Here is a 60,948-nt window from a genome sequence, read left to right on the forward strand (position 1 = left end):
CACTAGAATCATCATCCTCCGATGAGCCATCACTATCCCAAGTGACCACATAGCCTCCAACCTTCTTCTTCTTGAATATCATCTTCTTCTCTTTCTTTTTCTTCTTCTCCTTCTTTTCTTTCTTGTTCTCATCCACATCATTGTCACAATTATAGGGATAATCTGTTATAATGTGATCCTTGCTCTTGCACTTATAGCATCTTCTCACATAGTCCTTGTTCTTGAAGTTGTCTCTCCTCTTTCTTGCACCATAGCCCTTATTCTTCACGAATTTGCCAAACTTGTGCACAAAGAGAGTCATGTCCTCATCATCAATGTCACTAGCATCTTCATCATCACTTGATTCTTAGTTTCTTGGACTTGCCCTTGTTCTTGGATGATGAGCTAGCCTTGAATGCTACACTCTTCTTCTTCTTGTCTTCATCCTCCTTCTCATCTTTATCAACTCCCTCCCTTTCCACACGATATGTCTCTTGTGTCATGACATCACCTAGTACTTGGTTAGGGGTTAGTTGCTTCAATCCTCCTCTTATGATGGGCATTCTCAACATTTCAAATCTTGGAGGTAAGCACATCAAGAACCGATGAGAGATATCATCATCATTGATCTTCTCACCCAAAGCCTTCAAGTCATTGACAATCACTTGCAATCTATGGAACATCTCTAGAATGCTCTCATCATCCTTCATCTTGAAGCTTGCTAACTTGTCCTTGAGAATGTATAGCTTGGCACTCTTCACCGTTGGTGTGCCCTCATATGTTTCCTCCAATCTCTTTCATACTTCACTAGCTCTATCACAATCCTTAATTTGCTCAAACACCTTGGAATCAATGGCATTGTAGATGGTGTTGAGAGCCATTATATTGCATTGCTTGTTTGCTTTGTCATTGTTGGTGAGATTGGTGGGATTAATAATCATAAAGTCATTCTCGGTCACATCCCACACTTGATCATTGATGAACCAAGATATATCTTCATCTTTCTCTTCCAATAATCATAGCATGTGCCATCAAAGAACAGTAGTTTGCCCCCCACATGGTTGAACATAACTTGAGCCATCTTTTGACACTTAGGTTGTTAAGCCTTCAATCAAACGATGACCACAGATCTGATACCACTTGAAAGGTCCTAATATGGCTAGAGGGGTGGTGAATACACTACTAGAAATATCCATTTCTATGATGAAAATCTTAATGATGATTCTATAACTGTCATAGAATATCGCTTTTTATGATGATTTTTTTGTTTTGTCATAGATCAGTGGTGACGATCCTTTAACCCTCCCTATCTATGATGAAATTAGGCATCATCATAAAAAAACATCATAGAAGAGCATAGGGTTCCATCATAGATCACTCACGTGACTCATCTGTGACTGATCTCCTTTAATACTGTGACGAACAAGGCTTCGTTGTTGAACTAATTACACATCTATGATGAACAATATTCGATCTGTAGCGAACAATGCTTCATCAAAGATCTCCACATGGTACTTTCCCCATCTAATGTGTACCTATGGGACCTACAGTTACTCATCTATAATGGTTGCAATTCATCATAAAAGACTCCACTCGATCCTTTCTCCATGCAACGTGTACCTATGGGACCCTTCTCCATTCGACCTGTGGGATCCGACAGCTTACGTGTCACGTGTACCTATGGGGCCTTTCTCCATCTCCATCCAACTTATGGGACCCGACGGCTTGCAGTGTCACTTGTGCTTGTGGACCCTTCTCTATCTAACTTGTGGGACCCGACAGCACCTTTCTCCATCTCCATCCGACCTATGGGACCCAATGGCCCCCTTCTCCATCTCCATCTGACTTGTGGGACCCGATGCTTTATGTGTCACGTGTACCTATGGGACCATCCAACCTTTGGGACTTGATGGCTTATGTGTCACGTGTACCTATGGGACCTTTCTCCATCTCCATCTGACCTGTGGGATCTAATGGCTTGTGTCAGGGACCTAATACTAGGATACCCCAGAAGGTAGAACCAATAACCACCAAACGTTAAAAACTTCTGGACGCATAAGAGCATCATTTCATCCCTTGTTCGGATGACAGGAATTTGGTTCCTGCCTTGCCCGATGCCTTTTTGAGATAACTCTGCCTCGCCCGAGGGCTTAGGGTTAATCTCTGTCTCGCCCGACTGCCTTTGGGACGGGCTTGGTCCCACCTGAGGGCCGAGGGATAGACTCCGACTCGCCCGATGCCTTTGAGGTGGCTCTACCTCGCCTGAGGGCTAAGGGCTAGTCTCCTGTCTCGCTCGACGCCTTTAGGGTAGGCTCGGTCTCGCCCGAGGGCTAAGGGATAGATTCCTGCCTCGCCCGACCCCTGAGGAGCAGGGTCGATCTCGCCAAAGAGATAGGGATTGGTCGCTGTTTTGCCCGACAGTAGGGAACGAGTCTCACCCTGCTCCATATCTGAAGACTAGATCCATCTTACTTGACAACTTCTCCCTATTCCCTCAAGATGATAGGGATAGGACAAGACAAGACATTCAGGGTCAACCATGGCTCCAAGAACCATACCCTACTGCCCTGGCAGGAAAAGTACTATTAGGGGATGACGGGACGGGTGCTTTAGACCCTTCCGGGCGCCGCAGGGCCCAAAAGGTTGTATAGGTGTGTGCTCCTCGCCCTGTAGAGTTGTAGGCGCCTGCCTTCAGCTCTAGGACTATGGAACCCGACGAAGATATACGACAACCGCTATGCTCCTAGAAAAGGATTTGCTATCTCCACGAACGATGGGTATTCCATCACCACGCTATGGACCTGAGGGAGCGGCGCCCACTTCCCGACCCCTCAGGTCCTACCAAGTCAGAAGGCCTTGACCACGGCGTTACTCCAGGACCTCGACCCCTCGTCCCTTCGACAAAGACTCATAGGAACCAGAAGGCGTGCAGAGCAAGGCTAGGAATGGCTAATAAGTCAAAACCACTGTACTACAGCCCATACCCTGCGTAGGACAGCATTCTATAATCAACCTGACATTCTACAAAAACATCGACAGTATTGTAGGCACTTATCTTCCTTTCGCACTCATCAGAATGAAGGACCAGGCTAGGTAGATGTGAGCCCCAATATTAGGTAAAGCCCTCATCTTTGTAAAGCCACCCCATTCATCTATAAAAGGGGATGCTCTTCTCCCATCAAAGGGACAGACTTTTGGAACCGAACAAGAAGACACATACACACAGTCAAGCAGCTACGAAGCTCTTAACCTCCTTTCAACCCTTCCATCAGAGACTTGGGACCAGTCCCTCTCTTGATCATTTGTACCCCTTACTATAGATCATTCACGGTGCTAATAACACGAGTAGCAACAAACTGGACGTAGGGACATTCAGCCCAAACCAGTATAAATCTTGTGTCTTTAGCGCACCATCCGAGCCTAATGCGCATTACTATAAATTTACTTGCCGGTGCTCGTACAAAACACCAACAGTTGGTGCGCCAGGTAGGGGAGCTTGCACGTTCCAAATCAGGCCTCGGATGGCCACCCACGCAATCACCTGGGCCCTAGGCGCACACTTGCGTTTCAGCGACCTAGATTTCATCATCACACTAGGAGGAGAGCTAGCACTGACTCACTCAGCCGCCCCATCTCTCCCTTCCATCAACCTCAGCTGTCTTAGGCTTGAGGGCCTGCCAAGCAACTCCTTGGGAGTCCAGTCATCAAGGGAGGCCTCTCACAACGCCACCCTGTGTCCGGAAGGGTCCGTACGGAGCGCCCCTGATGGCGTTTTCCGTTCGGTCTCTGCAACGCTGTAGCGACCACTGGCCGCCTTCAGGCGCTACGTATGGTTCAGTCACCCATGGACATCGAGTTCGTGGGGGCAATTGAGCATGATACGAAGACCCTCTACGGGCTCCTCAATGAGGAGCCTGGATCATTCTCTAGCTCGGATTCCAGTAGGGGGAGCCACCACCCTTCCCAGGAATGCTTCATGACGCAGACCCCGAGGGTCACATCGAAAGTGTCTCTAGGGAAGAGGTCACCCCTATGAACAACCCTGACGGTAGATCCGGGGAAGAGACGACAGCCCCATCTTGCCTAAGGATGAAGCAGCTGAGGGCCCGTCAGCAAGAGATCGATGAGGCCAGGCAAGGGCTCGTCCGGGAGTATGCGGACACCAATCGTGAGATTGAACGTCGCAAAGACGGGGGGCGCGTGCGCGCCACGGCCCGCACCGTACACCAAAGGATCCTCATCGATGATGGGACCCTTCCTCACTTTGCCCGAGCCAGCCAGAACATCGCCGCGGCAACTGCCTTGCTGCATGGCCTTCCGAAGGCCACGACAGCCGAAGATCACTAGGCCCACAGGGAGATTTGCACATTGCTTGAGCATGCGGCGGCGCAGCAGGCAGAAAGTTCGTTGTCTCAATGACGTGAACCCGATACCAGCCAGCGCTCACCCTCAGTACATCCCACCAGGGACATGTCCATTCACCAAACATCGCCAGCCGGTAGGCAGTCCTCCGCCATCCCAGTACATCAACGCCTTGGCCATGGCCACGACATATGCAACATCATCGATGCTCGGAAATGCGCCCATGGCGACGACGGAGAAGCAGCATGCCACGGCTACCATCCCCGATGTGGCGAATGCTACAACAGCAACGAAGACCGAAAGCCCAAGCCCTAGCTTGCCAGGTCCTCAGGCCTTCGGTCAGGCACATCCTCAACACCGTGTTCCCCCTAAGGTATCGACCTACCTACCAACATCCCTAAATATTCTGGCGAAACAAATCCCAGGCTTTGGCTCAAAGACTATCAGGCTTGCATGTCAGGCCAGTGGGGCGAGTGATGACAATTTCATTATTCGCAATCTCCCGTTGTGCTTGGCCGATTCAGCGCGAGCATGGCTGGAGCACCTACCGTCCAATACTATTCAGAGTTGGGCGGATCTGACGGAGATCTTCGTGGGCAACTTTCAGGGCATGTACAAATGCCCTGGAAACACATGGGACCTCAAGAACTACCGCCAGAAGGCCGATGAAACCCTTTGCGGGTACATTTGGCGCTTCTCTCGACAGTGCAACAAGCTCCCTAACGTCGCCAATGCCGACTGTGATAGGAGCCTTTCTGTCCGGAACAACCTGCAAATCCCTAGTCCACAAGCTAGGACATAGGGGCCCGCAGACTACTAAGGAACTCCTAGACATCGCCACCAGTCACGCCTCTAGAGAGGAGGCAGTCAGAGCCATCTTTGATCGCTCCGACGGAAAGATTGAGGCAGGACGAGGATGCCAGCGAAGGCGCCTCCAACTGTCCCGCCAAAAAGAAAAATAAGAAGCAACAGGCGCAACAACTCGCTTGGGGCCGCTACCGACCGCAAAGGTGGCCAGAAGCCCACTGGAGGGCACTCTGAACCACTTCGAGAAAATGCTCGAGGGGCCATGCCCGAACCACACCTTCCCGGCCAAGCATCTATACAAGGAGTGCGGCCTCATGCGCAAATACTTGGCCGGGGGCCTTAACAAAGGGGAGCAAGGGAAGGAACATGTTCCTGCCACAGACGACGTAGAGGAGAAGGACGACGCCTTCCCAATGCCGACCGGCGCCCTCATGATCTTTGGAGGATCAACAGCCTACGACTCTAGGCGCTGCCAGAAGGTCACGCGTCGCGAGGTCTATACCACCGGACCGACCATGCCAGCCTTCCTCCGGTGGTCAGAATCCGCCATCACCATCGACCAGACTGACCATTCAGATGTTGTCCCACACCCAGGAAGGTACCCGCTTGTTGTCAATCTGATCGTCGGTCCAAAGCGGCTTACCAAAGTACTGATGGATGGAGGCAGCGGCCTCAACATCAGGTACGCCAAGACACTCGATGAGATGGGCGTCGACCGAACGAACCTCCGTCCCATCCGAGCACCCTTCCATGGCATCATGCCTGGTAGGCAAGCCATGCCACTGGGGCAGATCGACCTGCCCATCACTTTTGGGGATCGGTCCAATTACCGGACTGAGACCCTCACCTTTGACGTAGTGGGGTTCCCAGGGACTTTCCACGCTATTCTGGGACGACCATGCTATTCGAAGTTCATGGCCATACCCAATTATACGTACCTTAAGCTAAAGATGCCGGGCCCCGTGGGGTCATCACCATAGGCACCTCTTTCCAGCGTGCTTATGAGTGCGAGGTCGAATGCTGTGGACACGCATTCGCAGTCATCGCCTCCGAAGAACTCACCACCCTTAGGGAAGAGGTCGTTGAAGAGGCACCCGATGCAAAGAAATCAACCGGGTCGTTCGAATCGATAGAAGGCTCCAGGGAGGTCCTTTTGGACCCCAGCAGCTCTGAGGGTAAAAAAGTCTGTATCGGGACTACGCTCTCCTCCGAATAGGAAAGCGTGCTCGTCGACTTCCTCCACGACAACAAAGACATCTTTGCATGGAAACCCTTGGATATGCCGGGCATCCCGAGGGAGGTCGCCAAGCATACTCTCCAGATCCTCCCAGGCTCCAAGCTAGTAAAGCAACGCATACGCCGCTTCGACGAAGAGAAATGCAGGGCCATCGGCGAGGAGATAGCCAAACTGCTGGCCGCAGGATTCATTAAGGAAGTATACCACCCAGAGTGGTTAGCAAATCCTGTTCTTGTGCGAAAAAAGAGCGGGAAATGGAGAATGTGTGTCGATTATACCGGCCTCAACAAAGCATGTCCAAAGGATCTGTTTCCTTTGCCACGAATAGACCAAATAGTCGATTCCACCTCAAGGTGCGAAACCCTCTGCTTCCTTGACGCGTACTCCGGTTACCACCAAATCACTGATGAAAGAGTCTGACCAGCTCGCAACATCTTTTATCACCCCTTCAGATCATTTTGCTACATTTCGATGCCTTTCGATCTGAAGAATGCTAGGGCAATGTACCAGCATTGTATGCTTAGTGGCTTCGAAGACCTCATCGGGCGAACTGTTGAGGCCTATGTCGACGACATCGTAGTCAAATCCAAACAAGCTGACCACCTTATCGCTGACCTTGAGCACACCTTTGCGAAACTCCGGGCAAACGGCATCAAACTCAATCTCGAAAAATGTGTTTTCGGGGTCCCGAGGGGCATGCTGCTCGGCTTTATCATCTCTGAGCATGGCATCAAGGCCAACCCGGAGAAAATATCAGCCATCACAAGGATGGGCCCTGATTCAAAACATAAAGGGGGTTCAGCGGATCACAAGGGTGCCTTGCTACTCTCAGCCGATTCATTTCACGCCTCGGCGAATGAGGACTCCCCCTTTATCGACTCCTAAAGGAATCTGACCACTTCGAGTGGATAGCCGAGGCTCAGGAAGTGCTTGACATGGTTAAACGATTTTTAACTAAACCTCCGATCCTAGTTCCTCCATGCAACGGAGAATCCCTCCTACTATATATATCGGCCACCACCCAAGTGGTTAGCTCTGCCTTAGTGGTAGAACGAGAGGAGGAGGGGCACGCCTTCAAGGTCCCGCACCCTATATATTTCATCAGCGAGGTGTTATCCGACTCCAAAGCTCGCTACTCCCAAATCCAGAAACTCCTCTACACCAGTCCTCATCACCAAAAGGAAGCTACACCACTACTTTCGAGTCACACCCCAGTGACAGTAGTGACATCGTTCCCCCTCGGCGAGGTCAGTCCGTAGCCATGACGCTATGGGAAGAACCACAAAGTGGGCACTCAAGTTGATGGATCAGGGCATTTCTTATGCCCCCCGAACAGCGATCAAATCTCAGATACTAGCTGACTTCATCGCGGAGTGGACCGAGGTCTAGATGCCACCAGCGGTCGTCGATCAAGAGTACTGGACAATGTACTTTGATGGATCACTAATGAAGAAGGGTGCTAGAGTAGGACTAGTTTTTGTATCTCCCCTCAGGGTCCACATGAGGTACATGGTTCAGCTCCATTTCCCCTCATCAAACAATACTACAGAATACGAAGCGCTCGTCAATGGCCTACGAATCGCCATTGAGCTGGGCATCCGATGCCTCGAATGTCAGGGGCGATTCTTAGCTGGTCATCAACTAGGTCATGAAAGAGTCATGCTGCCACGACGCCAAGATGGAGGCATACTGTCAAGAAGTCCAACGACTGGAGGACAAATTCGACGGCCTCAAACTCAATCACATCCCAAGGCGCCTCAACGAAGCAGCCGACACACTCATAAAAGCAGCATCTAGCTGAGAGCCAGTCCCAACAGGCGTCTTTTCCTAGTGACCAACACAAACCCTTGGTACGCTACATAGGGTCGGAACAAGCCAACGATGGCCCATCTAGTCCGACCCCAGTAGCCGATCCTCCAACTGCTCTGCCTGACCCCGAGGTCATGGAGCTTGAAGAGGACCCAGTAGTGGAGTCCGACCCTCCTGATGACTGGAGAACGCTTTACCTCGACTACCTCCTCCATGACATACTACTGGCAGACAAGACGGAAGCCTGATGGCTCGCACGACGCGCCAAGTCCTTCGTTCTTGTAGAGGGCAAACTTTACAAATGGAGTCACATCAGGATTCTGCAACTCTGTATCCCTGGCGAACAGAGAAAACTCCTGCTAGGCGAACATCCACAGTGGAGTCTACGGTCATCATGCCGCACCAAGCACTTTGGTTGGGAATGCATTCCGACAAGGTTTTTACTGGCCCACCGCGGTAGCCGATGCCGAGCAAATTGTACGCACCTACTGAAGGGTGCCTAGTACTACGCTTGGCAAACACACCTCTTGGCCTAGGCTCTCCAGATAATCCCCATCACATGGTCCCTTCGCGGTCTAGGGGCTTCGACCTGGTTGGGCCACTCAAAAAGGCACCTGGGGGCTTCACCCACCAGCTTGTCACCATAGATAAGTTTACAAAATGGATTGAAGCTCGACCAATATCCATGATCAAATCCGAGCAAGCGGTGCTGTTCTTCCTCGACATCACCCATCGCTTTGGAGTACCGAACTCCATCATCACAGACAACAGCACGCATTTCACTAGGTAGGAAATTCGTTCGATTCTATGATGAACAACACATCCGAATCGATTGGGCAGCCATCGCACACCCCCGGACGAATGGGTAGGTCGAGCGCGATAAACGGCATGCTCCTTCAAGGCCTCAAACCCAGAATTTTCAACTGGTTGAACAAGTTTGGCACGCGCTGGCTCGCTGAGCTCCCGGCCGTGCTCTGGAGCCTAAGGACAACTCCTAACCAGGGCCACCGGCTACACACCCTTCTTCATGGTCTATGGTTCTGAGGCCGTTCTTCCAACGGATCTTGACTATGGAGCGCTAAGAATTAGAGCATACGACTGAACAGGGAGCCGAGGCATCCCACCAAGACTGCCATGGACTAGCTAGAAGAAGCCCTGCGACATCGCCCTCCTCCATTCGGCTAAGTACCAGCAGGCAGTTGCGACGGTACCACAGCCGACAGGGTGCGGGGTCGAGCCTTCAACATCAGAGACCTCGTCCTCCAGTCTCGTGCAGAGCAACAAGGACTGCCACAAACTCTCCCCGCCCTGGGAAGGGCCCTACATCATCACGGAAGTACTTCACCTAGGCGCCTACCGATTGAAAACCATCAACGGCGAGGTCTTCACCAACGCCTAGGAACATTGAGCAGCTACATCGTTTCTATCCTTAAAATAAGCTTACACTCTTCCTTATCAGATTTTGTCATAACAAAACCCCTGATCCTTAGTGACTTCTGACCCCTGCAAGCCGCGAGGGGTCAGACCTCACTCGAGGGCTGGCATGTGATCATAACATGTGACATATGTAAATACAAGTATTGCGCTTGCAAAAACCTCCTGTGTTATATTTATAAACATTCTCTAAGTTTTCCATTCCTCTCATAAACGAGTCCTAAGGACTAAGATTTTGGGAACCAATTCTGAATACGACTAGGTAGGACTGCGGGACACCCACGCCCCAGCGGCTACAACCTCTTTGCTCACCAGTTCAATCAGAATTAGTTCGCCCATGTTCCTAGTTTATTATGACTTAGACCGTGAGAAGGGTCGGAAAGCACTAAAATCTTTTCTACAAAAGGAGAAAGATAAAAAATTGCTTGCCATAAGCAAAAGATGTAAATTTGTTCATTTTTTGCACAAATTCGTCACTTACAAAGCGATTTCATTACAAAAAGGAACAATATACTTGTAAATTCAGAGGACTGTTTACTCGGGGGCTTCCCCACAACATTATTCAATTACAGTCTCTGCTTAACTCTACTACAAATACTACTACGGTCGCCGCGCCATGCTCTCCATCGGTGACGCCTGGGGCATGTACATGGGCCAGCTCGTCTACTGCGGTCGCCGCGCCACGCTCTCCATCGGTGACGCTCGGGGCATGTACATGGGCCAGCTCGTTTACTACGGTCGCCACGCCACGCTCTCCATCAGTGACATCCCTATATCCTGCCGCTTCGTAGGATCCTCGAAGGCGCCACCATCTGCAACGCCTCCACCGAGGCATCCGAGGACTACGCCATCGTCGTCTGCCGCAACCCCGACAGCGATGCCTCCACCAGGGCGTCTGAGGACTACACCATCGTCGTCAGCCGCAACCCCGACAGCGACGCCTCCACCAGGGCATCTGGGGACTACACCATCATCACCAACCACAACCTTGACAATGGCATAAGGGTAGGAAACACCTCCCGCCAAAGGAGGAGCATAGCGAACGACGACGCAGTCGACGACGTACGACGCCCACCGGCGCCTCTTCTCCTTCGGTAGCAGTGACTCCTCAGCAAGGGCGGCATGCACCATCTCATCTACGTTGGATAACCTCTGGCTCGACATCACGCTCCAGATTCACGAGCGAATCCATAAGTTTTCTCTCTCTTTGGCATTACTCTTCCTCGCTCAGAATCGCCGCGACGCACGGACGCATTTAGTGGAAAGGAAGGAGAAGGAGAAGGAGAAATAGCGGCTCAGAGGTAGAAGAGGAGGTGGGATGAGAACTCCCCTCTCCCTCCCTATTTAAAGAGGAGGCGTTGTAGCTAAGGAAAGGCGAAAGGTTGGATGAAAATCCCTCTCCCTTCCCCTCTTTAAATATGGAATCAATGCTGATTGATACCTGAGGGGATGCGCCAAAACTGACGGGACGCGCCCTGGTCGACTGAGGCGTCCCACCTTGGTCAAACTGAACACTGCCTGGGTATGGCCCGCCACTGACCCACTCCGGACGTGGCAATTAAGGCACCCACATAGGCAGACAACCCTTCGCCTCCCCATGCAGGACCACGGGACTGATTCCGAAGATAGGACCTTCTAGGATCTCCTGGGCCAGGCCATTCGGCCTAGAAGAGACGGCGAATGAACGTCCAAAGAAAGATAAGCATCTCAGCCTTCTTACTTTACACGTTAAAATTCATTCTCGAGCTTCTGACCCCATCAAACTGGCAGGAACACGAGCATCACTCGAGGGCTGCCGAGGATGTCCACCAATCTAGACATCCTCCTCACCCGACCCCCTCCGTACTGCTTGAAACTAAGGACACGAAATACGGGCATAAAACTTTGAGTAAAACTGGACAAACTAGCAGACCCTATGCCTCGGTAGCTACGGTGTATCTGTTCACCAGAAAAATCATGCTCAACGCCCCTCGTGTCTCCAGCTTCGACATCTGCCTTCTCAAGAAGGGTTCAGAGGGGTCCACCTATAGAATCTCCCCCAAAGGAGAAGCTGTCAGGTTGCCCAAGTTAATTAAACTGGCTCGGACTGCCACCGAGATACGAAAAACAAAGAATAGTGATTCTTATGCAGGTTACTCCAACCTCGTCGCAAACATCAGGGCCCGAACCCCACACGGACACATCTGGTAGGAGCTTTTCGTTGTGATAGAACCGCCCAATTTATACAAGATCAAGTACGGCTGTCCCCGCTTAACACATTGACACACGCATACTCTCACTTATATAAACCCGGTAGTCTGCCGAGTGTCACGCAGGACCTCGGTAAATCAACATCACAACCAAGATCACGTGATTAAGCAAATATACATCACATACCCAGAGTTGCAGCAGAAATAATATTACAAATAGTTTCATAAATAATAGTACAAGTTTGAATTTCAAAACCGATTAGTGAAAACAACATAACTTTCAAATGATTACATTAATATAAGTTCCAAATACGTTGCTAGCATAAGTGACATCCTCAGATAAAAGCATATAGATGAGAATAAATATAAAGTCACCGAGCCCATCGGCGGTTAGCCACCATCTTCAGCAGGCCGAAACCTCACCTACAACATGGTGGGATAAACCCTGAGTACCCAAATGTACTCAGCTAGACTTACCCGTCATGAACCAGAAATAAAATAACTCCAAGGATTATGCAAGGCTGTATAAGTGGACTGTAACTTGACAACATTTTGCGTAAAAGGCAATTGACTCATTGTACAGTTACAATTTCTTTATCAAGTTAATTATAACTATCCATTTCTAGATTAGCAACTATCCTGTGCCAAGCATGTGGTATAACATTTAGAAGCATACAATAGTAACCATAGCAGGTGTTGAAATTCCATATTCATCTGCACCATCATTTTTCATAACACAGTTACTACGATGTTGGAGCTAGTCAAGTTTCTCACTATCCGGGAGAGACGGCGATTCGAATCGATTTCAACCAGCTGGGAATTATTCCTAACACAAACCTAGGTCTACCAGCCACGATAGCCTTAGGTCACCTTTGGTATAACTCAGGTACACATTTTGCGGGTCCGTACCATGCCGCACAATCTGGAACACCAGATGCCAGGATGTTCAGGCCCAGCCTGCCCTTGGGCTCAGTCTGATCATTCCCCGGAAGGAGCGCACAACAGAACGGGTCCCGGCCTGAGTTGAATTACTTGGCTTCGCGGTCGGAACGAGTTATCCGGCCAGCTAAGTGAGAGGCATGCGTTCAATCTTGTCAGAAGTTCCAATAATGGTACGGTCCTTAACCGACACAGATGGGGATAGATCCACACCCAAGACCTCCATGCCTTATTGCTTCTCTATCGATCTCCCGCCCGGTCTCGATTTACTTTTACCCCATGGTTCTGTTCCACGATAGCAGATATAGCCAACCGTGCTCCGGTATCCACCTATATCTCGCAGGTGACAGGACATCACCCGACTTCTACCGGTCTAAGCATGGCTAAGCATATATTCGATCCTAGACCTATACCGGTTAAAGGTGTAATATCTGGACAAGGAATTTACATGCATCAAGTGGTTCCATTCAACTCTTATAACCTAATGCATCAATCATAAGTACTTAAGTAAACAGTTGTAAATTACTGGGAGACTTAGAATGCTCTGGGGCTTGCCTAGGATCCGACACAAGTTAGTTCAGTTAGCTTGCGCCGACTTGGTGATATCTCCGGTCCTAGCACTTGCTTAGTCCTTCCATCTTCGGGATAGATCCACCAAACACCATCTTCGGGTTTGACTCCACATCACATCCTTCACGTAGTTCATCTAGTGTATCTAAATGAGATGCAAGATGTATGTGTATGAATACATGGAAGTGCAATAGACAATGCATCGCATGCAGTAAGTAAGACAAGCACAAGGTTACGTTAACATGCACAAGCACTTCGCATTGCTTACTTTAAATATCACACAATTTATCATGCCACGATAGCAAAGAAGACGACAACACCAAGCATAACACAAGTTTCCCAAGATTTCAGGTACTCTAACTCAACCATCATCAAAGGTATGAGCCACACTTAGCAATATACAAGCAAACAACTATAATTGGAATCTGTCAACTTCTAGACATGCAAACAAGCAGCTACAAGATTTAGCTATAACTAGAGTTACACAAATCCAAATGACTTGCAAGAAGATATTTTGGAAAGCTTATGAAATTATCTACATTTCATCTATAACCATCACAGCATGATTCCCAAGTTAAGTAGGTCAAAATTATACCTTTACAGAAACTGGTTCATACAAAACAGAGAGCAACAATTCCTGTATTCTAACTTTAAACAGTTGTAACTCAAACACTACTCGGCCAAATGATACCAAATTTTAATAGCAGCTAGATACATAAATTATCTACAACTTTTGTATAAACAAGTTTCACAACAAAGCACATTATCATGAAGAACTTTGCTAAGTTCCCAGGATCTATCCATAAAACACATCGGCAAGAAAATAAATATTAACTTATGTTGCAAACACATAATTAGGCAAAACCAACTTTACCAACATGTCACACATGACTAAAGAACACCAGAAAACCTAGTGTCCATGACCAAATAAAGTATTTTAATGCATTTCTTAATTTATTTTAGATAACAAGGTGACTTAATGTACATATACCAAAAGTATACAATAAATCCTACAAAAATTACAGTGGCTCACATATCCTCTCAATAGTCAACTATACAAATTTCACTCCATTTGAATATGTATAGCAACCTCTATGAAAAAGACAAGTTGCTAAAGCAAGAAATCATGTGAGAGCAAGATAAACCAATAACTCACCCATACTTCATCCAATACTTCTGAAATTTTTACAACACATCAACTATCACATGATTAGCATGCCACAAAAATTTCACTTCATTTGGAGCCCTAGATCTACAGTTATGAAAAATAACAAATTCAACTAGCATTACAACCTTACTGCACAAATCTATTTTTACTGCAAAATGTTTAAACTAAAACATGCCATATTATAGATCCACTGCATAGACAATTTCACAAGGATTCCAAAAAGTCCTCATTTACTATTTTACGAATTTTCTATGATTTACTATGAATTTCCAAGGTTCCTGCAAAATAATTACAAACCAGTCCTTACGGCACTATACATATGAGTCAGTGGTTATGCACTTAGGCCCTTGACCTTCGTCAAATTGTCGTGTGAGGTCCTCGACGTAGATTTGCACAGGGAGGTCGCCGGGGTCTCGCTGCTCCGGCCGGAGAAGGCCATGCCATCGGCGGCTGAGGGGCGGGGGAGCACCAGGGGGCCCTTGCGCACCCGCAGGGCTGCTCGGCTTAGCCCAAGGTGGCCCACGGTGGCTTGGCCACGTGCGGGCAGCCGGCTGCGGCGGCAGCGGCCGGAGCTTCCATGGCTAGGGTGGTGGGTTGCGACGGCGAGCATGAGCTCGGCGTGAAGGAGATGGCGGCGAAGCTGAGGGTGGTGCTCAGTGGGGAGTGAGAAAGCTGGGAGCGGCGAGAACGGCTGCGGTGGCGAGCTCTGCTCGGCCATCAATGGCGGACGCGAGCGAGGGCGAGGAGAGAGGCAAGGAGAGCGAAGTAGTGGGGGGGCGCGGAGCGTCTGGGAGCGGCTCAGCAGTCCACAAAACGTGAGGAGGAGGCAAGGCACGCGGCAGGAGGTGGGGGCGCTCGGCTCGCATGGCTGCCACGCCCTGGCCACGCGTCGGCATTTTGACGAGCAGGTGGCGAGCGCGATCCAACGCGTCTTGGAAGCCATTTTTGGGCTGGTTCGGTTGGGAATTTGATGGTGGGCCTTTAACGAAGTTTGATCTCCATCCGATGCTCTACAAATTTCATTAAAGGTTCATAGCCATTAGAGCAAAGGATTAAGAGATAATTAGGCCCTAATTTGACACTGTCAATGAATTAATGTCGATCAAAGTAAAGCTCGGTTTTTGTTCATTTTGGGAAGTCAAACTTGGTCCAATTGATCCCATCTTTGGGTATCCTCTTCTCCAAATAATTATCTCCATATTTTATTTTGTAACCCAAACATGTTTCTTACAAAATTTTGGAGAACGCGGAATGTCATCGTCGATGCCCAAGATTTTAGACTTAGGTCTACAAACAGCAGCAGTTTTGATCTTGTAACCTCTGTTTGCATCATCTACAAACTGAACTAGGGCATACTCCAAAAACAAACTATGTTGTACTCAAAACAAAGAACAACTTTTATTAAAGGATCAAGGTCTGGATCAGCTTGGTTTGCAAGATATAAAGCTCCAAAATAGGGTACCCGCAGTTCAACCTCAGTTAGGACTAGCCAAATTCCTGGGCTCCAAAACAACACTGTATTGAATCTTGTGAGTTCCATTTGACTAGGTTAGAGGCCAAACTAACTCTTGACCATTAAACAAAGTTTGTTCTACACAAGATGAACTACAACTTTTGTTAAAGGTCAAACCTCATAACTGGTACATAAGTCAAACTTTCACTTTATAAAACAATTCAAGCAAGGACATAACTTGTCATTTCATGTGACTTCTTGATTCCAAACTTCACAAAACTTTTCCATGGATCAATATAGATGGATATTGATGTGAGACACATGAAACAAGTACATCCAGCATTTCCCAAGCATACTCTTTAGAAAGGGCAGCATGTAAGCAATGGTGCATGGTCCAAGTTTAGATGGTGACTCATTTTCATATGTTTAACCTAACATCTACATCACTACTTAACATGCCATGGTTGAGCTTAAACCCATTGCTTAACTGGTGACAAACACCTGGGGTGTTACATTTGTCACTCATACCACCATGGTAATGTTACCGACCCTGCCTTCATTTCAATTATATTATACATATGCAAAACATCCCAACGCTTCGTGTTGCATCACGAAACGACCATCGCCTCATTCGATATAGGCGACCACAGGCCAAGGTTCGAAGGTCAGCCCACGAAGGGCTCGAGGCCGCCTCATGCCGAATAGAGCTAGGGAGAAATAATCGAGACAAGCCCCAGTGGCCTTGCCCGACCCCGCTTAGAAGCGGATAGGGATGTCTCGACCTTTTCTCGTTCGATTCTAACCCCGAGCCAAACCCATAGAATCTCCATCGAGGAGAGGCCATCGGGCCACCTGAGCCTATTGAACGGCTCGGGCATCTGCCGAGAGGTGGGTTAAGAGGTTGTGGAGTGCCACCAGAGGGCTCTGCCGACCTCATCAGCAAATGATGGACCCAGATTCCACACGAATGTACCCGTTAATGAGCTCGTTGAGCGCGATACTCGAGCCATCGAGGCAAGTGTCGTTTACTTAGCCCCTCCGATTGCGAAAATCGAGGACGGGGTAATGCGCAAATTACGGCCGACCCCTACCAGACCCTGACAAGGCCCAGGGGCTCGAGCCAATCAATACAGGGACAAGGCCTAGGGCCCCCTGCCTTGCTAAGCCCATAGAATCCCCTAGTTGGGGATTTCTAGTTGGAAGACAGGGCGGGGAATATTGCAATGTCATCCAAGGACTTCGTCGACCCTATCACCAAAACCACAGTTCTGATCTCCAGTAACCCCCGACCCCAGCAAATGCAGGGGGATCAGGACCTTACTCGGGGGCTGGTTAAGGTATGGCTACCTTCCTTTCTTTCTTTCAAAACAATCTCCTCGCATCAAGACCAGCGGCATGATTCGTGGGAACAGATTGGTAAGATCGCAAAAATTCAAACAAAACAAAATTACGACGCAAAATCATGAAACCGTGTCTAGACTCAAAAAATACCGACACTTGTCCACATATTACATATAAGTTGTTCTCAAAATTGTTTGACTAACTACTCCTGCGAATGGAGAACCATCTCTTTCAGATTATCCGCTAGGTTTTTCGCAAGGGGAGCAACCATCTTCTCCATTTCCTCCAGCTCATCATCCTCATAAGTGGATGGGAAGCCTTCGCTCATCACCTTCAGGTTGATTTCCTTCTCGTAATGAGCATGGGCGACGGTGAAGGCCTGGGTGATCCCGGCGTGAAAGGCACTCTCCTCAAGCTGGCCCACCCGAGCCGTGATACCTGTGGCATGAGCCGCAAGTGGGCTGGTCTCCACTGGCTCTGTCACCTTCAGGGCATTGAGGACCACCCCGACCACAGCTTGCAGAAGATCGTGCTCATCGCTCTCAACCTGAAGGGCCCTTCGTGCAAAGGCAGCCTCTTTTTCTAGCTTGACGGAGACGTTTTCGGCGCTCAACCTTCGGCTCACCGTGTCACTGAGCTCTGCCCAGAGAGAGCGGACCACCTTGATGTCCTCGTCCACCTTCTGCTGAAGGGCCGTGGCCCTACTCTTGGCCTTCCACCGGAGGTCCCGCTCCATCTCCAGCTCCTTCAGGACTTCACTGGCCTTCTCATTAGCCGCAGCATTCCTCTGCAGCAGCTCATCTCGCTCCTTTTAGAGCCTGGCGATCTCCTCCCCATCTAGCTTGGACCTCGCCAACAAATCCTCAAACATCCCATGGCCTCCTCCACGTCTTGACGCGCCTGGGCCTCCCACTCCTGGGCAGTAGCAAGCTGTGCGGCCATGTCTACTCGCAGCCGGGCCTCCTTGGAGAGGTGATCCCACCCCACCTTCTACTCGTGGAGGAATCAGGATTTATTCTGGCTACGAGCAACAAGAACCTGAAGAGGAAGAAGACTAGAATCAAAAATGCGAAAACACAAAAACATGCGGAGAAAGAAGAAAATCAAGCGAATACCTGGGTAGTAGGAATGACAATTTCACACAGGGCTCCTCTGGCCTGGTCCAGGGCCTCCAGCATGGTTGAAATTCTGATGTCAAGACCCTCCCGCTCCATGCTCTCAGAATGATCATCGAGCGAGAATAGAGCTGACATCGGGTCCTAGGCGGCCATCCACTGAAGTGGCGGCTCCCCCCACGTGGGGGAGTGGCTTCCTCTCGACAAAGGGGCCAGGGGCAGCTCCCTCCTAACCCTGTGTGGCACCACCGCTGCACTCGAGGACCCTCCGGCTAGACCCTCCTCCGTCTGGGCCGCTTTGAGTGCCACGAGCGGATCCACCTGGGCCCCTGGTGGCGCGGATTGCACTATGCCCTCGAGCACCACCACGACCGCGCCCAGCTGATCCTGGCTTGGCACAGTCACGACCACCTCCACCGGTGGTATGCGGCCCTCGACCGGCTATTCCACATCCGCCATGGAGGAGGCCGCCAGCTCAGTAACCTCCACGGGCGCAGGAGCCACCACGGACGCCGTCGGGTTGGCCAACGCAGCCCCGATGTCGGCACCACTCCTGCCCGAAATGGGGGTGACTCCAGGCGACACCATCTGTCCCGCTTGAATGGCGAGGCTCTTCTTGGGCGCCAGCCCCAGGGGATGACCCGTCCGCAAGAACCTGCACAAAGGTATTAATCATTAGATCAAAATAGAAATGGAAAAAGGATGAAAATAGGGGAATCAGCAGCTCACGTTGACGTCCTCGACCGGCGGAAGCGTTTTGGGGATGGATCCCCAGATCCCTGCCCCGACTCATCTGGGTAGGACCGTTTTGAGCCTCCCCTCTATCGTCTCATGGGGCGCGGCACCAGATCCGCTCCCCTCCATCGTCTCATGGGGCATAGCACCAGAGCCACTCCCCTCCCCTGTCGCTTTAGGGTCGGCAGCAATAGGCCCGCTTTCCTCCACCCACCGGTCCTCGACCGTCACGTCGTGCAAAGCGGCAGACTTGTTGGCCTCCACTGACCTCATCGATTCGCTTCCCTCTGCGTGAAAAGGGAAGGGTCCCTGCACGGATGGGTGGCCACTTGAAGGGTCCCTGCACGGATGGGTGGCCACTTGTCAGCGTGTCCTCATCCTCCAGGATGTCCCAATCCATGCCGATGGCTACCTCATCATCGTCATCATCGTCGTCGTCTTCATCCTCACTACTCACATCCTCTCCCCTGATCCCGTGCCTCCTGCTTCAGTCGCTTTGCCTTCTTCATCTGCTCTCTTGCTTTCTTGTCCTGCTCGGCCGCGAGTCGATTCGCCGCCACCACGGCCTTGTCCTTGGGCAGTGGAACTGGACTATCCTTGAAGACTAGCCCCCTCGGCTGGTTCCAATGCCACGAAGGCGAGTATCAAAAAATAGAGATTCAGAAAAAAGAAAAGAGCACGAGAGAAGAAGGCTTATGAATTCAAAGAACCCAGGCTCTAGCCGCATTGGGGGATGTCCGGGCACCGGATACATGATGTCGAGGACCTTGCCGGTGGAATCCTTCATCGGCTCCGTCGGCTCCTTAATGCGCTGCGCCACTTCCAAGTAAGGGAGCGCCTCGTCAACGAGCACCGTCCCTTCGAACGACATCCCGGGCATCATCCGATGCAGGGGAAGCACGCGCGCCATCAGTGGTGCCACCCTCCTCGCATGATAGGCGCCAATAATCCCTGTCCCCTTTACACCCTGATCCTTCAGGGCTTGGAGGGCGGAGAGAAGGTTAGAGAGGTGTTTCTTGTCTTTGGACTGGACGCCCCAGCTCCACGACTCCGGAGCATCTACAATAAGGCGTCCAGTGTACCTCAGAAGGGTGGCACTCACATCATCCCTAACATAAAACCACTGCGAGTGCCATCCCTTGTTGGATGTCGCCAGATGCATGTATGGGTAACCCCTCGACCGGGTATGGCACAGATGAATGCTGGCACATCCCATTTGCGCGTTCACATATTTCCCCCCAATCTTCCTCTTCGACAAACTAATGTTAAAGAAATATCGCCACAGATCAAAATGGGGATCGATCCCTAGGAAACCCTTGCACAGAGCAACAAACGCTGCCATGTGTTGAATCCCATTGGGAGTTAGATGTTGTAGCTCCACCTCGTAATAATCCAGCAGCCCCTGAAGGAATCTATGTGTGGGTACCGTGAATCCCTGCTCATGAAAGGTGGCAAAAGAGACAACATACCCTTCGGGCGGCACCGGCTCACCCTCGTTGCTAAGTAGCAGCCACTCCTAGACGGCGGACAGTGGGCGGAGAAGGCCACGGCGGACAAGGCCCTCCAAACGCCATGAGGTGATGCTAGATCCACCCCACAACTCCATTAAAGCAATGAGGGAGGAGGGCAGGCGCGAGCTTGATGGCGGCTGCAACACGAGCGCAAGCTAGTCAATGGTGACGATATGGGCGTAGGAGGCTGGGGCGATTAGTGGCGGATGTTTTAGAACGCAAAGGCAGAGGACCAAAATACGGAACCTTGGGGGCGAACCCTGTTGTTTTATAGGGGGCGACGGACGTGAGAAGGGCAACCGTCCACCTCGATCTCCGGGCCTACCACGCGCACCACCGCGTCACGTCATGGGACATGCGCCCGCGGTCCCTATCCTCTCACCCCAAAAATCACGGTGGACGGTTCACCTTCCCTAGGTGAATCCAAACTCTCTACCCACCTAGGAAACGCAAGCCACGAAGGCCTTTTTCCCTTTGGCCCACCTAGGGCCCAGAAGCTCGGCGGCTGGCCCAACTGAGGAAGGGTCCGCGAATGATCTGAAATCAAGGGCACAAGCACCAGTTAGGTCAGCCCTAAATAAAGTTCCCCATGAACGGGATGCCACGACCCTCTTGGAAAAACATCCAGTTGATGAAAAACTAAGTCCTTCACCCTTACCCGCGAAGGGACCGATACAACCCCTCAGACGACTCTACTCGAATCACCTGAGGGCTCGGGGGCTACACCCATCGGGTGCACTCGCGCGCACCCTCTGGCAAAGTGACTTCGACAAAATCAAAAAACACCCTCTAGGCAGTTCTACTCGAATCACCTAGAGGCTCGGGGGCTACTGTCGGGGACCTAATACCGGGATACTCCAGAAGGTGGAACCAATAACCACCAAACGTTAAAAACTTCTAGACGCATAAGAGCATCGTTTCATCCCTTGTTCGGATGACAGGAATTTGGTTCTGCCTCGCCTGATGCCTTTTTGAGATAACTCTGCCTTGCCCGAGGGCTCAGGGTTAATCTCCGTCTCACCCGATGCCTTTGAGACGGGCTCGGTCCCGCCTGAGGGCCGAGGGATAGACTCCGACTTGCCCGATGCCTTTGAGGTGGCTCTGCCTCACCCGAGGGCTCAGGGCTAGTCTCTGTCTTGCCCGATGCCTTTAGAGCGGGCCCAGTCTCGCCCGAGGGCTGAGGGATAGATTCCGCCTCACCCGACCCCTGAGGAGCAGGGTCGGTCTTGCCAAAGAGATAGGGATTGGTCTCTGTTTCGCCCGACGATAGGGAACGAGTCTCACCCTGCTCCATATCTGAAGACTGGATCCATCTTACCTGACAACTTCTTCCCATTCCCTCAAGATGATAGGGACAGGACGAGATAAGACGTTCGGGTCAACCATGGCTCCAAGAACCATACCCTATGCCCTAGTAGGAAAAGTACTATCAGGGGATGATGGGATGGGTGCTTTAGACCCTTCCGGGTGCTGCAGGGCCCAAAAGGTTGTATAGGTGCGTGCCCCTCGCCCTGTAGAGTTGTAGGCGCCGCCTTCAGCTCTAGGACACGGAACCCGATGAAGATATACGACAATCGCTACGCTCCAGAAAAGGATTTGCTATCTCCACGAACGACAGGTATTCCGTCACCACGCTATGGACCCGAGGGAGCGGCGCCCGCTTCCCGACCCCTCAGGTCCGCCAAGTCAGAAGGCCTTGACCACGGTGTTACTCTAGACCCCGACCCCTCGTCCTCTCGACAAAGACTCACAGGAACCAGAAGGCGTGCGGAGCAAGGCTGGGAATGGCTAATAAGTCAAAACCACTATACTGCAGCCCATACCCTGCGTAGGACAGCATTCTGTAATCAACCTGACATTCTACAAAAACATCGATAGTATTATAGGCACTTATCTTCCTTCGCACTCATCAGAATGAAGAACTAGGCTGGGTAGACGTGAGCCCCAAGATTAGGTAAAGCCCTCATCCTTGTAAAGCCACCCCCTTCATCTATAAAAGGGGATGCTCTTCTCCCATCAAAGGGACGGACTTTTGGAACAGAACAAGAAGACACATACACACAGTCAAGCGGCTACGAAGCTCTTGACCTCCTTTCAACCCTTCCATCAGAGACTTGGGATCAGTCCCTCTCTTGATCATTTGTACCCCTTACTACAGACCGTTCACGGTGCTAATAACACGAGCAGCAACAAACTGGACGTAGGGACATTCAGCCTGAACCAGTATAAATCTTGTGTCCTTTAGCGCACCATCCAAGCCTAACGCGCATTACTATAAATTTACTTGCCGGTGCTCGTACGAAACACCAACAGCTTACGTGTCACTTGTTGCCGCCGGGGTTTAATAAATTCAAACTCAAAAAAACCATGAGACCTAGAAGTCGAACCCGGGAACCAGAGCAAGTAATAGACCATCTTCACCACTACGCTAGATGCCTAGTAGTGTTGACATGTCTTTGGAATTGTATATGTTCTCTGTGTGGATAGGTTGACTTATATATTGGATATATCCCCTGCAAGTGGAAACAGATCTGTGCCCGTTGGACTTGTGATGGCAGCAACGGCGACGGCAAAGGTGGATCCCAGTCAGTGTTTGTCTAAACGGATTAAACGGCCATTTAAACGGTCAGTAAACGGTAAATGATGGTAAACTATTTTGTTTAGGGGGTAAACAGAAATTAAACGGTTAACTGTTTAAATGGTCAAAAAATGAGAAAACGGTCTAAACGGCCTAAACAGCATTAAACAGGCTAAACAGCTGTTTAAACGGCTGTTTAGGCGAACACGAGGTAAATCTAGTTCAGTTTTGTATGGATAAATTTGTATACTTAAGTTTATTATATTTATAAATGTGTACACTTGATATGTTACATGCATAAATATCTATATTTGGTTCTTTTCATATGCATAAGTATATATACATACCAAAATAATTAAGTTTTACTTGGATAAATATGTATAAATGCTAGAATACTTGATTTTTTACATGCACATATATAATTATATGTATTTTTTTAAGTACAAAAACGTTTAATTCGTTTAACTTCGTTTAAACACTGTGTAAACAGTCTAAACGCTAAACGAAGAGCGACTGTGTAAAGACAGTTTACCGTTTAGGAAAACATTGATCCCAGTGTGCTGCGGTGGCTCAAGCATCCTTTTGGAGGCTAAGTGATGGGTCTTCTCGATGGAGCACGGTGGCATTGGCGTCCATCGTGTGCCGTGGCAGAGGCGACAGATCCGATCCGCATGTCTCCTTTCTCGCCTTTTCATGTTCGCTTCACTGTTTTGGTCCTTGCTTGAACATGAGGTATACAAGAAACATTGTATCATTTTAGTTCTAGTTAGACCAATGATGATGAAAAGAATTAGAAGGTGGCACTGGATGGTTTTCTGTCGGTGTGTGTCACTTGCAGATCTGTCTAGGAAAACAAACAGGCCCTTCGCTTCTGTCTTAAACTATTTTTTCTATCCAGTGCTTGATTCTACATTTCTGTTTCGTATGTTCCAGTGCCACCAGTGAGTCCTTATGGTATTTTGAACTTATAACATATCTGAGGCCACATTTCAGGTGCCAATGATGTCTACATGGTTGTTGGATGTATTAGGATGCAGCTCATATGTTTGCTTTATGTGTCTTGTCCTTGTTGACAACCAAGTTATCCATTTAGTTCCCAACAAGATGAAGGCATCAAAAGCAAATCAATACTTTGTGTCCATCATTCACATGACTGAGGCCACTAATTAATGTCTAAGCTGCACATGTTGCTACTGATACCAACGATGATCACTACCACTTGTTCACTGATATTCTACTTGTGAAAACTGAGGAAGCTCAATTAACTACTGAAATTGTAATGGTTACAACTTCATTAACTGCTACTCTAGTTTGAGTTATATATATCTATATGGTGCTACTCTAAATTTACAAGAGGTCGTACCATGAAAATTGTTAATAGTTGTTAAAGTTGCACTTTGGTATGAGTTATGCACTTCACTGATGGATCTTTGTTGGATTATTTTCCTCTTCAGTGATCTTATTACTGAGGAAGCTCTCATCGTACTGCACACTGATGAAATGGAGGAGGCTCCCAACAAGAGGAACACACTAGCCAGCCTCACAGAGGATGTCATTTTCGAGATCCTCTGCCGCCTCCCCGCCCGCTCCTTGTTCTGCTACAAATGTGTCTGTCTCTCCTGGAAAAACCTCATCTTGAACCCCAACAACCATAAGAAGCTGCCCCAGACTATGGTCGGCTTCTTATACGACAGTGAGAATGGCAATTGAAACTTCACCAGCGTCATTCGTTGTGTACGCCCTCGCTCCTTGGAATTCGTGCCCTTCAACATTGATAATGTAGCTCTCTTAGATTACTGCAATGACCTCATCCTATGCTAATGCCTTAGGCCATGGATACCGCTATGTTGTCTGTAATCCAATAACCTAGAAGTTTAAAATTCTGCCGCCTAGCACCTATGATGTTGGCTATGCTATTGGTGAGGCTCGCTTGGCATTTGATCCGATAGCCTCCTCATACTTTCATGTGATTGAATATGTGGATGTCAACGCTGTGTGCGAAGGTGTGGATATCTATTCATCTCAAACTACAGCAAGGATCTATAAGGAATCTGAATGGGGCGAGCATACTGATGTGATATTTTACAGACAACCAAGTGTGCTAGTAGAAAACTGACATGTGGAACAACAAGGAACCAACACATGGTCTAGTAAGAATCTAAAACGTGCAAGAACCAGAGGTGGCCATGTTGTGCAATAAGAAGGTGACACGTACTCGAACCATCTTCAATGCAACCAGCTATAGCATGTACACGTGGAAAGCATCTCCAACGAAAGCACCCATCAGCATGGCAGCCCCCTGCCATGCATGCCAAAACAATTCTATGACATTCTGTTTTCGTCATAGATCAAGCCACTTCTATGACAATTTGCGAAAATCATCATAAAAGTTCAAGTATGACTGTGACTTCTATGACAAACCAGTTTTTGTCATAAATTTGTCATAAAACTAAAATTATGACGAATTTGGCTCCTTCAGTGACGAAAGTTGATATTATAGAAGTGGATATTCCTAGTAGTGATAGCCTATTAAAAACTCTACAAGATCACTAGAGCAATTTGTTAGTACGCTAAACGGCAAAATGTAATTTTGCTCTAACTCTACAAGGGTTGCAAGCCACCTACCTAACAATTCTAGTTGCTATAATCTCTAGGCACACAAGAGGCTAAGTCACTACTCACTAACAGCTGTCAACAAGGCTACACTAAAGAGCTCCACTAGATGAAACTAAAACTAGCAGGCAAACTCTCAAATCTAGCTACACTAAAGAGCTTGCTACACAACTAGTTTGCAAGAATGTGAGTGAATAGGGTGATTATACCATCATGTTGAGGAATGAACCAATCACAAGATGAAAGCCAATCAATCACCTAGAGAAATCCAATCACAAGATGACACGTGATTTTTCTCCCGAGGTTCACGTGTTTGCCGGCACGCTAGTCCCCGTTGTGTCGACTAACACTTAGTGGTTCGGCGACTAATAGGTATCACGCACCTAGCCAACATATGGTGCCACAAGAATCTACCCACAAGTGAGGTAACTCAATGACACGAGCAATCCACTAGAGTTACCTTTTGGCGCTCCGCTAGGGAAGGCACAAGACCCCTCACAATCACCAGGAGACAGCCATGAACAATCACCAACTCGTGTTGATGCTCCTCCATTGCTCCAAGCCATCTAGGTAGCGGCAACCACCAAGAGTAATAAGAAATCCACAGCCACAACAATCCCCAAGTGCCACTAGATGCAATCATTCAAGCAAATATACTAGGAAGCACTCACAATCTCACTATGATTATGAATTAAGGATGGAGATGAGTAGGAGGTGTTTGCTTAGGCTCACAAGGATGTCAACAATGTCAAAGTGCTAAGAGTGAGAGCCCTAAGCTGGCCACCACCTATTTATAGAGTCCCAAGGCTTAAGGAGCCGTTGGGCTATCGAAGGGGCACCGGATGCACTGACTGGACGCTGCCCTACATTCAGTCATTGAGTCCGATCGCTCCTCTGAGCCACTTAGAGCTTGCCACATCATGTGTGTTTGAATTTGATCGTTGGTGCCATAGCGTGCGTGCGTTAGCCACTCACCGAACGTGCCTCTACATGTGATCGGACCCAGAGCGCTTCAGCGTCTGGTCAACAACAGAGAGCTCCCAGAGCGTGTTTTTTGTGATCAAACGCGTTAGGTCAAAGCTGACCGGACGCACCACCGAGTTCGGTCCTCACATGGCTCACGACAGTGGGTTACGTAAGCATACGTAATCATCGACCTGATGCCCCCCTACGTGTCCGATCTCTGACTTCTTCTAGGGTTCCGGTCGCGAACCTACCTTACGCCTTCTCTGCTTGCCCTGACCTAACGCAACCGTGAGTTAGGTCCAGCGTACGGTCCTTGCTCGGCCTTCTCGGCCTCGAGCAGTCCCACTGACCGGACGCGTTAGGTCAGAGTCTGGTCATTGTGCAAGCAGAGTCTGGTCACTGCCTTTTTCCTCCGTTTATTTTTCTAACTCTTCAACCACTTCACCCTTGCTTCTAAGTTGCTAACCATAAAGTGTGTAACTTGTGTGCATGTGTGTTGGCATTTTTCAAGCATTTTACAAGGGTTAATTGTTAGCACACTAGGTCCCTAATGCATATGCAAGAATCATGTCACCTAGTGACACTCGATAAATCGCTTAGCCAAAGATTTCCCTCTTTATAGTATGGCTATCGATCCTAAACACACTTACACCCTCTATGGTGTCTTGAGTGCCAAAACAAAAACATATTTAATACCTTTGCCTTGATCTACTTGGTTTTTTGTTTTTCTCTTTCTTCTTTTTCAAGTTTGAGCTTGATCACCATCATTTTATGTCCATCTTCAACTCCATGGACTTCATCTTGCTCCACCACTTGGATTGGACTATCTTATCTAATTCACACACTTAGATCAAATGTTAGTCATAGGTTTCACCAATTATCCAAAACCAAACTAGGGCTTTCACTAGTCTTGAGCCCTCTTGGTGTGTCCCTCCCTTGTGGTACCAACATGGTCGAGTTCCTCAATGGCGAAGAAAATAAAAAAGAGTATGACGAGTTGGTACCATGCATTATTCTCTCTTAAGAATAAATTTGAGAGGCATATTTTGAGGGCTTCTCCTACAGTGTAGCCTAAAAAACAAGACCCTTAAAGCAGGGGAGCCCTGAATAAAAAGTAGGGACCCTGTTTTGACTTTTGAGGGCTACTTTTGGAGTTGCTCTAGAGACTTTGACCTTTAACATTTTTTTACTTTTTGAACCTTTTGAGAGGGACCTTTCATCATTTTACATGCCACGATACCACTAAACACGCACACTCACGAACGTACACACATCTCAATTAACGCCTCTGAGAAATTGAGCTGAACTGTCCAATCTCGAGATTGACAAAGTCACCACAGATGACTCGCTATTGATGGACACGTCACCTACCGCTGAAGCGAAAACATCGTTAAATTGTGAAATAAATTTAGAAAAAAAATCACCATTTCGCTTCAAAGCAAGGGTACAAACACTTAAGCCCCATTAAATTATATTGAGTTTGACCAAATTTATAGAAAAGATCACCAATATATGACATCAAATTTTTATCATTAGATACGACGATGAAATATATTTTCTCATAATCTATTTATTTAATGTCATAAATATTATTACTCTTCATTGTAAAGTTGGTCAAACTCAAGATAGTTTTACTTTGAGTGATTCTAGGAGTTGATTTTATATAAAAAAAACCTTGACTTAGTGGGGCAGTTCGGCTGGTCAGTTTTTCAGCCGGAATTCACTGTCCTCGGCTAAAAACACTGTTCATCCTCTCACAAATTCCTCCAGATTCATCCAGATTCCTCCCAGCGAACAGGGCCAGTGATTTGCTGCCTCCGCGGCTCCGACGATTCTTATTAATTTACTAGGGCTTACTTGGTAGAGCTTCTACTGGTATAGATTTTCTGTGAGAGCTAATTCTCTAATTGGAAATATTTTTCTATGATTTTTTTGATAAATTCTATGCATATAGTGCCTTGTGCATGGAGTGAATTGGGAGAAACTATTTTTTCAGTTCGAAGCCCCCCTAGTTCACTTCATAAAATCAGCGTATAATCGTTTCTGTTTAGCCGAGCTTCTAGATCCAGCCTGCAAGCTACCTTTGAACCTCTTCCAGACATGGTCTAACATGGGATGAACGAGTGGGAGGGGGTGAGTGCAATCCATCTCAGGAGGATAGAGACATGCAGTTGTGCAAGAGGCTTCGGGACAACAGTAGCGGGCCGGTAGCACAGCATGCCTTAAGTCTTACAGCTAAGCCCATCTAGATTTTCAGCCTACAAGACTCTCTCACTCGCTCATTTGGCCCAATACCTAATTTTTCTTCGGTCACTAGGCCCCCAAAATCTCCCCTAGCACAGCCCAGATTTTGAAAGTCCAAAACCCAAACGACGATGCAGAGGCGTGCGGTGATGTCTCGCACGGTAGACGGTACGGTGCGTCGGCGAGTCGGTGCAACAGAAGCTGTCCACTACGTACTCGTATACTTACTACTGAATACTACGTGTGCCAGTACTCACGGCGAAAACCCCGGCTCCTAAAACGGATCCGCCATTCCGTGCCGCTGCAGATCGCAGCGCGCTGGGCGCTGGCGCTGCGGCCGCGACAGGGGATTCACGTGCCAGTGCCACGACGTACGCGCGGCAGCAGCTGGTCGCTAAGAAGCCTGTCGCTTGCTCGTAAATGATCGTAAATTTCTAGTCAGGAATAGTGTTTTTCTCTCACATCAAATCAGCCAGCAGTAAATAATCCACGATACGATATGGCCTCCCGAACAGGCTAAGGGTCGGCCAAGCGCAGTGGCGCACCGCTGCTGCCGCCGCCCCAAGCAGGCAAACACCGTGTTCGGCTGGTTGGGACTGGGCTGGCTGGGGCTGGAGTGGGCTGATCCATGTTGTTCGGCTAGTTGGGGCTGGGCTGGTTTGACTTCATCATGTCCATTCAAACCTGCTGTTCGGCATACATTTCAAACCTGCTGGCCGGCATACATGTCCATTCAAACCTGCTGGTTGGCGCCACATTTGTTGAATTCAGGCGCCCACAATTGCTGCGAATGAACAGTAGACTATACCAACCATTTAAGGCGTACATTTCATACAAGACAGACAACCAGGTGTCAATAGTCAGTACATTTGTCAGATACAGCACAGTAGAAGCATGTTCCCAGTGGAAAAAAAAATTTGTATCTAAGACAAGGCCAATAGGGCACATATGAAATTCACTGAATAACACAAGCTACATGATGGAACTGCCAAAGGACAACAGTTGATCGATCGATTTACAAATCAAGAGAACAACACAACATAGGTAGGGAGGCCACCATTCTTAAACTGGCAGCAAGGTCAGCTGCCTTGCTCAAACACAGGTCCTTATAGATGACCGCCCTCTACCCTTAACAGCTGCTTTGCTACCTCTACCACTACCAGCCACTGGGAACCCTAGTGGCGCGACCGAATGAGAGAGGGAGAGGGGGCGATGACGGCGATTGAGGGAGGCGGCTGGTAAGGGAGAACCCTAGTGGCGTGACCGAATGAGAGAGGGAGAGGGAGAGGGAGACCAGCGCCGGCAGCCTGGTATATATACCGCTGGTTTGGGCTGAAATGATCAGCCCACTCCAGCCTCAACCAGCCGAACAAGGCGTAGTGGCGAACTGGCGAGAGCGTAATAGCACGTCCCATCGCACGGCAGGCCAAACCTCGTATAGACGTCTCGGGGGCAGTCCAGCGTGACTCGTGATGAAGCAGAGGAGAGATCTGGGGACGCAGGTGAGGCGAAGCATAGCGAGCGCCGAGGGCCCCTTGCTTGGCCCTGATGGAGTTTTGGTGAAAGCTGCTGAGGCCTGCACTGCACTGCTGCGCGGGCTCACTGGTAACGGTAAGCTTTCACTCGCTCCATCTGGGTAGGATACTAGGGGTAGGATGGTCACAACTAGTCGAAGGCATCGTCATAAGGTAAGGGCCTGTTTAGAATCCAAAAAATTTTGCGCAGTACCCGTCACATCGAATCTTGCGGCACATGCATGGAGTACTAAATGTAGACGAAAAAAAACTAATTACACAGTTAGTCGAGAAATCACGAGACGAAACTTTTGAACCTAATTAGTCCATAATTAGACACTAATTAACAAATACAGACGAAATGCTACGGTGAGCCAAAATCCAAAAATTTTTGGATCTAAACGAGGCCTAAACTAGCTGAACTGCTTCGTCCTCGCTCTTGTGACTTGTCTCTTGTTCTGTGGTTCAGGCCTGTATTGAAAACACGAGGGGCTTCAAAATTGATGTGATGGAAACTAAACAAGGCCCTACTAACCGGCCAGAGGTGTGCGACGTTACGGCGTGCCGCCGCAGGACCACGGTGCAGTCGTGCAGATATGGCTGGATGTAGTACTGCTGCCTGTTTGTATTGTACAGTACGCTGAGCGAGCCGTTGGGTCTTGAGAAAATGCCACTGGGGTCATGTTTAGATTGCAAAAAATTATAACCCAATGAATAGTAGCACTTTCGTCTTATTTGGTAAATATTGTCCAATCGTGGACCAACTAAGCTCAAAAGATTCATCTCGTGATTTTCAACTAAACTGTGCAATTAGTTATTTTTTTTACCTACATTTAATGCTTCATGCAAACGGCTAAAAATTGATGTGATGGAGAAAGAGTGAAAAAATTTGGAATTTGAAGGTGATCTAAACAAGGCCTGGTATTTTCTCACGACACGATACAAAATTCGAAAGAAAAAGATGATCTAATAAGTGCGCGCACTGAACGCGGCAAGCTCTCGGTTCTTCCACCGTTCCACTCCATGGCCATGGCTCACCGCAGGAGCCAGGACTCCTCACCCGGCGAGGCGGCCCGGCGCCAGGGGCAGCAGATCCGGCGCGTGACGAGCATTGAAACGGGGCGCAGGTGCAGCTGCAACTGCAGCAACCACAACAACTGCTACTGCGCTGCGCCGCGCTCCTCGACACTCCACCGGGGTCGCAGCCAGCAGCCCTGCCACTGCCACTCCTGCAACGGAGGTTGAAGCGCGCCGCCCGAGAGCGCATTGAAATGTCGCCCGAGCAGTGGCGGCGGCGGTTCCGCGGTTGCGATCGCCGGATCGGGCTCCGAGCGCTGTTCAATTCCTGCGGCCTGCGGGCCACGCCACAGTAACTGAGTCAGTGGGGCCTAGCGCCCGACGTGCCCGTGGGCCGGGGAGGAGACATTCCGTACGGCCCGCGGTACGGGCGTTGCTGACACCCGGGCTCGCGAGGCCCCGTGCTGCTCTGCTTTCTTCCCGATGCCACGTCAGTGGGGAGTACCGCTCTGACGTGGGCACCAGCGCACTCATCGTGTTGGGTGCTGCGGGCGGGCGGCGGGCCCTAAGCCAGTGACGTAGTAGATGTGTCAGTGTGCATTAGGAACTTTAGGAAATGTAACACATCAAACTTTTGATATATGCATAGAGTATTAAATATATACGAAATAAAAAACTAATTAAACAGTTAGATTGTATTTTGCGAGACGAACGTTTTGAAGCCTAATTAGTCAACGATTGGACAATTATTACCAAATACAAACGAAATGCTACAGTGCCCTCAACCAACTAGTAAATTTGTACTGCGTGTTCCCAATCCCGGATGGATGATGCAAAGAGACACAAGGTTTATACTGGTTCGGGTGATGAGTACCTTACGTCCAGTTTGAGAGATCGATCTTGTATTTCTTGCACCGAAATGTTCGTAGTAGGGGGTCACAAGCAGGGCGAAAGAGGGAGCTAGTCCCAGTTCTCTACGTGGAGCGGCGTGGATTGCTTGAGATGTTGATCTCAGGCAGCGGGGAAGCTCGAGCGTTCGTCTATGCGTTTATGCGTGAGTTCGTTGCGTGGGCATAGGCCTAATCGTCCGTGTCTGATCCTAGGAACGGCCCAGGTCCCTCCCTTTTATAGTTGAAGGGGGGACAAGGGTGATACATTTGCTAGCTACACGGCGTCGTACGGATGGAGGCGGCATGTCCGAGTCCTGTAGCCTGTTACTGTGGCGGCGTGGGCGACGGAGTGGTCTCGTCCTTCAAGTACTAGGGCGACGCGCCGGTCACATCCGATCCTGTGCGTCGTAGGAGCTCCAGTGTTATCTCGAAGCGGGCGTGGCGGTCGACGTGCTGGTCACTATGTGTTGACTGCGCGAGAAGCCGAGGCTTGAAGGGAGTAGTTGGTCTCATACGCTAATTCCAAGGCTATGGTGACCCGGACTTGACTCCCCATGCCGCGTTGTCTCTTGGGCGGGGGTTAGGTGGCACAAGTGTAGTGCAGGCGCTGATCGTGGGCACAGCACCAGAGCACAGTGGCCGGTAATCCCCTGCCGCGCCGTGTCTAGGACGGTATGGCGTTGACGTGACTTCCCGTCTCGTCGGTCCGCTCCGCAGTGTCGAGCCATCGTCCGGCTGATATTGCGGGAGTGGTTGGCGCATTAATGGGACGTGACGCACTGTCGGGAAGACTGGTCGAGGCAGAAGCGACGGGTTATTGCCGAGCCGGCCTCGAGCGATATGGAGAATCGCTGTCTCAGTTTCGAAGCTTTACACGCGGGGCCTCGGGCAAGACGTAGAATTGGTTCCTCGTCGAGGCCTCCCGTGTGACACCTCGCAGCGAGGCGGAGATTTGGCAAGCCAGTCGAGGCCTCCCGTGCGAGGCCTCGTGCGAGGCGGAGAGCCGGTGGGCTCGGACAATGCCGGAGGTCAACCGATGGTTCACCTTTTGGCTTTGTCTTTGATAGGGCTTAAGTGATTCTTTTGGTAAACGTTTGGGGTACCCCGTTTTATGGTACCCGACAATAGCCCCCGAGCCTCAGGGAGAGAGTGAGCGCTCTTCTTGAGGCTTTGACGAGGCTTGACTTGCGGTAGCTCCTAGCGGAATAGTGTTTCATACTTCGAGGCCTTGGTGGGTGCGCGTGAGCGCACCCGCCGGGTGTAGCCCCCGAGGCCCTAGGGGAGTGGGTTCATTCCTCCAGGGTCTTTTTCTCACGTTGACCGAGGGATGTTATCGTATTTGCCGAGCCCACAAGTGCGAGTTCGGTTCGCGGGGTCTCGGCAAAATCATAGGAAGAAACCCCCGAGCCTCTGCACGGAGCGAGAGGGCGATCAGGAGTTCCCCTGACTTTTTGTGCGACTCTCGTGCTTCCTTTTCGCTCAGGAAGGAGGGTGGAATATGCCAGGCTACCCTCGGTGGGCGCGAGCAGGTGACACTTCCGGTGAGCTGTTATTAGGTAAGTCTAAGTAGAGGCCCATGCCCCGTTCGCTGAGGGTCGGCTAGCGGTCCTAGAGACGCTACTCTAAGAGTACCAAAGGGTTTCTCTAGTGGGTGCCAGGGGCCTGTTTGCTAGGCCCTAGTGGCTCGGTGCCTCCCTACTGGTAGGATCCCATTCGGAGACCTCCCTGCCAGGTCTCGAACACGACTTAGGATGTCCCAAGCGTTTCGCTTGCTTAGGCCTCAGGCCCTCGTACGGGCTCGCCCATAGTCGTCCCTAACTCTGTTGCCCTAGGGGTGGCTGTCGAAACCCTTAGGGGCCCAGCCTTTGAACCCCTAGACCGTAATAGGCTCAATGCCCCTTATCACATTTTTTCGAGTCTTCAAGTGCGGGCTTGGGTCGCTTGTCTTTGTCTTGGGTGCAGGAGAAGCTCCCAAGCCTCCGCACGAAGCGAGAGGGCGGTCAGGGGTCCCCCTGACTTTTTTATTCGACCCCCGCACATCCTTTTCGTTTGGACGGAGGGGTTGTTTGTACCGAGCCCACTCGTGTGCTGAGCCTGGGTCGCTGGGTCTCGGCAAAGCTGCAGGAAGAGCCCCTGAGCCTCTGCACAGAGTGAGAGGGCAGGTTAGGAGTTCCCCTAGCTTTTTTGTATGCCCCTCGCGCATGAGGGTTTGTTTGCTGAGCCCCCCTCGGGTGCGAGCCTGGGTCACGGGGTCTCAGCATATCTGCAGGGAGAGCTCCCTAGCCTCTGCACGGAGCAAGAGGGCTGTCAGGAGTTCCCCTGACTTTTTGAATGACCCCCACGCGTCCTTTTCGCTCAGAAGGAGGGGTTGTTTTGCCAAGCCCCCTCGAATGCGAGCCTGGGTCGCTGGGTCTCGGATAAGATTGCAGGAAGAGCCCCTTAGCCTCTACACAGAGCAAGAGGGCCATCAGGGGTTCCCCTAGCTTTTCGTATGACCCTCGTGCTTCCTTTTCATTCGGAAGGAGGGGTGGAATATGCCAAGCTACCCTTGATGGGCGCGAGTAGTGACACTTCCAGTGAGCTGTTATCAGGTGAGTCCAGGGTGGAGGCCCATGCCCCGTTCACTGGGGGTCAGCTAGCGGTCCAGAGACGCACTCCAAGAGTACCAGAGGGTTTCTCTAATGGGTGCCAGGGCCGTTCACTGGGCCACAGTGGCTCGATGCCTCCCAACGGTGGGATCCCATTCGGAGACCTCCCTGCTGGTCTTGGACACGACTTAGGGCGTCCTAAGCGTTTCGCTTGCTTGGGCCTCAGCCCCATGTGGGCTCGCCCACGGTCGTCCCTGACTCTGTTGCCCTAGAGTGGTTGTTGAAACCCTTAGGGGCCCAGCCTTTGAACCCCTAGACCGTAGTGGGCTCGGTGCCTAGTTCCTTCGTCTAAAAGGAATAGGGTGGGAGGGATATCTCCCCCTTCGGCTCGACCATAGCTAGCGCGCCTTTTGAGGTGATTTTCTGGGGAAGGCAGAATGACGCCTGCCGCTGCAGCGGTCGGACGCGACGTGGTGTCAACGGATGGGACATAACTGTTCCTACGATTAACGAGGAAAAGGTGGGCACGTGGGCGGTAAAATCAGATCGGGATTAACCGCGCCGGATCTAAGGGAAACTTCCCCGATTTCGTCGCTCGTCCAGTTTCGCCTTCATCCTGCATAAATACGCAATGAGCCTCGCCCCTCCCCTCCTTACCTTGCCTACATTAGCTTGCTACCTTTGAGCCAGTCGCTAGAGCAGAGAGCCCCAGGAGGAAGAAGGGAGAGAGGCGAAGGCGAAGAGAGAGAGGGAGAGAGAGACTCACCAGCCGTAGTCGAACCCTCCATCGCACTCATGGCGGCGACATTGTTGTCATCGAGGCAGGACCCTTGGGGTCCATCCGACAGTCACCGTAGAGATGCTTTCAGTCGCTCAGTCAACAGGCGGACTTCTTCGTCCGGTTACCGACCCCAACAGGCCAGAGTGGATCGCTCCAGTCGGATGAGCCAGAGCTGAGGCCTCACGACGGTTACATCGTGAGCTTCGTGTCTTTTCACTGAGCGCGGCCACGGCCTTCCGGCGGACCAGGTTCATGTGGGCGCTCTCGCACTACTATGGCGTGGAGCTCCACAACTTCAACCCTAATTCCATCGGCAAGCGGCCATCTTTGTCGCTGTCTGTGAGGGGTATCTAGGGGATTGCTCCCCATTGGGAGCTATGGCTCCACCTCTTGTGGGTGGGGCATACCACCAAGCCGATGGGTACGTCAGGCACAAGGAAGGCTGGTGAGGGCCAGCGGCTGCACTCTCCAAGGTGCGCCAGGACCATCAGCACCTCTACATCCCGGCCCAGCTCAGTGTCAACCAATCGTCGATGGTACATGAGCTGGTTCTATCTTTGTAACGACGACTGGTGGACTTTCCCCCTACACCAGGCGGGATCATGGGGAGCTGCCCGGAGAGGTGAAAGTATGGCATCCTGAGGGAGGATCAGCCCAAGCTACAGTCGCTCCTAGAGGGGCTGGAGAGGCTACGGGACCGCTGGCCTTACTACGGCTATGGTCATGGCTGCCTTCCACAACTGGAGGGTGCTGCCGCTGATGGCTCGGCGGCGGCGCCTATTCGAGATGAGGCCAGATGAGCCGATCAAGGGCATCTGGATGTCTGCCTCCGCCCTTTCTGATAAGAAAATTCTTCGCCGGGTGAGGGAGACGGTGGAGGCAGTGCCCGAGGCGTCGGCAAGCAGCCCGGTGCTCCCAGGGGGAGGAGGAGGAGCTGCCCTAGGGTCAGCAATCGCCCGCCTCAGGGCCAAGGTCGACACGCCCGAGGCATGGGCGCTAGGAAAGCATGCCGTCAGCCCAGTGGGCTTGATGGCAGTGGTGGAGCAAGTGGCGGCGGGGGCGACACAACTGCCCTCACAGAGGACCAAGGGGGTGCTGAGGTCCATCAAGGACTGGCCGGCGCCGACAGATACAGAGGTTGTGCCTCTGCCGTCGCCACCACCTTTGCAGACGAGGGTCACCATGCCGAAGCGGTTGCAGCCCCTGCTCGAGGTAAGCGTATTTTTGGCAGAGCCGTAGCATTTTCCGTTTGTTCTTCGGTCTCGTGCTGACCCTATAAGTGTTTTGTCCTTAGCCGGAAGCGACCTATGGAGGTGCCTACCTTGGTGCCCCTTAAGGCGCTCAAGGTGAACCCTGGCTCCACCGCCCACTAGGTGGTAGAGGCGCACCCCGCCATACAACATGGCGCAGCGTCAGCGAGGGCCAACCCGAAAGAGCCGTCTACCCAAGGAGGGGCTGCCGAGGTGACCCCAACATAGACAGGGGAGGGAGCGCCTCTGCCCCTGTGAGGGCGAGGCTTGTGAGTCGGATGGGGCCAAGGTGCCCTCAGTTGCCGAGGCCATCGAGGTCGAGGCCCCTAGGGTCTCCGAGGCCGAGGCGACGGAGGCTGGGGCGCCCAGGACCGCCGAGGCCATAGCGGTGGGCACCGGAGCCCCCACGACCACTGAGGCCATGATGGCAGAGGCCGGAGCCCCCGGGACCACCGAGGCCGACGTGATCATGGCGAGGCCGTCGACCTAGGAAGTGGAGATGAAGGCGGCGGAGGCCTCGGTGGCACCCTTGGTTCAAGGCCCGCCGTCGTTGCGGGAGAGCGCCTAGGAGGTGGAGGTCCATCTGATCTCCTCCGATGATACTTCCTGGGCGTAGGAGGTGGTCGACGTCAAGGTGGCCGGCGTCGTGGAACAGCTGGTTCCAACCCTGGGCGAGGGAAGCTTGGCCCTCGTGTAGGTACGACCCGAGCCCCGTAGGTGGGATCACCCACATGTCCTATGGTAGAGCCAGGACAACCCTAAGGGGAGCCTCTGTTCGCCCTCGAGGACGCGGCCGAGGGCAGGCGCTAGGACACCTTCGAGAAATACCGCCAGCTAGCGGAGCGGGCACTACGGATGGCGCTGTCCATGGTGGCTGACGATCTGCCCGGAGTCACCTAGGTTCGCGCTTTCTTCTCTCAAGCGGTGTTGTCTTTTTCTGAGTTTTCTTGTAGTGAATGACCCCTGTTCTGCTTACCCAGGAGCTCAAGACCCAATCCCTTAGAAAGTCAGTCTTTCTCTAATGGGAGAGGGACGTTTGGGACTAACTCCAGCGGTAGAAGGGCCTGCTTGCCGGTGCCAATGAGCTTCTAGCGGCGCGGAGCATAGAGGTGGAGGACCTCTGTCTTCATTATGCCGATGCGAAGGTCGAGGCGGTCACGGCCTAGGAGCAGGTTGCCCCTTTGGCGGCATGGGTCAAGGAGTTGGAGGAGGAGCTGACCCGCGTCGTCGGTGATTGGGATGCCTTCAGGTCCTGGGCTGAAGAAGCGATGGCCTCGGGCAAGGTCCTTACTGGGCAGCTAGGGGCGGAGCAGAGTGTGCACCAGCTGACGAAAGGCGCCTTGGATGGGGCCCTTACGGTGGCTGAGGCCTCCCGGACTGAGGCTATGGTCTAGAGGGGAAAGGCTGAGGGTGAGTCCTATTCCCCTCATTTTATTTGCTTTTCTTGTGTTCACCCCCTAACTCCCTGGTGTGATGCAGAGCTAGGGAGAGAGGCTTCCAGGGCGGCCAAGGCTTCTCGGGTCGAGGCCCAGCGCCTGAAGGAGAAGGCCGAGGCTTCCCGAGTCGAGGCCCAGTGCTGGGGAGAGAAAGCCGAGGCCTCTCAGGTCAAGGCCTGATGCTGGGAGCAGAAGGCCAAGGGTGAGTCCCACAGGCTTCCATCCCTATTTGGCTTATTTTCCTTTGCGCTCAACCCCACTCCATTTCATTTGGCGCAGAGTTGGAGGCGGAGGTCACCTGGGCAGCCAAGGCTTCCATCGCTGTGCAGGCAGTGCTCGAGACCGAGATCGGGGAGCATGACGCGCTGAAAGGTGCCACCCATACCACCTGCGAGGCCCTAGAGGTTGAGGCGGTTCAGTTAGGCAGCTCCCTTGGGAGCCGTCTGATTGCGTTGAGCGGCCAAGTGCACGAGCGGCTCCGAGGAGAGCTACACACGGGTGTCAAGTGCACGCTGGCCGTCATCGCCTCGTACTACATTAGCGTTGACCTCCAGGCCATCAGCAATGGCTACATCCTGCCCGACGATGACGAGAAGGCTGACGAGGCGGTCGCAAAGCTGATAGAGGTGGCGGAGGGCCTCGGTACGGCGCTGGCCAAGCTGTTCGAAGAGGAGGTGGTCCCTCCCCCGCCGTCTGCCGATGCTGGAGGCCCTGAGCCTTGACCAGGGCCCAAGAGTCCACATAAATAGACTAGGGATTAACTTTGTTTCATAACACTTGTGGCCGTCGAGGCCTTTTTTTTAAAGTACTCGTGCTTCTTAATCGTTTTTCTTGTATTTCCGAGCCTCTGCCCTCTGTTGTCTCTGATCAGATGTCTTTTGCAAAAAAAGCCCCCTTGGAACCTAAGCTGCCCCTTGGGCGAAAGGTGGTGAGGGAGTGCCATAGCCTGGAGGCGTAGGCCGTCTCGCAACTCTACCGGCCTTCTAGCCCTGAGATGGATTTTTGGTCCTTGGGTTTTTCACAACCGATTCGTCAGAGCGTGCTAGAGAGTTTTGGTGTAGGAATTTCTTCAAAATACGACTAAAAAATGGTGCATGGGACTTAGGGGGAATCCCCCATCTAGCCCTCGAGGGAGGCTCAGTTCTGCAGAAGTAGAGCCGTGTCTCCCTTGTGACGTTATCATAATGCCGAGGCCTTTGATGGGCTCGTGGGGTTTCTCGAAGAATTAGAACAACTAAGAACGCTTCTTAATTATATTTTGAGAAACAATGTATACAATGCTTAGAAATTTAAGGGTAAAAGTGATGTAGTTGTTCTATGTTCCAAGCGTTGTTGAGAATTTCACCCTTCTCGTTGGCTAGCTTGTAGGTCCCAGACTTCAGCACTTGGGCGACGATATATGGTCCTTCCCACGGTGGGGTTAGCTTGTGGCGGCCCTTGTTACTCTACCTTAGCCTCAACACTAGGTCGCCTACCTTCAGGTCTTGGCTTCGAATGCGCTGGGCCTTGATAGCGCCATAGGGCTTGCTGGTACTTGGCCGAATGTAGTAGCACCACATCTCGGGCTTCCTCCAGTTGGTTGAGGGCGTCTTTGCGGGTGGTGTGGTTGCTTTGCTCGTTGTAGGCCTGTAGCCTTGGGGAACCATATTCCAAGTCAGTGGGGAGGACAGCCTCAGCTCCATAGACCAGGAAGAAAGGTGTGAACCTCGTGGCTTGGCTTGGAGTGTTCCTCAGGCTCCAGATGACCGATGGGAGTTTGGCGAGCCATTTCTTGCCAAACTTCTTCAACCGGTTGTAATTCTTGGCTTGAGACCTTGTAGGATCATGCCATTAGCACGTTCTACTTGGCTGTTTAGTCCTTAGGTGTCCTACGGCCTGACCAGGCCACACTGGATGTGGTGGTCGTCGTAGAATGTCAGAATTTTTGGCCGGTGAACTATGTCCCATTGTCGGTGATGATGGTGTTCTTAACCCCGAACCTATGGATGATGTCCGTGAAGAACAGCACCGCTTGCTCGGATTTAATTTGATTGATCAAGCGAGCCTCGATCCTATTTGGAGAACTTATCGATTGCTACCAGCAGATGGGTGTAGCCCCTGGGGGCCTTTTGCAGAGGCCCATCCATGTCGAGCCCCCACATGGCAAACGGCCATGTAATGGGGATGGTTTGGAGGGCCTGGGCCAGGAGGTGCGTCTGCCGCGCGTAGTACTGGCATCCTTCGTAGGAGTGTACTAACTTGGTGGTGTCAGCAACCGCCGTTGGCCAGTAGAACCCTTGGCGGAAGGTGTTTCCGATGAGCGTTCGAGGCACCGCATGGTGCCCACAGGCCCCCACGTGCAAGTCCCAAAGTAGGGCCTGGCCTGCCTCGGTGGTGATGCATCATTGGAGGACACCAGATGGACTTCGCCGGTATAACTTGCCATTGCAGAGGATGTAAGTTTTGGCTTATCGCGCAAGCCGCCGGGCTTTGGTCCTGTCAGTAGGAAGCTCTCCCCGAGTGAGCCAATCAAGGAACGGGACTCGCTAGTCTATATCCTGGTCAGTCTGGGGAGGCTCCGTGTCGACTTCCATGACCTCAGGCTCAGCCGAAGGAGTCTCGGCGGCGGAGGGGGCATCGAGCCCTACGGTGGGTTTGGTCGATGGGCCCTCTTCCGCTACTGAGGCACAGTCGATGAAAGGCTTGTGGAGGTCTCTAGCAAAGATGTTTGGGGGAACCGGAGCCCGTGCCGACGCCATCTTTGCTAGTTCATTCGTGGCCTCGTTGTATTTCCGCGCGATGTGGTTGAGTTCGAGACCGTCGAACTTGTCTTCTAGGCGACGTACCAACTTGTAGTACGCCTCCATTTTGGGGTCAAGGCAGTTTGACTCCTTCATGATTTGATCAACGACGAGCTGCGAGTCGCCCCAGATGTCGAGACGCCATACTCCAAGTTTGATGGTGATTTGCAAGCCATTGACGAGGGCTTCGTACTTGGCTGCGTTGTTGGAGGTGGCGAAGTGGAGCCAAACCATGTAGCGCATGTGTACTCCAAGGGGTGAGATGAAGAGCAGACCCGTGCCTGCCCTAGTCTTCATCAGGGACCCGTCAAAGTACATGGTCCAGCTTTCCGTCTGAATTTGAGCAGGTGGTAGTTGGGTGTCGGTCCACTCAACCACAAAATCGGCCAAGACCTGAGACTTAATTGCTTTCCAAGGCGCAAAAGTCAAGGCTTCCCCCATAAGCTCGACAGCCCACTTGGCTATCCTACCCGAGGCCTCCTGGTTATGGATTATCTCTCCTAAGGGGAAAGACAACACCACGGTTACTGGGTGGGACTCGAAGTAGTGACGCAGCTTGCGCCGGGCCAGGACTATGGCGTAGACTAGCTTCTAGATGTGGGGGTAGCACATTTTGGTCTCAAAGAGCACTTTGCTGATGAAGTAAATAGGTCATTGGATGGGTAGAGCGTGCCCCTCTTCCTGCCTCTCCACTACCACGGCCACGTTGACCACTTGGGTCATTGTGGCGACGTAGAGTAAGAGGGCCTCGTTCCTGGCTAGCGGTACCAGGATGGGAGGATTGGTGAGCAGTGCCTTGAGCTTGGCAAGGGCTTCTTTGGCCTCAGGGGTCCAAGAAAAGCGTTTGGATTTTCTTAAGAGGCTGGTACAGAGGCAAGCATTTTTCGCCAAGGCGCTGAGATGAAGCGGCTCAGGGCCGCATAGGCATCCCATGACCCTCTGTACTCCCTTGAGATCTCAGATTGGTCCCATGCTGGTTACGGCCGAGACCTTCTCTGGGTTGGCCTCGATGCCAGCGTTTCGAGACTATGAATCCTAAGAGCATGCCTCGGGAGACCCCGAACACACACTTCTCAGGGTTGAGCTTGATGCCCTTCTATCTAAGGCATTTGAAGGCTATCTTCAGGTCATCGATGAGATCCCTCGGTCTTTCTGGACTTGACCACGATGTCGTCCATATAGGCCTCGATAGTTCACCCGATGTGCTCACCAAAGACCTGGGTCATGCACCGCTGGTATGTGGCCCCTGTGTTTCTGAGGCCGAAAGGCATAGTCACATAGCAGTACATGCCGAAAGGTGTGATAAAAGAAGTCACGAGCTGGTCGGACTCTTTCATCTTGATTTGATGGTACAATGGAAGGGACGCATCAAGGATAGACAGGGTCTCGCATCCCGTAGTGGAGTCAACGATTTGATCGATTCAGAGTAATGGGAAGGGGACATTTGGATAGGCTTTATTCAAACTAGGTGTAGTCTACACACATCCTCCACTTCCCACTTTTCTTCTTGACTAACACGGGGTTAGCCAACCACTCTGGATGGGATACTTCCTTGATGAATCCGGCCGCCAAGAGCTTCTACACCTCCTCACCGATGGTCCTATGTTTTTCCTCGTTGAATCGGCGTAGGCGCTGCTTCATTGGTCTAGAGCCTAGCCCTGGATGTCCCAAGGCAGTGCTCGACGACCTCCCTCGATATGCCCTGACATGTTCGAGGGACTCCATGCGAACATATCAGCATTCGCACAGAGAAAGTCGACGAGCACGGCTTCCTATTTGATGTTGAGAGTGGCACTGATCCTCAGCGCCTCGGTCGTCGGGGCAGGCGTGGTCGACTGGGATGAGTTTGACAGCCTCCGTAGGCTCGAAAGTCCCGGCTCGACGCTTGGGCTCGGGCAGCTGGCTACCGAGTCGGTCGAGGTCGACGATGAGGGCCTCGACCTCCATGAGAGCCTCGGCGTACTCGATGCACTCGATGTCATAGTCGTATGCATGCTCATACGTGCATTCAATCATGATGACGCCGTGGGGACCCAGCATCTTGAGCTTGAGGTAGGTGTAGTTGGGGACCGCCATGAACTTGGCGTAGTACAGCCGTCCTACGACGGCATGGTAGGTTCCCTTGAACCCAACCACCTCGAAGATAAGAACCTCCTTGCGGTAGTTGGAGGGGGTGCTGAAGCAAACAGGAAGGTCGATACGCCTGAGGGGTCACATGCATTTCCCTGGCACGATGCTGTGGAAAGGCGCGGCATCACCCCGGAGCCGCGACCGGTCGATCTCCAGGAGCTCCAAGGTGTTGGCGTAGAGGATGTTGAGGCCACTGCCTCCGTCCATCAACACCTTGGTGAGTCGGGTGTTACCGATGATCGGGTCGACAACGAGTGGGTACTGCCTGGGATTTGGGACATGGTCGGGGTGGTCATCCTGATCAAAGGTGATCGCCTTCCATGACTAGTCGAGGTATCGGGGAGTGGCCACCTTAACCGAGAAGACCTCTCGGCGTTCCCTCTTTCGCTGGCGCACCGTAAGGCATGCCGAGGGTCCGCCAAAGATCATGAAGGCGTTGTGCACCTTGGGGAACCCTTCGTCCTTGTCGTCGTCCCGGTCGCCGGCGCCCCTCTTCTTGGCATCGTCGTCGGGGAGCCCGAGCTTGGCGTAATAACGCTAGAGCATGGTGCAATCCTCGAGGGCGTGCCTCACCGGGCCCTGGTGATAAGGGCAGGGCTTCTTCAGCATGTCGTCAAAGAACCCAGGGCCCCTAGGGCCTCGGGGATTCTGGCGCTCTGTGGCCACGACTAGATCAGCCTCGAGGATATCCTGCTTCCCCTGGTGACCCTTTTTCTTTTTTCTAGGGAGGTGGGGAGCCGAGGCCTCGGCGGCCTCGTCCCTTTGCTTCCTCTTAGCGTCGTTGTCGGGGAAGATGGCCCCAACTGGCTCTTCGCCCAAGGCAAAGTTGGTGGTGATGTCGAGGAGCGTGGTAGCCGAGCGCGGTACGTTCCGGCCTAACTCTCGGACCAAGTCTCGGCAGGTGGTGCCAGACGGGAAAGCCTGGATGATTTCCGAGTCACCGACGCTAGGCAAGTCGGTGCACTATTTGGAAAAGCACCGGATGAAGTCTCGAAGAGACTCGTCCGGTTTCTGGCGACAACTCTTAAGGTCCCAGGATTTTCCAGGGTGCACGTATGTGCCCTGGAAGTTCCCGACGAAGATCCTAACCAAGTCGCGCCAGTCGTGGATCTGTGAGGGAGGAAGGTGTTCGAGCCAGGCTCATGCCGAGTCTGACAAGAGCAAGGGGAGGTTGCGGATGATGAGCAGGTCATCGTCCACGCCGCCTAGCTGACAAGCTAGGCGGTAATCGGCTAGCCAAAGCTCGGGGTTGGTTTTGCCGCTGTATTTCGTGAGGATGGCCGGTTGGCGAAACCGGGCTAGAAACTGAGCACCACGGATGGCCCTGCTAAAAACTCGGGGGCCAGGCGGTTCAGGAGAGGGGCTACGGTCCTCCCCACTGTCGTAGCGGCCACCTCGGTGTAGATGGTAGCCGCGGGTGGGCCCCTCATTGTCATGGCATTGTCGCCTGCTGACCACCTTGTGGTCATCTTGTGCCTCGCGTCGGTTGTCGAGGTGGTCATGCAGCAAGGGGACCCTATTGATTGTCGGCGCCCGAGTGGGCTTAGGACGAACCAAGGCCTCCCTATCCTACCGATGCGGTGCCGAGGGGAGGTCCGAGGCAACTCTACGCCATTGGGAGGAGGAACTCTCGGCCTGCTGCACTGCGGTGGTCTCGAGGAGATCCCGGAGCTCATCGTGGACCCATCGCCCATCCGTGGTAGAGGGCTCAGGCATCGTGCAGACTAGCATCACCGCAGCCGTGACATTCTAGCTAGCGCGATTGAAGATTAGGGGATGCTCGCCCCCTTCGTCGTCATTGATGCGGTGGTGGACGTCGTGAGCCCACCGCTGGGCTCCTCCACCATCACCGTGACCCTGCTGCTCCTGCTCGAGAGTGTCTTAGAGCTATTGCAGAAGGAGTCGATCTTGCTCGACCTTGGCCTGAAGCTCACGGAGCTGCTCTAGGTCCGGGCATCGAAATTGTCCGAGGGCAAAGTTCTCGTTCCGTGCTGCTGGTGGGACAATGCGTGAGGGCATGGCATCGCCCGTTCCCTAGCGAAGCGGAGTACGGTTGCCTGCCCCCTCGTCCTCATCGCCCGTGCTCGGTATCCTGAGTCTGACGTGGAAGCACTCGTGAGTGGGATCGTAAGTACCTTCGTCGTCAGAGTCGGAGTAGCCGAAGCAATAGTTACTCGCGGCCAGGAAGCGGCGCATGGCTTCAGGGTTGCGAAGCCCAAAGAAATCCGCTTCGGCCCACGCCTCGTCCTCCTCCGAGGAGTCGGCGTGGGAGTGAGTCGAAGTCGTGGTACCAAAGTCGAGGGCGAAATGTTGGTGGTGTCCCGAGGGCTCCGCGTGAGTAGAAGCGTAGGCATAAGCATAGGAGGAGGCGGCATTTCTCAACCCGAAGGGGTACGGAGATGGTGCCATCACCGGGTTCTACTTCGCCGAAGCTGGCTCCTCAGGAGGTGGCGGGGCAGAGCTTGATGACAGGGCGTTGCCGCACGCCACCGGCATCTTTCCTTTGTCTAGGCTTAGGCTAGATAGGTCCCCAACCAGGGACCTTGTGCCAATAGCCAGGCCTGGGATATCAGCGGAGCGCGGCGTGTCTCCCTGGGTTCGCGTGGTGTCGGCGTGGCCCCACTCGCATCGTGCCTGGCGAGCGCGACGAGAGCGGCCGCCCGGGCGCCGCTCGGGCGCCGCCCGCGCCTAGGCTGTGGGTGCGTGACATCATCATCGGTCGGCGGGGCTCGGGGTGTGAGAAGTACCATATCGTACTCACATCCTAGAGACATGAACTCTAGGCTCCCGAACCAGATCACCGTGCCAAGACGTAGCGGTCGTACGGGGTTTGCCATCCGGAACTTGTTGGGACGACGAAGCTGACACGTAGAGGCCCCTACCTGGCGCGCCAACTTTCGGTGTTTTCGGACTGATGGGCCCTCAACCAACTAGTAAATTTATACTGCGTGTTCCCAATCCCGGATGATGATGCAAAGAGACATAAGGTTTATACTGGTTCGGGTGATGAGTACCCTACGTCCAGTTTGAGAGATCGATCTTGTATTCCTTGCACCGAAATGCTCGTAGTAGGGGGTTACAAGCAGGGAGAGAGAGGGAGCTAGTCCCAGTTCTCTACGTGGAGCGGCGTTGATTGCTTGAGATGTTGATCTCAGGCAGCGGGGAAGCTCAAGCGTTTGTCTGTGCGTTTATGCGTGAGTTCATTGCGTGGCCATAGGCCTAATCGTCCGTGTCTGATCCTAGGAACGGCCTAGGTCCCTCCCTTTTATATTTGAAGGGGGGACAAGGGTGATACATTTGCTAGCTACACGGACGTCGTGCGGAACGGAGGTGGCATGTCCGAGCCCTATAGCCTATTACTGTGGCGGCGTGGGCGATGGAGTGGTCTCATCCTTGAAGTACTGGGGCGACACGCCGGTCACATCCGATCCTGTGTGTCGTGGGAGCTCCAGTGTTATCTCGAAGCGGGCGTGGCGGTCAGTGTGCTGGTCACTGTGTGTCGACTGCGCTGAGAAGCCGAGGCTTAGTTGGTGCCGAGGCCGAGCCATCGTGGGAGGCTCGGCAGACGTGAATCCCGGGGTTGTCCGAGACCCTGAAGTGGATTGCCGAGGCTTGGAGGGAGTAGTTGGTCTCATACGCTGATTCCAAGGCTATGGTGACCCGGACTTGACTCCCCATGCCGCGTTGTCTCTGGGGCGGGGGTTAGGTGGCACAGTGTAGTGCAGGCGTTGATCGTGGGTACAGCACCAGAGCACAATGGTCGGTAATCCCCGCGCGCGCCCTGTCCAGGACGGTATGGCGTTGACATGACTTCCCGTCTCGTCGGCCGCTCCGCAGTGTCGAGCCGTCGTCCGGCTGATATTGCGGGAGTGGTTGGCGCATTAATGGGACACGACGCGCTGTCGGGAAGACTGGTCGAGGCAGAAGCGACGGGTTATTGCCGAGCCGGCCTCGAGCGATACGAAGAATCGCTGTCTCGTTTCGAAGCTTTACACGCGGGGCCTCGGGCAAGACGGAGAATTGGTTCATTGTCGAGGCCTCCCGTGCGACACCTCGCGCGAGGCAGAGATTTAGCAGGCCGTCGAGGCCTCCCGTGCGAGGCCTCGTACGAGGCGGAGAGCCGGTGGGCTCGGACAATGCCGGAGGTCAACCGATGGTTCACCTTTTGGCTTTGTCTTTGATAGGGCTTAAGTGATTCTTTCGGTAAACGTTCGGGGTACCCCGTTTTATGGTACCCGACACTAATTTTTCCATCAAAAATACAAACTCCATTATGAAACCTTGGCCGAACTACTACCTTTTTGTTGTCATAAACTACTACCTTATATGTTCACAATTGCTTTGTTCTGGGAAGTAAGACTAACGTTTCTTCTTCTCTCTCTTAGCTTCCTTGTGGATGTTAGAGTGGAGTGGCAGCCTTTGGGTTGGATCTTGAGATCTTGACTTTGTAAGCCCAGTAACCCTTCCAAAACTTCTTTAGGCCCGTTCGGTTAGCACTGTTCCCGCCCATTCCGGGCGGAACATTTCCCATGCTTCGTAAATTATAGAAGGAAGCCAGAGACTGGAATTGATCCCCACCCAACCGAACGAGGCCTTAGGGATCGTTCGTTTAACCATCGTTCCAACAGGATTCATTCCAGACTGATCAAATATAGTACAAAATAGCACAACATTCCTGGTTAGAATAATTCTAGGGGTCCAAGGCCCTTAAGCCTTTTTTTATAAAACTGGGATCAAACTCTCTGGTCTATATATAAAAAGTGTGCATTATCGTGGCCGGTGAAGCAAGTTCAATGTGCTGCGTGTGAGATAGACAAGGATATGTCGTCACCTAGGCATAGAGCCTGTATCTGTATGTATCACCTAGGATAAATTTGATAGTTTAATCTTATGTTGGTAGACTAAATATTACTAGGTGCCTAAAGTTTAATCTTAATGTTGTTTCGGTGTTGAATGCGACACCCTCCGTTGAGATTTGCTTTTTTATCTGTCATTCTTATTTTTCGAGAAGTCAAATGTACTCAGCTTTAACTAAATATATTAAAAAATATTATTATTTATGGTACTAATTACTTAATTAGTACTCTATCTATCCGCAAAAGAATACAATTATGGAAACGTGCCGGTCGAACTTGTCTAAGTTTGACTAAATTGATAGTAAATAGTATTAATATTTATGTCTTCAAATAAATTTATGATTAAAATATATTATTATATTCTATAATTAATCTAATGGTACTTATTTTATATCATTAATGTTAGTATTTTTTTTATATAAATTCGGTTAAAGTTCAAATGGCTTGACTTCTCGAAAAACGAGAATTGCATTCTTTCGTGGACGGAGGGAGTATCATTAGATAGACTGTTGAATCTATTTTCATAATATACTTATTTGGAGATGCAAATGTTGCTAATATATTATACAAATTTAGTCAAAGTTAAGAAAATTTAATTGACAAGGATACCATAACAACACTTATTTTGGAATCGAACTGAGTATTAAGAAAAACTTTTTCACTTTGGAGACAAGACTGTTCCCGGTAAAAGTACTCTGTAAAAAAGCCTACAAGTCCTAGCTATGAATTTGGGCATATGTTACTCTAGATTCGTGGGTAGAATTGTGGCCTTTTTTAGCACCGAGGGAGTAACTATTTGCCTAGAGGTAATGAAACTTTGGATATCATAATGTGTGTTCGGAAAAGGAAATGATATACCTGTAAAATTTAACTTACGTTGAAATATTGTGTGAGAAAAAAACTATTTTATGTCTGAAAAGTAGTTCGGAACAAGATGGGCAATTCTCATAGCTGCCCACCTGCCGTCAATCTCATACGAGTACGTACGTTGGGCTGTTGCATCAGGTAGGGTCATTGCTTCTCTGCCGGATGATACGAGTGGCCCATCCAGGCCTGTTTTAGTTCAGAAATCCTCTGAGAAAAGTGGGAGTTCGTAAACAGATCCTCGCCGCGGTCGGCGCTCGGCATGATTTCACCGACGCCGCAAGCCGCACAGTACTGAAGCCGCATCATGGTTTATTGGTTTCGCACTGTTGAGCTCCTGAGCGGGAGGTGGTAGCCTCCCAAACTCCACGCCAACCACCGGACCCATCCCGTCGAGGCCGAGAAGGCACGAACGCTCCAGGGGCAACGGCAAAAAGACCAAAACGCCGTCCGTGATCCTATCCTACTGATCCGTCGTCCCCCCACGGCGTCCGTCCCCAGCTTAAACCCCGAGCCCTGTGGGCCGGGGCCCACCTCGCAGTCAAACAAGGCCCACCGATTAAACCCCAACAGCGTCTTCCCACTCTCCCCCTGCTCTCCCGTTTCTCTCTCTCAATCCCACGCCACGGCCACGCCTCCCCCATCTCTGCCATTATTGTCCGCGCAGCCATCCTCTCTCTCCCTCCCTCCGCCCCATCGCCCCCGCTCAGTATATGGGGACGTCCTGCTCCTCGCTTTCTCATCCAGTCCTCCCGCCTCCTCCTCTGCTTCCTCTCATCCTGCTTCCCGTTCGCGCGCGCAGACACGAGCGTGTCCGCCACTCCCCGCCTCGTACGTGTGATATCTCCCACCGCCTCAGCCCGCTGTCCCCTGCTCAGGCGATTTATACCACCACCAGGCACCAGCCAGCCACCGGCGACTCCCTCCTCAACATTCCGCTTCTCTAGTCTAGTCCCCAACACCGGCCGGGACTCATTAGGCGGGTGTGGGAGGTACTCTACTCTGCTAGCCGCCTAGGCCTATCTGGCCAGTACATGTGAGGTCGGTCCATGGGGGAGGAGGTGGCGGTGGTGCTGGAGCCGCCACGGCCCAAGTCGCCGCCGAGGTACCCGGACCTGTGCGGCCGGCGGCGGCTGCAGCTGGAGCTGCAGATCCTCAACCGTGAGATCGACTTCCTCAAGGTGAGGCATACATCGCCGGCAGTTCCGTTCCTTTCTGTCTCGTCCCCCTTCGGTCGGTTCGGTGGACTACCCCCTTTGACTTGCCCCAATTAAAAACTTTCAAAAAAATCACCACCAGCACCAGTAGGATCCGATTCGTCGCGCGATCTCGTTTTCTAAGAAACGAGTGCAGTGTGTAGAAGGGGCCAGTACTAGCAGTAGTACTGTAATAGCTCCGCCTTGTTTAGATGCCAAGTTTTTTCACTCTTTCTCAGTCACATCAATTTTTAGCCGCTTGTATGAAATATTAAATATAGGTAAAAAAATAACTAATTACACAGTTTAGTTGGAAATCACGATATGAATTTTTTGAGCCTAGTTGGTCCACGATTGGATAATTTGTCAAATAAGACGAAAGTGATACTATTTATCGGTTTGAAATTTTTTCAGCATCTAAACGAGGCCCTCGTGTGGGAGATGCAGTAGTTTTAATGGCAGGTTCGTGCGAAATCTTCGTTGGAGCACGCCACGCCATATGTCGTCTTCGTTTGGGGATGAGAGCCTAATGCGGAGGGGGGGAGGGCGGCGGATCGCGGCAGCGCAGTTAAACCCGAGGCGCGACAGGCTTTGCCCAGTTGCCCTCTTGGGGCGTGCCGCGGCTGTACCTCTTGGGCCGTGCGGTTCGGTTCCTTGGGAGAAAAGAGAGGACGGGGGCATGGCATGGGCAGTGCCGCAGTGGCCAGTGGCACTGGCGCGCTGCGCTGCCCGTGTCATGCTTGCGCGTGGAGCAGCGTGTGGGCGTGTCCCCCTCCACCCGCTCCTCCAGTTCTTGCTTCGCGGACACGCACACGGCATGGCTCGTCAGGCACTATCATGATGACGGTTCGTGCAGCAGAGGCAAAGGTGGTGCGGCGCACGGCGTGCCGTACCGTACTGTACATGTACTACTGGTGTTTATGGGCTGGGCTGCCACAGTTTCGGGGCTTTCCGCTGCCTCAAATTTTGTGTTCTTTTTTTAATCAAGGGAAACGAGTGTCTTTTTGACGCCGTGCTCTGCTTTAACGCCCTGTTCGCTGGCCGTACTTTTTCTACCAGTATTTTTCTCTCACATTACAGCCAACATACTTTAGCCATGGCAGCCAAGCGGCATTAAGGAGCAGATTTGCGATGCTGTCCAGGTGATTAAAGCACTTCTTTACTGGTCAAGTGTGCTTTGGTCTTCTTTTTATCTCTTCTTGCGACCCCAGTTGCTTTCCAAGCTCAGCAAAGCAGGAGTCTCATTATTAGTCAGTTAGTTCTCTCATCGTATTTGAGACTAGAATCCACCTTTTTAAAGCGGTCTGTCGGATGTCTCGGGTTCACGTAGGCCCTGTTTGGTTCGTGCAGTCACCACGCAACAGCTCGTTGTGCTGCAAGTGCGGCATGCCGCTGTCGTGTTTGATTGGCGCCGCAGCATAGGCACGTCACAGCGATGCCACAACCAGCTAGTTCATTTTTGTCTGCCGCAGCTTAGGACTGCTTTGGCGAGGAGCGGTGACAACATTATCCAAACATGCCCAGTCCACTCCTAATATAGGATGTCCAAAGCACTGGAGGTAGTTGCCGGTGGCAGTCAGTGAATGCCATGAATCTATGGGGTAGGAGACTGTCACGCGGCAGGGAGGATGAGAGAAGGCAGCTCATCTGGCTACTTTGTGTTTTGCTGATGGTGAATTAGAGAAGGGAACCAGAGAGAAGGGAACGAAGAGAGAAGGATGAGAGATGGATTTAGGTCCTCTCTGTACAAAAGAAAACATGTTTGCCAGAGCACGTGTGCATGTAAGAGATGGTAAGCGAAGGGTTATTTTACTTATGCTCAGCAATGCTCATAAACCAAACGGTTGCCAGAGAAGTTTGCCAAGCTTTTGGCAGCTCATGTGGCTGATCCAAACGGTTGCCTGATCCAATTTGAGGCAGCGGGACTAAGTTTAACCAACCAAATGGTTATATTCTGCCACAATTTAGGTGTGCCACAAATTTGGCATATGCCTAAGCTTAGTTATGGGCTTATGGCACCCTGTCGCTGCCACCCAAACAGGCTTGCCAAGGTGGAGCATTGGGAGCGGCTAGTGAACTGATGTTTGTCTAGTGGTTTGATGGTTTCAGTGTTTGCCACCACATAATTTATTTTCCCCACAGAACATTTTTAGTTAAACTGTCCTCATTCTCTTTTGAATATGTCCTACACAACGAGTCTACGCATCCGATATTGTGGGTTTGAGGCATAATTATGCATAATTCCAAATGTTTAGTGTTCCTTTCAACTTATTTCTCATGGGTAATCAGGCTTACAGTTGGCAACCTTGCTTCCTTGGTACAACTTTTACAATTTTTTTGAATGTAAACCACTTTCACGAGTAGCATACCGAGTAAGAAGTGCATTTATTTGACAGCAATCTGATTTTGCAGAACGAGCTACAATCACTTGAAGGAGTTCCACCAGTTTCTAGAAGTTGTAAAGAGTAGGCACTGTTGCCCTTCCTGCGTTGCATATTACTCTTTCCTTGGCATCCGTTGCAAATGTCATGTTTAGGATGAAATCCTGGTTTCACGTCAAATGACATTGATTTTTTTATTTTGCACTATTTTTTCACCTTTCTGTTTCTTATATCTTGCCGCAAAAAAATGTTATTGGTTAATTGTACTTTAACCCAATTCTGTGTCAGTATAGTCTATGGTGGCTATTGTTTCTGTGTACTTATAAGTATTCACCAAATAACCCCACACAGATCACAGTGTTTGGTACATGGTTTGGTTTTGAATGTCCACTTTCTTTTGCTTGTGGCTCAGTTAGTGATCCATTCCAGCATTTTTCTTCCTAGTTCCAGGAGGCCTCAAGTCTTAACAGATAATATTTTGGTTACCATATTTACTACATTTGGTCAAATACTCAAACTTAATAATTGTTAGACAAAAATTACTTAATGCTGTATTTAGTTCTCCACGTTCTGAATTCATCACTTGTATTGAAATTTGTTTTCCCAATGGAATGTGCATATGTATATGCAGTTGGGAAGGTTATTAAATCATTGCCTACTGAATTGTTCCATAGTGCACTATTATGATAATTGTCTGGTTTTTTTGGGGCCAAACTTCAGCTATGTTGCACAATTTTCTTCACTGTTTGAAGCACATTCTGTTTATATTTTCTCTAACATTCTCTCATTTAAAACCTTCCAGGGTAAATGAGTTTGTTGGTACAAAACAAGACCCACTACTACCGATGTATGACCTATAGACTTGATGTTATAATAACTTTGAAGCATCTACAAATGCTATTATGAATTGACTTCCTTTGATTTTTCAGAAAGAAGAAGACGCACCGATCTTGCCGTCTTTTTTGGTGGATTAGGTATGCATTCCATTACTTATTCTTGTCAGTGATTGTATGGCAGGTGCATCAAAATCTTATAATATTTCACCTCAAAAATTTATACATTAGATGAATCAGTAAAATTTTCTCCTGTATTTCTTCTTGGACAATGCAAGTTAATTACTCTTGCATCTCAATGAGCAAATTTGGGAAGTGGCAAATCTGCTGGTTTTCTTGGAAAATTGATACCAGGACCCCACCACCACACAGACACACGTTTTAGTCTCTTTAGTCTCGTTTTCTTGGTACTGGAGTTTTTTTAATCCTCATGGAACCTATCATAGTTGCTTTGCCTACATAGCAGGTGATTAGTAGACCTTGTCCCTCTCTGCTAAGTAACCAGCCTACATGTCACCAACTTACCATCAACTACTACAGGCGACATGGTTTCTTTCTTTTTACAGGAAGAGCTAACCTATTTGTTGCTGCTGTGAAAAGCGTCATAAGCCTTTAATCTCTTAGCATGTTGACACTTCTGCCTTTTTTTCTTCATAACCAAAGATGTGGTTACACATTTTCTGTTATCAAATCTGAATTTCTTTTGCACATGTTCTATTTAACTAATGGACTTTGCTATGGTAGTCATAAATAATTGTGGGTCATCCATTTAACTAGGTCTAGGTAATAGGTGAAATATATTTATTTTATTTTTATTTTGTAAAATAAAATAGGATGAGTAGGGAATTTTTTGGTTTTAGATTAAAAATCTTTCTTTTATCTAATTATTGAATGCATGATTTATTGGATGTAACATATATGATTGTGCTTAGTTGGAACATTAGTTAGTTTTTTTTTATTGTGTGGAACACGTGTTAATTGGTACGCCACCAGCACCTGTCTGTTCACGCCCAGCAAATATATTGTATAACATGTAGACATACTCCTGGTAAATGATAAACGAGAATTATTCTTTTCCTGGGATTTCTTTTTCCTTTTTCTGGTTTCAGAAACCAATGCCTGTGATTGAAGTACCTTAGCAAGGCCCCTAACTAAAACTATTGCACACTGAAGCAAAATGGCTGTCAATTTTTTTTTTCCAGAAATAGTGGTGTCTGCATGGTATTTGCATTGTGGGGTTACTCTTACTGAAATTTGTGGCATAGTGCTTGTTGGCACATAACTTTCATTTTCTTAATTCATTGTTAATGTGCTTTCAAGTAAGACCATATAACATTTTTACCGTGATCTAAATCTAATACCATTATATTTTCTTCTATGCATATGAGATTATAGTTTTGATGTGTTGCTCACATTGGTACCATGCAACGCATATTTGTTCATTTTCATATTAAATTTCTGCAATTTGAAGATGCTGAATTACTGTTTTTCCCTCCGTGCAGATCAAAATTGTGCATATGCGTGTCATGGTTCTGCTGCTCCTGCCATTGCTTGCCCAACTGCAAAAGACCATGCTGCTTGGATTGCTCCTGCTGCTCATGCCCAGATCTGTCATGCTGCAAGCCCAGCTGCAAATCATGCCACAAGCCCTGCTTTGGGCCCAACAGCTGTTCATGTTGTGGCACATCATGCTGCAAGCCAGATTGCCCATCCTGTAGTTCGAGCTGCAGCTCGTGCTGCAATCTGTCAGTGTTGCAACCCGAACTGTAGCTCGTGCTGCACCTGCAATCCAGTCATGCTGTGAACCAAACTGCAACTCGTGCTGCAGACCGAAGCTGCAGCTCGTGCTGCAATCCGTCATGCTGCAAACCGAACTGCAGCTCATGGTGGAAACCGAGCTGCAGCTGCTTCAAGACCCTCTCGTGCTGCAAACTCCAGTCCAGCCCAAACTGCTGCACTTGCAGCCTCCCGCGCTGCTCCGGCTGTAACCCCAGCGGCAGTTGCAAGCAATGCTGCTCATGCCCCACCGACTGCTGCAACTGCAAGCCAAGCTGCGGCTGTTTCAGCCCGCAGTGTTGCAGCTGCGTGGAATGCTGCTCGTGCTCAAGCTGTTTCAGTTGCTTCGGTTGCTTCAAGTCCTTCAAGTGCTCCAACCTGTTCGGGTGCTGCTCCTGCAAGCAGTGCTTCAAGTGCCAGTCGTCGTGCTGCAAGGGGGCGCCGTCCTGCTGCAAGTGCCAGTCGTCGTGCTGTGAGGGTGAAGACGGCAGCAGCTGCTGCCGGAGGTCATGCTGCAGTGTTCCGAAGCCGGCTTGCCCTGGGTGCTCGTGCGGGTGCGTTTGGTCCTGCAGGAAGTGTACAGAAGGGTGTCGATGTTCTGGGTGCCGCAATCCGTGCTGTGCCACTGGATGCCTCTGTTGAGGCTGAACTACGGTTTCTTTGGTTGTTCGCCCGGTTCGCTGGGCTTATAAGTCGTATTTTTTCAGCTAACGAATAATATCTTTCTCTCACAACAAATTAGCTAACAGTACTTTTAGCCTATGACTTATCATGCAAGCGAACACGGCAGTTATTTTCTGCGTGTGCCGTTTTGGATGGCCGTTGGTTTCGCTCGTGCTTCGATAATATGGTGTGGCGTCCTTGTCTGTAAAGAAATCCCATATCACCAGAAGAAATTGAAGCGTCAATAGTCATCAAGTACTATAAAAATCCGGATGCTTTTGACCTTCATGACCTGGTATATCGTAACTACTCTGGGAGGATTTAGTGGATGTCATATGGCCACTTCGATCTGCATAAACAGTCATATCAATTTAGTTTTTTTTTTAATTTGAGGAATTGGCTTACGATGCATCGCATCATTTAGAATAGTTGATTCTTTAAACGAAACACCCCAATGATATGTAGGTAGTGTCTGGTGGTGTACTTAAATTTTAATGATGCTTTCATTTGACACCATCGTCAATTAGCAACCTGAATTGTGGCAAAAGGTTTGTAGTACAATTCAAAGGCTCTGGCGATGCTTCCATGTTAATAAAGCATGTTTTGAGTGGCATGCAATTTTCAGTGTTTTTCTTTTCAAATCTCAAAACTTCATAAATCACTCCCCAAATTATATGGGCAAACAGATTTCCAGATTTACTATGACATGAACTCGAATTAAGTCTGATAAATCTGCCCGCAAAAAAAATCTGTAAGTCAGATGAATCCAAGGAAACAACGGTTTGAATGGCCTCGCCTCGCCTGCGCTGTGCGCTCGGCCGCGTGCTCAGGTTCGCTTTCGTCTTTTACTTTTTTACAAAAGAAGAATTATATTCCATCCTGTTTGTTTGAACTTCAGCTATAGTATAATATTTTTCTCTCACAATAAACAAGCATTAGTCGGCTTATCAGCCACAAAAATAATTAGCTGAACAGCTTCTAAATAATAACCGGATATATCATCACGTTATAAACACTCTAGAATATACTATATATATTTAGAAACTGATTTTCATCTATATTCAGCCCGTTCGGCTGTCAGTCTTCACGGCTTCGGCTGTGGCTGTCCGGTAACTTTTTCTACAATATTTTATGCCTAAATGCTGCAGTAGCCACAACCGACAAAATTGCAGCTGAATAGTCTAATTGTACACCCATGCCGTGAATAGCTCCTAATCGTAAAACCAAGATTGTATGACTCTCCGTACGGATGACCACACAGACAAACGCTCAGCAAAAGTCTGAGAACACATGTCAAACAAACGACGGTCAACATTCCTCCAGGCGGAGTTGAGGATCTTCTTTTTGCCACCAACGAAAAGACTGATCTGAAACTTATTCTCCATAATCTTCATCGTGGCTAGATCTAACCACAACAAAACGGAGAAGAGACCGGAAAAAATTATTCTATGACGGCGACATCATCTCCGCCTTTTGTCGCCGTTCGGAAAGAAAAGTCTCTATTCGTCGTGCTGATGAAGTTGTCGACGTCGTTGTTGTCGTCCTCATCTTCAATAGAACCGCCATGGAGAAAACGATTCTATCCTAACACCTCGCCGTCGCCGGAGAGGAGGAGAAGATAAATCCCTAATACCAATAAACTTGTATGGAGAGACTCTAACTCTAAAGGCTTAATCTTCTAAAAAAAACTTATTAAAAACGATAGATCTTTGCTCTCTCGGGCCTTCCGCGAGACGCGGAGAGAGAAGAGAGGGACCAACGGTGGGAGAAGACAGGGGCGGCGGCGGTGGCCGGGGGAGAGGGGCGAGTCTGAGATTGCTGCAGCGGTTCGCTTCCGTCGAGTCCCGCGTCCGAAGCCCAGCGGCCAGTGACGTCAATACCAATACGTCGTCCAACCCACAGGTGACAGACACCGCGATCGTGACAGGTTCCCCGGGCAACGGCGGTGGCGCGAACAAACCTCCTCAATTGCAATGCTAGACGGCACCATAGCGGGACCAACTGATGCAGTCGGCAGTCGGCAGTCGGCAGTCCCGTTAGTCAGTTGAGCCCCATACTAGCTAGCTAAAGAGAAAAGCGCCGTGCGTACTCGCGTGCATGTAGCCATATTTGGGTTGGGTTTGCAAGGTTTGAATTCCGCGTCGGGCCGTAGGCAGCGTCGCGATGAAGCCACCCCAATTGCATTTGCGTTCGGGTACTTGACGAACAGCAGAATTGAAAAAGAATTATCAGCATGTTCGGGTTGGCTGATTCGTATCGTTGTTGGTTCGTGAAGAAGTACTGCTGACTGGTTGTGAGAGAAAATACTGTTTCTGACTGAAATTTACGATCGTTTACGACAAGCCACAACCAAACGAAACAGACTGAGATCAGCACAATACAGTCTTAATTTAATACACATGAAAAACTAAAATAAAAATATATATATTCTATCGAGATTTATTCATCGTCTTCTCTCTAATGCTTTTTTTTTGTCATTCAGAACAGAACTTTATTGAACACTGGAGCCGAAGTATAGTCTTATGTTGAATCCACGATTAATCACAACATTGAACGCGTCGAAAGATCTAATGTTCAGAACCGTTCTAAGCGCATATGAAATGGTGAAATAACATCGGCAGTTGCATCGTCGAGTGTATCATAGGTTACAGATTTCATCACCTCCAAGCCTTATACGGCCTGTTCACTTGGTTCGTAAACGATCGTAATTTCCAGCCAGAACAATATTTTTCTCTCACACCAAACCAGCCAGCAGTAATAATCCACGATCGTATATGACCGTTTCAGCCCCAGCCGAACAGGCTGATAATTTTCTCTCCATGACCATTAACAATGAGTTGATGATATGGAATTACTGTCTCGTGGGGGTGCCGAGGAGCACTCCTCCCTTGCAGATAATGGTCACAAATTGGTCTCTCGCCGATGAAATCGACGTCTGCAACAGTAACCTCGTCGTGGCAATCAACAAAGTCATTGCAGTAACAAGATCCTGACCAAACATCATCCGATTTCGTTGATAGATTTATTTGAGCTAAACTCAAAGCAAATTAGATCTAGAAACTATTGATCTCTTATTCTTGTCACCGGCAAATTCACCGGAGATGAAAGAAAAAGGGGCCCTAGACGGCCGCACGGTGGCGGGAGCTGCTTTGTTCCGATTTTGCAAGGCCAACTTTTACCGCCTGTTCGGCTGGGGCTGGCTGGCTGGTTGGGCTAGCCAGCCCCTTACACGGACACTGTTCGCATGAACAGTGTTTTTCCAGTCAGAACAATATTTTTCTCTCACACAAACCAGCCAGTAATACTTCTTTACGAACCAGCAACGATACGAACCAGCCAACCGAACAGGGGCTGAAATACCATGAGCCCCCAAAACTTTCTTACATTTGGGGAAATATTGATTCAGTTATCTCTTGAATCCGTGAACAAGCTAACAACTTACTAGCTATAATCAAATGAATATGAAATAACCTTGTCAAGATAAAAGTGTCTTTGTACATACATAAATCAACCGTTCTTTTGGGTGGATGGGGACGGGGTGTTTGGTTCTAAGACCATTCTCACATGAGGTTTTGAACTCATTAAGGTCTTATTTGGATACGCATATATTTATCTTGATCCACATGTGTTGAAGTGGATTAGAGTGAAATTAAACTAAGTTCTATTTCAGTTCACTCCAACACATGTGGATTGAAGTGGATACACATGCATCCAAACAAGGCTTAAGAGCCTCTTTAGCCGAGTTTTAGTTTAAAAAAGGTGAGATCAGAGAAAACCATGATTTAGTATATTCAGCATTTTGCCAAAATAACAACTTCAGCCTATGAAGAAGCCACAATGAATGCCCTGCCAAAAAAGGTCTAAATGAGATGCCACAGAAGGAAAAATGATGACATAGTCAAGAGATATATGAAGAGAGAAAATATGTTTTTTTATTAGGACAAAACTAACTATACACTCATATTAAGTCTATGATGTGTTGAAAGTGGAATTAAGGGGTAGAGTGTTTCATTCTATTCGGCTGATGGATAAGCCGATTGGTGCTGTTTTGTCGTGAGAGAAAAATATTGTACTATAGTCTGGATTAGACGGGCTAATAAGTTAAGCGAAGAGGGTTCATGTGCAGTGACGAAGCCAGAAAAAAAATTAGGAGGGGTTGAACAAAAGAATAGAGGCTTTTTTATCTTCTCTTAACCTTAGCCTCTCCTACCTAATACATATATGCTATAAATTTTAAGAGAGGACTTAGGGGGCTCCACGTGCCCAGGATCGGTAGGGTAGCCCCACCGCTGGCTTCGTCACTGGTCATGTGCATCGTAAGTTCGTAACCTATGAGATATGCATTGTGACTCTATTTCATTAAATAGTTCCATACTTTCTAGGTGATATGGTATAACAAAACTTGTCACTAAAAATAGTTTAAAGATCAAGAAGCACAAAACGCCCACTGTAATTATTTTCAATGTTTTTGTTTTCTTTATAACTATTTTAATGATGAAGTCCCACAGTAATTTCTGCTATTTGGATCTGAATGCCAAAAACTCGCAGTTCGATCTGGTTGACAGTTGATATAAGAAAATTTCTAAAGGACCGTTTGGATCCTTTCATTCGGAGGAATTGAAACTACTTAATAAATTACTCTATTTGGTTTGGAATTTGACATTTCATCATTTTTCAAAGTTCACATATAATCCTATCTAAAATTTATAGGGTGAGAGATAGAAATCGATTATATAAATCACTATTCTATATTTGTAGGAGTACTTTGCAACTTATAACACGTTCATCAACTCACTCCTCTATGATAGAAATACAACACATAATTATCTCTCTCGTATAGCCAACAATAATATACAAATATAACCCATATATAATTATATTAGTTTAATTAGTATATGTCTAAATTGTGATTGTTAAAATAAATTCAATTCATGATCTAAACG

The 60,948-nt window shown here is 50.1% G+C and overlaps 1 pseudogene; it reads left to right on the top strand.

Annotated features, from left to right (window-relative positions):
• The first annotated feature begins 49,778 nt into the window (after positions 1 to 49,778).
• On the top strand, positions 49,779 to 56,085 carry LOC136551868 (guanine nucleotide-binding protein subunit gamma 4-like; annotated as a pseudogene).
• The last annotated feature ends 4,863 nt before the right edge of the window (positions 56,086 to 60,948 follow it).

Source organism: Miscanthus floridulus, chromosome 4 (assembly GCF_019320115.1).
Source record: "Miscanthus floridulus cultivar M001 chromosome 4, ASM1932011v1, whole genome shotgun sequence".
NCBI lineage: Eukaryota > Viridiplantae > Streptophyta > Magnoliopsida > Poales > Poaceae > Miscanthus > Miscanthus floridulus.